The following is a 71,943-nucleotide window of genomic DNA, read 5'->3' as shown; positions in this document are numbered from 1 at the left end:
CAAAGTAGGACCGATCCCCACACAGATTTTTGCCCCAGATCCCTAAATGTAATAGCCTCTCAACCCCCTGTTTGCGAACCCCTGTTTTATTGGACTGCTGTATGTTTTTCAGATAGCCAAAGAGAATGCCATTTGCTAAAGCATTAAATTCAGACTCCATGATTTGGATATTATAATTTCAGTAGTACAGTATTTTTCTAGCTGTAGATCACATCTGTCATCTCTTCTCAACCCTCATTTTATTAGCAGAATTTTGTGCAGGTTAATCAAAACAAGTGATGTTATGGGATGCAGGTGTCTAGTCCTACATCTGTGTAACAGTAACGATCGCTGACATGTGATGATAAACACAGATTATCTTCTTCAGGTGATAATGAGGGAGAGGGATTTGAATATGTTAAATCGTAATTATTTAAATGAAAAATGCATCATGAGATACTTCTCTAATTAGAGTGGGTTTGATTTTTGTTTAGCAGTTTGTGTATCTTTTTTGTCCCCATCCCCAGACTTTGCTGGATCATTATACCTGACCCCCGTTAACCTCGAACATAGCCCTAAGGCAACGCTGTTTGAAACATGACACCATTAAGCACTGGAAACCTGAATGTAATCTACAGCAATTAAACTCTGGTCATAAACTTCCATTATTTGGAGAAGAATCAGCAGCATATGTCACAGCTATAAAGACAAATTAAAACCTAGACTTTGCACAAAGCACAATCAAGCAATTTAGTTTAGTGCTTGATAAATCTTATTCAAAAAGCCACTTTTGTATTTCTACAAACTAGTTGGGGAAAAAACTAAAATGAAAAAAAAAGTTTATTCTAAGAAGAGGGCCTGGTAGGGTGGCATTTCACCTATATGGTTTCGCATCACTCTCCTTAGATCACAGTAATAGGCAGGAGTGGATTAAGGCTAAGTGGGACCAGGGTCATGATAACTTTGCTAAAATGTTTTGGTCCATCTGAAAATTCAAATCCATGGCTCCTTATTAATAGATTCCAAAGCCAGAAGGGACCATCATCAAGTCTCCTATATAACACAGGCCACAGAACTACTCCAAAATACTTCTTTGACCAGCTCTTTTTTAAATGAAGACTGGATGTTTTTCTAAATGGTCAGTGATGGAGAATTCACCACAACTCTTGGGTAAATTGTTCTAATGGTTGATTACTCTCAGAGTTATAAATTCATGCCTTATTTCCAGTGTGCTTTGTCTAGCTTCAGCCTCCAACCACTGGATCATGTTATAACTTTCTCTGCTCTAAGAGCCCATTATTAAATATTTGTTCCCCATGTGCGTACTTTTAGACTATGATCAAGTCATCCCTTAACCTTCTCTTTGTTAAGCTAAACAGATTGAGCTCCGTGAGTCTGTCACTATAAGGCATGTTTTCTAATACTTTAATCATTCTCATGGCTCTTTGAATCCTCTCCAATTTAACAACATCCTTCTTGAATTGTGGGCACCAGAATTGGACATAATATTCCAGCAGTGGTTGTATGAGTGCCAAATACAGAGGTAAAATAACCCCTCTACTGCTACACAATGTTCCCATTTTATGTACCCTGGGATCGCATGTATCTTTTTGGCCACAGCATCCCACTGGAGCTCATGTTCAGCTGATTATTCGCCATGACCCCAGTACTTCCCAGAATAGAGCCCCCAGTTGCGTAAAGCTCGCCCAACTGATTAAGACAGCTTTAAACTAGGAATTTGGGAGAGATGGTTGGGAGATGTCCAGGTGATCTCCATGCCGGAATTTAATCTTGAAAGGGAAGAAGACAAAGTAAGAGGGGATACAGCCGTGGACAGAAGAATTGACATAAGGAGGAAGGGTAGTGTAGATACCAGTCTAACAGGTGATGCTGGTGGTAGAATGTCTGTGCCTAGCCGGGTAAAGAATGTCAGTGAAGCCAAACGGCAAAAATTAAGATGCCTGTACACTAATGCGAGGAGCCTAGGTAACAAAATGGAGGAACTAGAGCTACTGGTGCAGGAAGTGAAACCGGATATTATAGGGATAATGGAAACGTGGTGGAATAGTAGTCATGACTGGAGTACAGGTATTGAAGGCTATGTGCTGTTTAGGAAAGACAGAAATAAAGGCAAAGGTGGTGGAGTAGCATTGTATATCAATGATGAGGTTAACTGTAAAGAAATAAGAAGTGATGGAATGGATAAGACAGAGTGAGTCTGGGCAAAAATCATACTGGGAAAGAAAGCTACTAGAACCTCCCCTGAGATAGTGCTTCGGGTGTGCTACAGACCGCCGGGATCTGATTTGGATATGGATAGAGACCTCTTTAATGTTTTTAATGAAGTAAACACTAATGGGAATTGTGTGATCATGGGAGACTTTAACTTCCCAGATATAGACTGGAGGACAAGCGCTAGTAAGAATAATAGGGCTCAGATTTTTCTGGATGTGATAGCTGATGGATTTCTTCACCAAGTAGTTGAAAAACCAACAAGAGGGGATGCCATTTTAGATTTGGTTTTGTTGAGTAGTGAGGACCTCATAGAAGAAATGGTTGTAGGGGACAACCTTGGTTCGAATGATCATGAGCTAATTCAGTTCAAACTAGATGGAAGGATAAACAAAAATAGATCTGGGACTAGGGTTTTTGACTTCAAAAGGGCTAACTTTAAAGAATTAAGGAAATTAGTTAGGGAAGTGGATTGGACTGAAGAACTTGTGGATCTAAATGCAGAGGAGGCCTGGAATTACTTTAAGTCGAAGCTGCAGAAACTATCAGAAGCCTGCATCCCAAGAAAGGGGGAAAAAAACATAGGCAGGAGTTGTAGACCAAGCTGGATGAGCAAGCATCTCAGAGAGGTGATTAAGAAAAAGCAGAAAGCCTACAAGGAATGGAAGATGGGAGTGATTGGCAAGGAAAGCTACCTTAGTGAGGTCAGAACATGTAGGGATAAAGTGAGAAAGGCTAAAAGCCATGTAGAGTTGGACCTTGCAAAGGGAATTAAAACCAATAGTAAAAGGTTCTATAGCCATATAAATAAGAAGAAAACAAAGAAAGAAGAAGTGGGACCACTAAACACTGAGGATGGAGTGGAGGTTAAAGATAACCTAGGCATGGCCCAATATCTAAATAAATACTTTGCCTCAGTCTATAATAAAGCTAATGAGGAGCTTAGGGGTAATGGAAGGATGACAAACGGGAATGAAGATATGGAGGTGGATATTACCACATCTGAGATAGAAGCCAAACTTGAACAGCTTAATGAGACAAAATCGGAGGGCCCGGACAATCTTCATCCAAGAATATTAAAGGAACTGGCACATGAAATTGCAAACCCATTAGCAAGAATTTTTAATGAATCGGTAAACTCAGGGCTTGTCCCGTACAACTGGAAAATTGCTAACATAGTTCCTATCTTTAAGAAAGGGAAAAAAAGTGATCCGAGTAACTATAGGCCTGTTAATTTGACATCTGTAGTATGTAAGGTCTTGGAAAAAATTTTGAAGGAGAAAGTAGTTAAGGACATTGAGGTCAATGGTAATTGGGACAAATTACAGCATGGTTTTACAAAAGGTAGATCGTGCCAAACCAACCTGATCTCCTTCTTTGAGAAGGTGACAGATTAGACAAAGGAAATGCAGTGGATCTAATTTACCTCGATTTCAGTAAGGCATTTGACACGGTTCCACATGGGGAATTATTAGTTAAATTGGAAAAGATGGGGATCAATATGAAAACTGAAAGATGGATAAGGAACTGGTTAAAGGGGAGAATACAACGGGTCGTACTGAAGGGTGAACTGTCAGGCTGGAAGGAGGTTACTGGAGTTCCTCAAGGATCAGTTTTAGGACCAGTCTAATTAACCTTTTTATTATTGACCTTGGCACAAAAAGCGGAAATGTGCTAATAAAGTTTGCGGATGACACAAAGCTGGGAGGTATTGCTAACACAGAGAAGGACCGGGATATCATACAGGAAGATCTGGATGACCTTGTAAACTGCAGTAATAGTAGTAGGATGAAATTTAATAGTGAAAAGTGCAAGGTCATGCATTTAGGGATTAATAATAAGAATTTTAGTTATAAATTGGGTACACATCAGTTGGAAGCAACAGAAGAGGAGAAGGACCTTGGAGTATTCTTTGATCACAGGATGACTATGAGCTGCCAATGTGATATGGTCGTTAAAAAAGCTAACGCAGTTTTAGGATGCATCAGGAGAGGTATTTCCAGCAAAGATAAGGAGGTGTTAGTACCGTTATATAAGGCACTGATGAGACCTCATCTGGAATACTGTGTGCAGTTCTGGTCTCCCATGTTTAAGAAGGATGAATTCAAACTGGAACAGGTTCAGAGAAGGGCTACTAGGATGATCCAAGGAATGGAAAACCTGTCTTATGAAAGGAGACTCAAAGAGCTTGGCTTGTTTAGCCTAGCCAAAAGAAGGCTGAGGGGGGATATGCTTGCTCTTTATAAATATATCAGAGGGATTAATATTAGGGAGGGAGAGGAATTATTTAAGCTTAGTACCAATGTAGACACAAGAACAAATGGGTATAAACTGGACACTAGGAAGTTTAGACTTGAAATTAGACGAAGGTTTTTAACCATTAGAGGAGTGAAGTTCTGGAGAAGCCTTCCAAGGGGAGTAGTGTGGGCAAAAGACATATCTGGCTTTAAGACTAAGCTTGATAAATTTATGGAAGGGATGGTATGATGGGATAGCTTAATTTTGGCAACTGATCTTTGATTATCAGCAGGTGAGTATGCCCAGTGGTCTGTGATGGGATGGGATCTGAGTTACTGCAGAGAATTCTTTCCTGAGTGCTGGTTGGTGAGTCTTGCCCACATGCTCAGGGTTTAGCTGATCGCCATATTTGGGGTCGGGAAGGAATTTTCCTCTGGGGCAGATTGGCAGAGGCCTTGGAGGTTTTTCGCCTTCCTCTGCAGCGTGGGGCATGGGTCACTTGCTGGTGGATTCTCTGCAGCTTGAGGTCTTCAAACCACAATTTGAAGACTTCAATAACTCAGACATAGGTTAGGGGTTTGTTATAGAAGTGGATGGGTAGGGTTCTGTGGCCTGCTTTGTGCAGGAGGTCAGACTAGATTATCATATTGGTCCCTTCTGACCCTAAAGTCTATGAGTAAGTATGGCCTATATTCTTTGTTCCCAGATGTAGACATTTAGGCATATTAAAATGCATAGTTTGCTTGCACCCAGCTTACCTTCTTCTGTCCCTTCTCTCTCAGGAAGCACATTGTCCTCTTTCCCCTGGAGGATACAGGGAGCAGATGATGGGGGTCTAGTCCTCCTCACTTTATTAGCCTATAGATATGACTGCAGGACTCATGTAGTTTCACTCCTGGTTCCTTCTTCCACTTGATGCACATGGTTGCACCTCTATAGACAGACTCATCCTCCCTGCTTTGGGTGGATGCCTTGATATGGCAGGAGCCATCTTTTGTTTATTCCATGATTCACTGCTGTGTCAGGCCCTCTGAGTATTAAGCCAAGCTCCTAAGGACTTGGAGCATAAGTTAAGGGTATGGGGGGGGGAGCTATGGGAACCCCTTGTGAAATCTCAATGTAAGGCTCTTTGGTTTGCCAGCTGCCATTCAGAGCATGGACCCAGACTCACAAATCTCTGAAATATTTAAAAGAAAAATCCTTGGTGAATGTGGATTGTGTTTTGCAGAGCAAAAAGTGTTTCCTATGAGATGTCATTCTTATTGTACCCCCTGGAGTTACCGTGTTGAGTAATCTCTGTGCAGGAGCCATTTGACTCATCCTGCGCAAATTTTACAGGCCACAGGATTATAAGGGAGAAATATAGAGAAAAATTGTCTTCCATTATTGCAGTCAACATGAAACCAGAGATCGAGGTTTGTATTAGTGAGATGTGGATTTCAGAGAGCTCAGGTTTATTTTAGGACTACAATAAAGCTAAGAGCATCTAGATTTCACATTCCCCTGTGGTACTGGAGGATGTGTTTTCCACTGCCTTGTTTTGCCTTGTCACTGTAGAGAAAAAAAGCATAGCACTTTCCCTTAGGGTTCCTCTACTTGTGTTATTTTTCAAGGGATCCTTTTTCTTTTATCTTGATGGTTTTGGATTTAATGGGCTTTTCTGGCTTCTTCTCATCCACATACTGTGTGTGTCGAACAGCATTTATGGAAAGGGTTAAGCATGCCCTCTGGTCGAAGGCCTGTATACTGGATTTGGGTTTGTCTTGTAGTTGGTTGATTCAAGACTGAGGAGTGAGGACATGACAAATTTGTTCCAAATAGCAGAGCAGCAAATAATTATTTGGTCAGCTCAAATCACTGTCCTACTACAGTCTTCTGGAAGAAAGTACCTTGGAGTCTAGAGGAAGGGAGAAAATGGAGGTAGAGCAAATGAGACCTTTTCATTCCAGAAGTGCAGTGGCCCCTCTGGAGCAAGAGATCTGAACAAACAAAAGCAACCCACAAAGCACATGCCTCACTATGCCACAATATCTTTAAGAAAGGAAAAAAGGTGATATGGGTGATACAGGCCTGTTAGTTTGACATCTATAGTACGCAAGGTCTTGGAAAAAAATTTGAAGGAAAAAGTACTCAAGGACATTGAGGTCAATGGTAATTGGGACAAAATACAACATGGTTCTACAAAAGGTAGATCATGCCAAACCAACCTGATCTCCTTCTTTGAGAAGGTAACAGATTTTTTAGACAAAGGAAATGCAGTGGATCTAATTTACCTTGATTTCAGTAAGGCATTTGATACGGTACCACATGGGGAATTATTAGCTAAACTGGAAAAGATGAGGATTAATATGAAAATTAAAAGGTGGATAAGGAACTGGTTAAAGGGGAGACTACAATGGATCATACTGAAAGGTGAATTGTCAGGCTGGAGGGAGGTTACTGTGGAGTTCCTCAGGGATCAGTTTTGGGACCAATCTTTTTATTACTGACCTTGGCACAAAAAGCGGGAATGTGCTAATAAAGTCTGCAGATGACACAAAGCTGGGAGGTATTGCTAACACAGAGAAGGACCAGGATATCCTACAGGAAGATCTGGATGACCTTGTAAACTGGAGTAATAGTAATAGGATGAAATTTAATAGTGAAAAGTGCAAGGTCATGCATTTAGGGATTAACAATAAGAACTATTGTTATAAACTGGGGAGGCATCAGTTGGAAGTAACAGAGGAGGAGAAGGACCTTGGAGTATTGGTTGATCACAGGATGACTATGAGCCGCTAATGTGATATGGCTGTGAAAAAAAAGCTAATGCGGTCTTGGGATGCATCAGGCGAGGTATTTCCAGTAGAGATAAGGAGGTGTTAGTATCGTTATACAAGGCACTAGTGAGACCTCATCTGGAATACTGTGTGCAGTTCTGGTCTCCCATGTTTAAGAAGGATGAATTCAAACTGGAACAGGTTCAGAGAAGGGCTACTAGGATGATCCGAGGAATGGAAAACCTGTCTTATGAAAGGAGACTCAAAGAGCTTGGCTTGTTTAGCCTAACCAAAAGAAGGCTGAGGGGAGATATGATTGCTCTCTATAAATATATCAGAGGAATAAATACCAAGGAGGGAGAGGAATTATTTAAGCTCAATATCAATGTGGACACAAGAACAAATGGATATAAACTGGCCATCAGGAAGTTTAGACTTTAAATTAGATGAAGGTTTCTAACCATCAGAGGAGTGAAGTTCTGGAACAGCCTTCTAAGGGGAGTAGTGGGGGCAAAAGACATATCTGGCTTCAAAACTAAGCTTGATAAATTTATGGAGGGAATGGTATGATGGGATAGCTTAATTCTGGCAATTAATTTGTCTTTGACTACTAGCGGTAAATATGCCCAATGGCTTGTGATGGGATGGGACCTGAGTTACTACAGAGAATTCTTTCCTGGGTGCTGGCTGGTGAGTCTTTCCCACATGCTCAGGGTTTAGCTGATCGCCATATTCGGGGTCGGGAAGGAATTTTCCTCCATGGCACATTGGCAGAAATCTCTGGGGGGTTTTTGCCTTCCTCTGCAGTGTTGGTCACGGGTCACTTGCTGGAAGATTCTCTGCACCTTGAAGTCTTTAAACCATGATTTGAGGACTTCAATGGCTCAGTCACAGGTTTATTATAGGAGAGGTGGGTGAAATTCTGTGGCCTACACTGTGCAGGAGGTCAGACTAGATGATCAAAATGGTCTATGAAATACCGTGTTAAAAGGTGTCTGTTTTTTTTTTTATTGCATCCTAGAACAGGCTGGGAGCAGCATCAAAAAGTCATTCTCTTCGTTAGGGTTTGGGTTACAAGAGCAATATTCTACAAAAGGACTGCTGACTCCCCTGACCTCTGACAATACCACAAACAAGGGTGTGAACTGACCGCTGGACGGACTATGCTGTAATACTTGCTCTGGGGTGGCCTGTATACCATTATGTCTTTCTAACCATCCATCAAACTGTCTGGTGGATTGGAATAAGGAGATCCAGTCTGAGTGAATTGGCTCCACTGTTATTACAGGCATCTCATTCCTAAAAGTACTGTTTCCTCACGTGCAGCAATTCTTGGAAGTACACTGAAAACATGGACACACACTCAAGAGGAGTGGCCCTCACACTGGACAAGAGCAGGAAGGGGTTAATGGATACACTCTCCTGAAGACAGAGGCTGAAGCTGGCCTGTAACACCTTTCAGTGCTATCAAGGCTGGAGGATATGAGAAGGGAGCAAGAAGACCCCAGAATAGGATTCCTGAAAGAGGGATTTTGAGTCTGAGGCTGTGAGGACCCAAGAAATGACTCAACAGCGTGGAGCATGGAACTCTAGGAGCAGCCAAGCTAGGGGAGAAAACTGGAGTCTGGATTTCATGTTGTCTGAGGCTATGTCTACACGTACAATGCTACAGCAGCACAGCTTCAGTGTAGACAGGACCGGCGCTAGGGGTTTTAGCGCCCTAGGTGCATGGCAATTTTGCAGCCCCGCGCACTGGTCCCACGGCTCCGGTGGAGCTGCCGCAGTCGCGGCTGCGGACAGTTGGCTGCTCCGCGGCTCTGGTGGAGCTGCCGTAGTCGTGCCTGCGGGAGGTCCACCGGAGCCACGCGAGCAGCCAACCGTCTGCAGGCACGACTGCGGCAGCTCCATCAGAGCCGCGGAGCAGACGACCGTCCGCAGGCACGACTGCGGTAGGTCCACCGGAGCCGCCTGCTGCCCCCCTCCGGCAAAACGCCACCCACCAATAATCCTGGCGCCCTAGGCAATTGCCTAGGCCGCCTAAATGGAAGCGCCAGCCCTGAGTGTAGACACTCACTATAGTGATGGGAGGGATTTTCCTGTCACTGGAGTTAATCCATCTCCCAGAGTATGTCTATACTTTAAATACGATAATGGCACAGACAGAGTTCTCCAGTGTAGACACTACCTATGGCAATGGGAGAACTTCTCCCAAAAGTGCAAGTACTCCACCTTCCCAAGAGGTGGTAGCTAGGCTGATGAAAGAATTCTTCCATTGACCTAGCACCGTCTACACTGGGGGTTTAGGTCAGCATAGCTACGTCTGTCTGTCATGTGGTGCTGATGTAGGTTCCCAGTGTAGACCAAATTATTGTTAATTTTATTTGTTAATAAAGTCAGACCTCAAGAAGAGATTAATTTTGACTCTACACAGAGTGCATGGCCTATGCAGGGCTGGTGCTACCATTTAGGCGAACTAGACAGTTGCCTAGGGTGCCAAGATTTGGGGGCACCAAAAAGTGGCACCCCCCCAATTTTTTTAAAACCATTTCAGCGGCCGCTGCACTGGGAGAGAGAGGGAATCTGAGCCACCGCCGGCAGCCCAGAGGGTCCCCTGGGTCAGCATGCCGCCGGCAGCCCGGGGGCTCCACCACGCAGTTGCTGCTTTGCTTCTCCTGCCTCCTAGGCTTGCTGCGCCAATCAGCTGTTTGGCACCGCAAGCCTAGGAGGAGTATTACAGCAGGGGTGGCGTGCTCGGGGAGGATGCAGAGCAGAGGTGAGCTGGGGTGGGGAAGTACTGCATGGCTTCCCGGGCCAGGGGGTGAGGAGCTGCTGCAAGGCTGTGAGGATGCAAGGTGGAAGTTTCGCCTAGGGCGTGAAACTTCCTTGCACCGGCCCTGGGCCTATGCCTTAGAGATAATGGAGGGGGGTGGGGAGGAATGAGTTTATAAGATTTCACAAAATACCAGCTTCAGGGAAGAAACAAATCACTCAAGCAGAGCCACTCAATCAACATGCATCAAATTCAGTACTGGCGGGCTCCAGCCCAAGCCTGAATGTCAGTACTCCAGTTTATAGCCCTGCAGCACAAGTCAGCTGACACAGGCCAGCTGTGCGTGTTTTATTGCAGTGTAGACATACCCTACATTACTCTTACTCAGGGCGAGAATGCCAGTCTCTGAATTTCCTCTGAGTGGAAAGAGGCATCAGAAAGTTGAAGCAGAGCAGTGCAATTGCAGGTGTAAGGCCAAGTATTGTGAGCATGCTATTTTTTTATATATAAAATCAATACCACTGTGCAAAGCATCTACAGTGATTCAGTTCATTGCCATTTTCTGTTGAACATATGAGTTTGTATCATCCGTTTTGCTCTTGTCTGGCTAACAATGAGGCAGGTTGCATATGAAATATAAAGACCTATCTGGTTTGACAAGGTAATTCATTTCAAGGATAATTAGCTGACTAATTCCCAGCTCTCTTCATTTGAAAAACAACAGGAAAGCTGCCCAAGCGTATATGATAGGAATGCCATGTTATCATTAAACATTCAGAGACCATGCATTTCACATTCTCTACTGCATGTTAGCCAGTTAACTCTTTGTATTCAGAAAAATCTCCTCCTGGAAGCTAACATTTCAGTTTAGCCAAGTCAAAAGCAAACACAGATTTCAGTCTGCGTTCTAATTGGAATGCAATATTCTCCAAACTTCTCTAGCATTTTCCTGATGAACGGCTCCATACTACCTTTCGCCAAACTGGGCAGAGGTGGAGGGGTTTATAGAAGAGAGAATTATCTGTGCTGTGTAACACCCTGCTCCCTGAGAAGTCCCAGAAGCCCTTCTACAGGTACTCCATAGAATTAGGCTTCCGTTATTGTGAGGGTGGAGAGTGGGTTGGGGAGCAGCATCTCTCCAACACACGTTTTCCTGGTGACCAGGCAGGTATTCTGTCAAATATCCACGAGGGGCTTAGTGCTGCTTCTCACTCCCAGTGACACCAAGGAATGGGAGCCAATGGCAGCACAACTCCTAAAGGAGTCTTTGTCAAGAGGAAAGGTTGGATGGGCAGCACCATGGACAGACAGGCACTCCAGAGACATTCCTTGCTGTGGGTATCCTGGGATCTGCAGGGTTTGGAGACCACCCTAATGAGCCCAGGAGAAAAGAAGGCTGAGGGGAACCTGAGAACAGGCTTTAAGTATCTCAAGGGCTGTTATAAAGAGGCTGATAATAAATTGTTCTCCATGTCCACTGAAAGTAGGACAAGAAGTAGTGGGCTTCATCTGCAGCAAGGGGGATTTAGGTTAGATTAGGAAAAAATGTGTTACTATTAGGGTACGTAAGCTCTGGAATAGGCTTCCAAGAGAGGTTGTGGAATCCCCATCACTGAAGGTTTTTAAGAAGAGATTGGACAAATGCCCATCTGGAATGGTATAGGTTTGCTTGGTCCAACCTCAGCACAGGGGACTGGACTTGATGATTTTTCAAGATCCCTTCCAGCCCTACATTTCTATAAAATGCCTCCCCACCCAGCTTAGAAAGGGTATCAGGGGTGAAGTGTATATATATATTTTTTCTGGATCTCTTATTTCATCTCCCCATAGGAATAAAGGTTTAAAAGAAAACATTTAACAGCTTAGTGGACAGAATGAAGGGAGAAAGTCATAATGTATGTGATAATACATACTAAAAACATGTTATAATGATCAGCTTTTATTGTTCTTTAAGATAAATACTGACTTTGGATTTGTTTCTGTCAACAGTATCCTTTTGGGTCAATAAATCATAGAATCATAGGACTGGAAGGGACCTTGAGAGGTCATCTAGTCCAGTCCCCTGCACTCATGGCAGGACTAAGTATTACCTAGACCATCCCTGACAAGTGTTTGTCTAATCTGCTCTTAAAAATCTCCAATAATGGCGATTCCACAACCTCTGTAGGCAATTTATTCCAGTGCTTAACCACCCTGACAGTTGGGAAGTTTTTCCTAATGTCCAACCCAAACCTCCCTTGCTGCAGTTTAAGCCCATTGCTTCTTGTCCTAACCTCAGAGGTTAAGAAGAACAATTCTCCCTCCTCCTTGCAGGAACAAATCTTCTGGTTCACTTCAAAGGAATCATAGAATATTAGGGTTGGAAGAGACCTCAGCAGGTCATCTAGTCCAACCCCCTACTGAAAGCAGGCCCAATCCCCAGACAGATTTCTGCCCCAGATCCCTAAATGGCCTCCTCAAGGATTGAGCTCACACCCCTGGGTTTAGCAGCCCAATGCTCAAACCACTGAACTATCCCTCCCCCATAGTCAACATCTGCTTATTATCCTGCCATCTGCTACATCTTCATTATCATGCTTGTGTTCGTTGGTTCATTGCCATTGCAAATTCTTCTGTGATGGTGCCAGCCAGAATGGTGGTGGCTGGCATAAATGGAACTTGCCCAGCTGAGATTTCCATAGATTAAGCATTGAAGGTGTTATTTATTCTGTACATGCCATGATCACACTAAGGACTAAGACTCAGATATCATGGTGATGGATGCACACAGGTATGCAGACCCATGAAAAAGAAATGGGCTTATGGCAGCCAGGCTTGAAGCCAATTTATCTTCCTTCTGCCACAGAAAGTCTGATTTCCAATTTGGTCCAAACTTTGCAGCTCCCCATTTCTCTCCCTTATGTAGTCCAGTTATCCCTGGAGTAACCAGCACTGCCTGAGCGCAAGTATGTTCCTCAATGTGGGGGTTCTGCTGCAGCCCCTGTAGTAAGAACAGTCCTCTGTTGTCCTGGTCATTGTTGAAGTTTAGTCTCTTTACAATAGCTTTTCTCCTGCATATTCATTTTGCCTCTATAGATTTTTACATCTTTTATTTATCTTCTCAACAGGCTCAGAGGAAGCATCATCAACAGCTGCTACTACATTATCTCCACCCACATCTACTAATGGTAGCACTCCAAGTATGTGCCTTTCTTGAAGCAAAGGCTGTAAATATTAAAGTGATCATTGATAAGTACCTGATTCATGTTACATCCATAGTAACACAGACTTTAAATGTCCATTTATTATGGTTTCATGTAAAAATGCATATGATTTTAGATAGCGTGTAATGAAAAGTGAAAGATGTCCCTGGTGTTTTCACTGGTGTGAAATTAGAACACAGTGGTAAGTTGGGCCATATATCTAATATCAATAAATGTTACACAAGCTCAGCAGAAAGAGAGACCTTGTTTAACACACAGTGCCAAATCCTCAGCTGGGGTAAATCAGTGTAACTCCATTGGGCCCGCTGTCTTCTGACGTCAAAAGTCTGATTCAGCGCTGGATTACTCTAATTTTATGCCAGTCTCATTCTATTTAAATTAGTTGGTGACACAGGCATAGAACTGGATCAGCACAGTACTGACCAGGCCCCAGAAGAGCAAGGAGGACACAACTTATGATAGAAAATGTAAAGCAAATTCATCTGCTATTCCATAGCGCCATTATATGGATGTTATGCAGTCCGTGTTTGATTACAACACGTTGGTGTGTTTGAAAAGTTGCCCTGAAATCTTAAATTCATGTTGGCCTTAAAAAGTAATTCCTAAGTGTTAATTATTTACTTGTAATGACATGAGTTATTATTCCCTAGTAAGATTTGTTAGTACAAAGGGGCTGATCCTGCAAGGTGCTGGTCAGCTCCAGGAGTTGATGTCAGCTGGGGTGGAAGATGCTCAGCACCTCACAAGATCAAGCCTAAAATGGGGGACTCCTGGTTGCAGCCAAAATGCATCTGAATTTGAAGGTTATTATATTTGGATTAAGATGCATTTCAAAACGTTTTGCTTTCGTAGATTTCACTGGAGATGCAACAACTGAAGATACAACCATAGCTATTCCTGGATATACTACTATACATTATACAACCATGTCTGTCCCTGAGCCAAAAGAGATGACAAGAGCCGAATTCTCTAGTACTGCTGAAACATCTCAAGCACCTGAGACCACATTAACGGTTAACCCAGATGGGACCACACATACACTCTTATCCTCTTCCACAACATCAACGCCCAGTACCTCAGTTACCGTGTCAGGGACTACCCATCCACGGATATCTGCAGGAACCACAGCTTCACCCACCTCCTCTTCCACAACATCATCGCCCAGTACCTCAGTTACTGTGTCCGGGACTATGCAGCCATTGATATCTGCTGCGACCACAGCTTCACCCACCTCCTCTTCCACAACATCATCGCCCACTACCTCAGTTACCGTGCCCGGGACTACCCAACCATTGATATCTGCTGGGACCAAAGCTTCACCCACCTCCTCTTCCACAACAACAAAGCCCAGTACCTCAGTTACCGTGTCCGGGACTACCCAGCCATTGATATCTGCTGGGACCAAAGCTTCACCCACCTCCTCTTCCACAACATCAACATCCACTACCTCAGTTACCGTGCCCGGGACTACTCATCCATTGATATCTGCTGGGACCACAGCTTCACCCACCTCCTCTTCCACAACATCATCACCCAGTACCTCAGTTACCGTGTCCGGGACTACGCAGCCATTGATATCTGCTGGGACCACAGCTTCACCCACCTCCTCTTCCACAACATCAACACCCAGTACCTCAGTTACCGTGCCTGGGACTATGCAGCCATTGATATCTGCTGGGACCACAGCTTCATTGAAACCGAAAGAGACTGTTCCTACCTCCAAACCTGGTGATGCAACATCACAACCTATTGTAACTACATCTACCACTAAACCTACTTGTATTTTGTCTGTTTCCAGAACAGTGATAACCTTATCTACAGATACCAAAACCACATCCAAACCCGCCAAATCCACATCTGTATCTACACCTGATCTGTCCACTACAGTAAAATCAGATAAAAAAGGTATGGAATTTGCATAATTTTCTGTGGGTAAAGAGGAGTGGACTATACAGAATGCCAGATTTCATCTAGGCTTCTACATTAAACCATGAAAAGAAACACCCCTTCTAATGATCCAGCCCCAGTAGCAAGGAAGAGATGAAAACCCTGATAGTTCTTAGGCACTGTTCAGCCAGCTAAGAGTATCGCATTCAATCCACAGTATACAATCTCTTTCTTAAAATGAATGGAAACATGACAACCTGTGTGACTGAGTTCTTCTTTTCGCAGGCTCTCACATTGTTGTCCCTGCAGATTCATTGTGGGCATAAATTAGCAAGTCATGATTGTTTGGGCTTGTTAGTAATTAGCTGCCTAGCTACCTGTTTGTTTAACTCAGGTGGTTTGATGCTAACAAGTGATGCTTCCAGCTGCAGTTCATTTTTGGCTAAACAAATGCAGCTGCAGTTGTCTCCCCCTGATTATCTGGCTGTTAACCCCAGCCAAATACATATATACATGTTGACTACATATAGTATGCCTAATATGTTGAGATTAACTATTTTTCTTAGAAAAGCAATTTACGCAGCTCCCTGATGTAAATTAGCCAGAAACCCTCACAACTGCTATATATCTAAGAGCTAGATTGGGCCTTTAAAATCAAATATATAGACGTGAAAAGGTAAATTGCATATTTTCCAACTATCACAAAGCAGAGCAATTTATCATCTGTGAAGGCTTTTTTCTCTCTTATTGTGCATCCTCCCTACAATGTAACCCCAAATGAAAAGGACTGTTATTTTTTATTAGAGAGACAAGCTGAGTGAGGTAATAATCTTTTATTGAACCAACTTCTGTTGGTCAGAGAAACAAGATTTCAAACTCCACAGAGCTCTTCCAGGTCTGGAAAAGGTACTCAGAAGGCATGTCTACACAGGGATTTAAAAACCCACAGCTACCCCTCAGCTGACTCTGGCTCATGGGACTTGGGCTCCAGGGCTGAAAAAATTGTTGTGTAGACATTTGGGCTCGGGCTGATGCCTGAGCTGTGTGGGACCCTGCCAGGGTTGAAGGTCTCAGATCTTGGGCTCCAGCCTAAGCCGGAATATCTATACAGCAATTTTTAGCTCTGCTGCCTGAGCCCAAGTCAGCTGACCTGGCCAGGCCCAGGTGTTTCAGCTAGATTCAAGGTGGAACAAATTGTTTCGCATACGTAGTTAACACATATTTCAAGGGAACATTAAATATGAAGTGGCCTGTTAACACCTCTCAAGTCATAGGGGAGAAAGGGGAAAAAAGCTGGGGGAGGGGTAAATTGGTTATAGATTGGTGTAATAAACCATAAATCTAGTATCTATTCAGTCCATGATTTTAAGTGTCTGGCTGAGTTATGAACAACAAGGAGTTCAGTGGCACCTTAAAGACTAACAGATTTATTTTGGCATAAGCTTTTGTGAGTAATGTAAGCTCCCCTGCTTGTCTTTTGAAGGTGTTGTGCAGAATTCCCTTGAGGATGAGGTGAGGACCAGCAGCTCAAACACTATATGGGGATGGCTGAGTTACTGCAGAGAATTCTTTCCTAGGGTCTGGCTGGCGTGTCTTGTCCCATGCTTAGGGTCTAACTGATCGCCATAGTTGGGGTCAGGAAGGAATTTTTCCCCAAGTCAGATTGGCGGAGACTCTGTTGGGAAGGTTTCAACTTCCTCAGCAGCATAGATCACTTGCAGGTTTAGTGTAAAAATAGTGGATTCTCAGTAACATGAAGTCTTTAAATCATGATTTGAGGACTTCAGTAACTCAGCCAGAGGTTAGGGGTCTATTACAGGAGTGGGTGGGTGAGGCTCTGTGGCCTGTGATGTAGATAATGATGGTCCCAGGTGGTCTTAATGGCTATGTCATTTTGTAAAAAGTGTTCACTCACAGGTGACAGCATTTGTCTTATTTTTTCCTCTGTGAGTTCATTCAAGAATGTAGTGATTGTCTCCTTTCAGCCACATAGCTGTTATTGGGGCATTTAGTGTGCTGGATGAGATACAGTAGGATCGCAGAGTTACGAACACCAGAGGTATGAACTGACCATACACCTCTTTTGGAACTGGAGGTATGCAAGCAGGCAGCAGAAGAGACAAAAAAGACAAAAAACCCCAAAACCAAACATGGTACACTACTGTGTTAAACGTGAACTACTAAAAAAAAAGTTGAAAGGCTTTTTTTTAAAAAAAAGGTTTGATAAGATAAGGAAACTGTCTGTGCTTGTTTCATTTAAATTAAGACAGGTAAAAGCAGCATTTCTCTTCTGCATAGTGAAGTTTAAAAAGCTGTATTAAGTCAATGTTCAATTGTAAACTTTTGAAAGAACCACATGTTGAGTTCAGTGTTACAAACCTCCATTTTTGAGGTCTTCATAGCTCTGAGGTTCTGCTGTACACCACATGCTTTGCTAGGCATGTGTAGCACCCATGGATCTTAAAAGGTGTGTTGTGGGGGCTGTTGATCATCATAGCAGTGGAAGTACGTTGTTCTGAGGTTGCCTCATGGAATGGGCCACCCTTCCCTGTGGGAGTGTCCTTGTTTGGTGAAGGTTGTTCTGAGAGTGTAAAGATGTATAGCCCAATTGGACTAACTCTATACAGGGGTGGCTCCAGGTTTTGCAGCTATTGTTCTGGCAGGGTCTGGTGTTGCTTTGAGTTGGTGTGTCCTGGTTTGTGGGGAGTTTGCTTCTGATGATGAGCTTGGAGGGGTTGGGGAGGAGTGGTTGAAGGTCAGAAGTGGAGGTTCAGGAAAGATCTCTTTCAGGCTGTGGTCCCCATGGAATATGGGTAGTAGTTTGATGATCCTCTGCATCAGTTCCACTGTGGGATGTAGGTGACAACTGAGTTGTGGGTGGTCAGAGAGGATTTTATTTCTGTACTGAAGCAAGTTCTCTCAGGGTACTTGTAGGTTGCCTCATGGAATGGGCCACCCTTCCCTGTGGGAGTGTCCTTGTTTGGTGAAGGTTGTTCTGAGAGTGTAAAGATATATAGCCCAGACTATATATAATTACCATTTATTATTTGTATGCCAGTAATAGCCAGGGGCTCCTCTTAGGGATCAAGTGGGGCAGATGCAGTACAAAGAGTAAAATTACAAGCCCCGCTTCAAAGAGCTTATAGTTAAAGGCCCAGATCCTGCAGTAAGCGGTTTCTGGGCAGACCCAGGGCCGACGCTTCCATTTAGGCAACCTAGACGGTCACCTCAGGAGCTAGGATTTGGGGGGGCAGCATTTTGCCACCCTCGGGGGGCAATTCGGCAGCGGGGGGTCCTTCCGCGCTCCAGGTCTTCGGTGGCAATTCTGCGGCAGGTCCTTCACTCGCTCCGGGACCCGCCGCCAAAGTGCCCTGAAGACCGGGAGCTGTGCAAGGACTCCCCCACCGCAGAATTGCTGCCAATGACTGGGAGAGTGGAAGGACCCCCACCTAGGGCGCCAAAAAGCCTGGTGCCGCTCCTGGGCAGACCCCTGCATCTATGCACAGTCTCAGTGAAGTCAATGGGGAACTGTGCACCCACAGGAGACTGACCACTCAGAGCTTATTGCCGGATCAGGCTCTGAGTATAAGGGGAGTTAGGTACCCAACTCCTGTTGACTCCAGGAGTGCCCAACAGTTGACAGACAGGGATGGGAGGAGGCAGGGATGCCAATATATTTTTATTCCAACTACAAACTACAGCTCCCCTTCTTTTCCATTACTACAGTTACCTTCTATGACATCAAAATGAACTTTTCTCTCTTCTATGAAACTCACAGAACTCCTGATTATTATGATGCAAACAACCTTGCTAAAAACTGGGTAAGTGGATTTCCCCCAACCCATTAAATTGTGGATAAGTATCAGGAGATAAGGGAATCTGAAAGAACAATATGAGCTCCCAGGGCAAAGCACAGAGAATTGTTCAGTTAACCAAAGGAACAACATTATGGAGTTTCATAATCATGTTATCCAATAGATTTTTCATGAAGAGACATGGTGGGAGAGATAATATCTTTAATTGGACTAACTCTATACAGGGGTGGCTCCGGGCACCAGCACATCAAGCGCGTGCCTGGGGCGACAAGCCATGGGGGCGCTCTGCCAGTCGCTGCGAGGGCAGCAGGCAGATTGCCTTCAGCGCCATGCCTGTGGAGGGTCCGCTGGTCCCGCGGCTTCGACGGACCTCCTGCAGCCATGCCACCGAATCCGTGGGACTAGGGACCTCCCGCAGGCAAGCCGCTGAAGGTAGGCTGCCTGCCATGCTTGGGGCGGCAAAATACCTAGAGCTGCCCCTGACGCTATAGCGCTCTTCTTCAGGTCTGGGAAACTGCTAGCATCACTACTAAAGGGTAGGTAGAACAGATTGTTTAGCATAAGTAAATATTGTAAAAGACCATTCAAGGTAGAGGGGCCTGTCAACACTTCTGCAGTCATAGGACAAAAAGAGGGGGTTAGTGGATCACAGATTATTGTAATCAGACCAACTCAATATTTCTATTCGGTCCGTGATTTGTAGTGGCTGGCAAAGTTATGAATTTAAGCTCCCAGGCTCATCTTTTGACAGTATTGTGCAGGTTTCCTTTGAGGATGAGGACAGACTGATCAAGCTATATCACACTTCTTTGTGAAGAGTGTTCAGAGATTAGAATTAGAGTTGGTCAAAAACTAGAATGAATTTTGACATTGAAAAATGGGTAAATTTTGCAACAAAAACATTGAAACTATGGATTTACAAGCACCTCTAGTTAAAATATTGACCTGAGTTAATGAGAAACTTGTTTCTTTTACAGTTCAATGCCAGATTTCCTGAAGGTGAATATATTGTGACAAATTATTATATAAAAACTGCAGGCAGGTAAGAACTTGACTATAGGGTGTTTATTTACTCCACAACCTAACCTAAGCGTTGGGAGAGTTTGTAATCAGAATCCTGACTGACATTTCACAAATGACCTCTCTGTATAATGGGACAAACCAAAACCCCAGATAAATGGAAGTTGGGCACCGAATACCTTTGAGGAGCTAGGTCTGAGTGCCGAAAGTCTGCCACAGGATTTACAGGCACAAAACTCTATTAAAAATAACAGTATTTCTGCATCAAACTCCCACACTGCTCTTTAGAGCCAAACCCATGTACGTTCATATTTAATCTGTAGGCAGGTGAGAGAAGTGGGGTTGTTTAGCATTTGCTAGATTGATGGAAATGTCACTTGTACAGGCTGAGACGTAGTTTTACCATTACGCACATTTTGACTTTCTGCTTTCTCCTCCCGCATCATCACTTGAATGATGGAGGTTGTGGATGGCAACAACAAAACAAAACATTGCACTGTTTATGTGAGGCATGTTGTTGTGTATTTGGTTGTCATGGTTTTTGTTCCCATGGCAACTGAGTTAGATTATTAGAGGATAGCCCAACCAGCTTCAGCTGGTTAGGTGAGCTCTGTGTCTGTAAATAAATGGTAGTTTTGTTAGCTGTCTGCTCTCTGGCCTCAAGTGATTTCTTCCTAAACCGGCTGCCCCCAAAGGATATAACAAGTGGCGACGATGGATGGGATTCTGGTGCTGCTCCAGTAACAGAAGGAAGTAGAAGTCAAGGTAAAGAACAAACAAACAAACAAAAACTGCTTGTTTGCACTGACTGTGAAAGTGAAACTAAAAATCATGGCTACTCTGACCGGGCCACTGGAACCTTTTGATGAGAATATAGAGCAGTGGCATGTGTAGCGTTTTGAGCTTTTTGTTATTGCAAATGACATTACAGAAGCGAAGAAGGTGCCAATATTCTTAAGTGTTGTAGGGGCTAAAAGCTACGCAGCTTACTACCGTTAAGCCTGAGACTAAATCTTACGGTGACATTGTGGAAATCCTGGGGTCCCATTTTTCCCCAAAACCACTGGTAGTTGCTGAAAGGTATCGGTTCCACAAAAGAGACCAAAAAGAAGATGAAACAGTTGTACAATTTGTAGCAATTTTAAAAAAGCTGGCAGAACACTGTGAATTTAAAGAGATGTTAAATGATGCCCTGTGTGACAGGTTAGTGTGTGGCCTCTACAGTGAAGCTATACAGAAGCGCCTACTGGCACAGGCTCAGCTTACATTACAGAAGGCTGTTGATATTGCTGTATCCATGGAACTGGCTACAAGGGAGGCGCAATACATCGGTGCATCCCCTAGGGTGCAAAAAGTATCACAAGAACCTACCCACAAAACTGTGCGGCGTCAGGAATGTTACCGCAGTGGTAAGCCGGGTCATCAGGCATCAGAATGCTGGTGTAAGGACCTGGTGTGTTGACACTGTGGCAAAAAGGGACACATAGAGTGTGCCTGTAAACAAAAGAAAAAGAGGCCTGTGGTCTGGCCAACAAAAAGAGGAACCTGCATACCCTAGAGCAGACCCAGGATGATCAAGGTGACACCTCATCGCAAGAGGAAGTGCCACTGCATGTTTTGTCTTTGGCAGTGGGCTCACACGAATACTGGGTAACCCTATTGTTGGATGGCAAACCTATACGCATGGAACTGGACACCAGTGCAGCCGTCTCGCTGGTCTCCGAGACTATGTATAAAGAAAAGCTACAGCATCTTCTGCTTAAGGCAACAAAAACTGTTCTGAAGACGTATACGGGAGAAGTTGTGCCCATGTTTACAAAGATTACAAAGGATGAATATAGGCAAATAACACAGGAATGCAGAGGCAAGATTAGAAAGGCAAAGGCACAAAATGAGCTCAAACTAGCTATTGGAATAAAGGGAAACAAGAAGACTTTTTATCAATACATTAGAAGCAAGAGGTAGACCAAGGACAGGGTAGGCCCACAGCTCAGTGAGGAGGGGGAAACAGTAACGGGAGACTTGGAAATGGCAGAGATGCTTAATGACTTCTTTGTTTCGGTCTTCACTGAGAAGTCTGAAGGAATGTCTAATATAGTGAATGCTTATGGGAAGAGGGTAGGTTTAGAAGATAAAATAAAAAAGAGCAAGTAAAAAATCACTTAGAAAAGTTAGATGCCTGCAAGTCACCAGGGCCTGATGAAATGCATCCTAGAATACTCAAGGAGTTAATAGAGGAGGTATCTGAGCCTCTAGCTATTATCTTTGGGAAATCATGGGAGACGGGGGAGATTCCAGAAGACTGGAAAAGGGCAAATATAGTACCCATCTATAAAAAGGGAAATAAAAACAACCCAGGAAACTACAGACCAGTTAGTTTAACTTCTGTGCCAGGGAAGATAACGGAGCAGGTAATTAAAGAAATCATCTGCAAACACTTGGAAGGTGGTAAGGTGATAGGGAATAGCCAGCATGGATTTGTAAAGAACAAATCATGTCAAACTAATCTGATAGCGTTCTTTGATAGGATAACGAGCCTTGTGGATAAGGGAGAAGCGGTGGATGTGATATACCTAGACTTTAGTAAGGCATTTGATACAGTCTCGCATGATATTCTTATAGATAAACTGGGAAAGTACAATTTAGATGGGACTACTATAAGGTGGGTGCATAACTGGCTGGATAATCGTACTCAGAGAGTAGTTGTTAATGGCTCCCAATCCTGCTGGAAAGGTATAACAAGTGGGGTTCCGCAGAGGTCTGTTTTGGGACTTGCTCTGTTCAATATCTTCATCAACGATTTAGATGTTGGCATAGAAAGTACGCTTATTAAGTTTGCGGACGATACCAAACTGGGAGGGATTGCAACTGCTCTAGAGGACAGGGTCAAAATTCAAAATGATCTGGACAAATTGGAGAAATGGTCTGAGGTAAACAGGATGAAGTTCAGTAAAGATAAATGCAAATTGCTCCACTTAGGAAGGAACAATCAGTTTCACACATACAGAATGGGAAAAGACTGTCTAGGAAGGAGTATGGCAGAAAGATCTAGGGGTCATAGTGGACCACAAGCTTAATATGAGTCAGTGTGATACTGTTGCAGAAAAAGCAAACGTGATTCTGGGATTCATTAACAGGTGTGTTGTAAACAAGACACGAGAAGTCATTCTTCCGCTTTACTCTGTGCTGGTTAGGCCTCAACTGGAGTATTGTGTCCAGTTCTGGGCACCGCCTTTCAAAAAAGATGTGGAGAAATTGGAGAGGGTCCAGAGAAGAGCAACAAGAATGATTAAAGGTCTTGAGAACATGACTTATGAAGGAAGGCTGAAACAATTGGGTTTGTTTAGTTTGGAAAAGAGAAGACTGAGAGGGGACCTGATAGCAGTTTTCAGGTATCTAAAAGGGTGTCATCAGGAGGAGGGAGAAAACTTGTTCACCTTAGCCTCCAATGATAGAACAAGAAGCAATGGGCTTAAACTGCAGCAAGGGAGATTTAGCTTGGACATTAGGAAAAAGTTCCTAACTGTCAGGGTAGTTAAACACTGGAATAGATTGCCTAGGGAAGTTGTGGAATCTCCATCTCTGGAGATATTTAAGAGTAAGTTAGATAAATGTCTATTAGGGATGGTCTAGACAGTATTTGGTCCTGCCATGAGGGCAGGGGACTGGACTCGATGACCTCTCGAGGTCCCTTCCAGTCCTAGAGTCTATGAGTCTATGTTGGGCACTATTGATGTTAAGGTGGAGCTCAATGGACAGGCTGCTAAATTGCCACTGTTTGTGGTGAGAGGTAACTACACAGCCTTAACGGGTAGGTCTTGGCTTGGGAAGATTCAGCTGAACTGGGCAGAAGTGCACCGGATGACTAAAGAAGAAATCAGTCTAACCCCTATACTAAGGAAACATGCTGCTGTTTTTGGAGATGATTTGGGAAATATGAAGGGAATCACTGTGACATTGAACATTAAACCTGACAGTCCACCAAAATATCTGAAAGCCCCAACTGTGCCATATGCCATCAGGCCAAAAGCTGAAGCAGACCTGGAGGGCCTGGTCACCAATGGAGTCCTAATACCAGTTACCCATAGCTCATGGGCCACTCCTATCATCCCAATAGTGAAGTAAGATGGCTCTCTCTGGATTTGCAGTGATTTTAAAGTCACTGTCAACCCAGTGTTGTGTGCAGAGCAATACCTGCTTCCCTGCATCGATGACCTCTTCACAGGCCTGGCTGGGGGACAAAAGTTCAGTAAGATTGATCTGAGTCAAACATATTTACAGATGCACGTCGATGAAAAGTCCCAAGAGCTGTTGACTATTGTGACTCATAAGGGGCTTTATCGATACTGTCGCCTACCCTTCGGAATAACGTCTGCTCCCGCCCTGTTCCAGAGGGCTATGGACCAGATCTTGTGTGGCTTGTCAGGAGTTCAGTGCTATCTGGATGATATCCTGGTCACTGGAAGGAAAGAAGAGGATCACTTAAAGAATTTAGAGGCTACCCTACGAAGACTGGAAGAGTATGGCCTACGAGTTCGCAAAGACAAGTGTGAATTCTTCAAGCCCTCTGTTGAATATTTGAGACACATCATTGATTCTGCAGGTCTTCATAAGGCCCCTGCAAAAGTTAAAGCTATTGTGGAGGCTCCCCCACCTCGAAATGTAAGCCAGCTGCGCTCGTTTCTAGGACTACTGAACTATTATGGAAAGTTCATCTCACAGTTAGCCACATTGCTAAAACCACTTCATGAGCTCCTTGGGCAGAACAAGGCCTGGAAGTGGATTGAAACCTGTGATGTTGCATTTAACAAAGCTAAGGATACATTGCTAAATTCTGAAGTTCTAATGCACTTTGATCCATCCTTACCCCTACAGTTGGCCTGCGATGCCTCCCCTTATGGAGTAGGAGCAGTCGTGTCACACATTATGCCTTCGGGAGAAGAGAGATCTATTGCTTTTGCTTCGCACACTCTAAGCAAAGCAGAAACTAACTACGCCCAAATCGAATGTGAGGCATTAGGAATTGTTTTGGAAATTCAGAAGTTTCATCAGTACCTGTTTGGGTGAAAGTTTACTTTTCTCACAGACTATCGACCTCTGACGTCAATTTTTGGACCCTACACAGGCATTCCCCCGTTAGCTGCTAGTCATATGCAACGTTGGGCATTGTTACTTTCGGCACACACATATGAAATCAAATATCAGAAATCCACTCTGCATGGCAATGCAGATGGCCTCTCAAGGTTGCCTTTTCCAGTCAAACATCAAGATAGTGCCCAAAAGGAAATCTTCTACTTTGCCCAAAAGGAAATCTTCTACTTTGAACAGGTAGAGAACACACCCATCACTGCTACTCAGATAAAGAAGGTAACTCGCGTTGACCCAGTATTGTCCCAAGTTATGGACCTGGTGATGCATGGAAAATCTCGACAAACCTCTCCGGTCTCACCCGACCTTGTTTCCTACATGTCCAGGAGGACGGAGTTATCGGTCCAATCTGGTTGTTTGTTGTGGAGGAGACATGTCATTATTCCTCCACCACTGAGATCACAGATGTTAGAACAGCTACATTCCGGTCACTGTGGAATAGTGCGCATGAAGGAAATTGCACGAAGCTATTTTTGGTGGCCTGGATTGGACCGTGCTATTGAAGAGAAGGCAAAAGCTTGTATGTCATGTCAGGGTGTGAGGAATGCACCCCAGTGGGCACCCCTACATCCATGGGACTGGCCTGAAAACCCGTGGCAACATATTCACATTGACTTCTCTGGCCCCCTTGAAGGAAGCGTGTTCTTGGTGGCAGTAGATGCCCATTCTAAATGGCCAGAAGTCTCTATAATGCAGTCCACTACTGCAGAGAGTACTAGCCAAAAACTACGGGGACTCTTTAGTCGTTTCAGTCTGCCAGAACAACTTGTGAGTGACAACGGACCGCAGTTCGTCTCTCAGGAGTTTCAAAATTTTATGAAGGCAAATGGGATACACCACATCACGTCAGCACCATATCATCCATCCACCAACAGATTAGCTGAAAGATTTGTGCAGACAATTAAACACGCTTTGAAATCAGCAAGGGGACAACACGCCATTCAAAAGCATCTGGATACCTTCTTACTTTCCTACAGAAACACACCTCATACGACCCAGGCATCCCCGGCCTTTCTAATGATGGGACAACAGCTGTGCACTTGCTTTGATCTGCTGAAACCTTCTGAACCCCGACAAATTGTGCAACATCAGCAGCAATATCAAGTCATCAGACAGGCACCCAGAGCAAAAGACCGAACCTTTCACCCGGGACAGCCAGTTTTGGCTCGGAATTATACTTCCAGAGCTAAATGGGTCCCTGCCACGATCATCACTCAAAACAGGACCTGTTTCCTACACAGTCCGGACTGCAGAGAATCTTACCTGGCGGCGACATGTAGATCAGCTGTTGCCAGGTCATGCCAGTCCTCAGGACACATCTGCAGTTGAGTGGTCTGACTTCACCTCTTCTGGTGAGACACCGAATCACAAATCACCTGTTTCTGACTGTTCTCCATTACTGCCGGCGGCTGAGATACCCCTTTGCCCAGCACAAGCTGATACCACCTCCTCACCTGTTCGTGCTGCGGACCCTGAGCCCATGGTACTTTCGGGTGCAACAACACCAGAAGTTCGCCGTAATCCACCTAGAGACAGAAGGCCTCCTCATCGGCTGGATCTTTACCTAGGGTGAACCCATGGTTATGGGGCAAAATAATCCCCAGGGTTTAGCTGGGAATGGAGGCAGTCTACCCTCCTTCTCTAGTCTAGTGTGTGTTTTATTTAGGGGATGTTCTTATTGGGGGAGGGGGGGCGGGCGAGGAATATGTTGTATAATTGGTTGTCATGGTTTTTGTTCCCATGGCAACTGAGTTAGATTATTAGAGGATAGCTCAGCCAGCTTCGGCTGGTTAGGTGAGCTCTGTGTCTGTAAATAAATGGTAGTTTTGTTAGCTGTCTGCTCTCTGGCCTCAAGTGATTTCTTCCTAAACCTGCTGCCCCCAAGGATATAACACATGTTAGATTCTGAAAATCTTAAGGGGAAAAGATAGAGACTGTGAAATAAAGACAGGGAAAGGTGGATTAAAAATGACAACTACTGGATCTGCAGAAAACATATGCAAGATGCATTAGTCAAATGGCTCTTAGGAATTAAGGGGTTAACATTTTTTAAGGTAGGAGCGGAGGGCTTCTAGACTATAGGATGAAAAACAGGGTACTGGCAGCTTTACTATACCCTTAGTAGTTTTTCCTCCTGAGCTAATTATCCCTAAAAAGCAAGACACGGACAGGAAAAAAAAAAAAACATGGCTAGAATGAAATAGAATAAAACTGGTTTGGGACTTGGGAGGACACTGTTGTAAGGAAGTGGCTCAAGTGTGCAACTGCTGAATCATGGGCTCTATGCTATGAATAGGTTCTTAACAACTCCGGTTGTAAGAGCAGGACCATGTGAAGTCTATTGCTGATGTAACCCTGAAGTCCGAGAGGCCTCTGGGGGCAGTGCAGTGACATCAGTGGTCATTCTTGACTGACCACAGATTTGTTATAGTATGAAATATTCCTGAAGATATAATGGGGCTGATTCTATGCCAAGGAAGTCAATGGTGAAGTTCCCACTGACTTCAGGAGCCCAAGGGCAGGCTCATCAGCTATGGGATGATTTCTTTAGGATATACACACACACAATTATTCTGCTCTTTTTTAGATACAGGAATAATTCTCCAGGAGAAAGCGTCCATGAGAGAGCTGATGTACGTATTATAAGATACAAACTCTACTTGCATTGAGTTGTTCTCGTTGGATAATCAAGAAATCATTTTTCCTCTTACTTTTAGCTTATACAGTATTTTAGCTGCATTCTGAAAGGTAGAAACAGAGACCGCATAGTAGAATGTAATGTGACTAGGCTGCCAAGGGATGGTAGAACCTCTAAAGATCAGCTCCAACCATTTTGCTCAGCCAGCTAGTCTGAGAGTTCATAGAGTAAGATTGATTTCTCACCACAAATTAACTCAGAAATGAATTTCAAAACACCTGCTAGCCGCCTGGGGAAAGCCCTGCAAACTGCGGTGTGATTTTACACTGCCTGATTTTCATATCAAGGCCAGGGGTTCAAGTGCCCATGGAGGGAGTTAGAAGTGAGACAAGTAAGCTGAGTTTAGAGTCAAATGTCCCTAAACAGTTCCAAACATGGTATGTGGTTGCATCTCACACATTGTTATTCTATTGTTAGTAACCACGACAACAGTATTTTGCCCCACCAGAGGCCTAGGTTGGCACAGCCCTGCCCTCCTGCATCTGGTTCAACATACTGTTTTTCTGCTGCATTGATAGGACCTACCTACGCTTGTGTCCAGTCCTTCCACCTGTCTTTGCAGTAAGATATCCCAGAGTGCATTGGCCCATGAGTTGTGCTGCTACCCAGTTGTGCTGTCAGATAGCTGTCCAGATTTTCCCAGAATACATGCCAACAGGAGAAGGCAGAGTGGGAGGGCTGGACCTGAGGATATGGCTGAGGTGGAGTGTGCACACAAACAAAGCCATGTGACTTATGACCAGGACTCTGAACAGTAACAGTCCTAGTTGGAGCAGACATAGAATTTTATTCACAGTGTGTTGTTTTTCAAAAGCCCTATTTCTGCCTCTCTCTTTCTGGCTGATTGCAAGGCATCAGTCCTACTCTGCCTTGGATCCATAGCTGAGACAGTCTTCTGTCCCTGTTTGCATCCTCACATCAGCAGCAACTAGCTGGTATACCTTGTTTTTATAGTCATCTTAATATAATGCACCAGTAAAACTACTGCAAAATGCAAACTTGTACTGGACATGAATAGTCAATTACTGACATTTAAAGCATTGAGTGTGTTAGTAGCTACTGTTCACTTTCACTGAAAACCATTACAATTACATTAAAGCCAGTTGTATTATTCTAACCTTATTCTTGTCCTGTTCTGTATTTTGTGAACTGAAGATGGAAGAAAAGCAGAATTCACAAAGGTAGGATACATGTTTACAAATTGTGTGCTTAAATCTAAATTCTACCAACACAATTAAATCAATTCCTTCCTTCACTTTTACACAGTATATTGGTGCTGATTCAATAATAGGATGATCAAGGTACTTACTAGTTCTAGGGGGTTAAAATTATGATAACTTTTATAACAAAGTAGAGCTAGGCATGATGAGGATACTTAGCATACTCTACAGTGGAACCTATCCTTAAGACACACCCCAAAGAATCCCCCGACATACTGAGAATAGTTCTGCCTCCTGTGTAGAAAACCAAGGAGTGATTGCTCAAGAGAGGTTTCAGTGCTGTACCATGCTTTGGACACTACAGGGCCTGCACAAGAAGAGACTGCAGGCAATACTCTCCTAGCTGAGACTGCCATAACCAAGTCTTGTCTGAGTGATGCTCTTATTCTTTGCCCAGCGTGTTTGGTGGCAATACTCCCTCATATGATATGACTATGCCCTCTGCTAAGGTGGTCACAGGAGGCTTGTCTCTAAGGCCTTTGTTACTCAGCCAAAGTTAAGTAGGTATTGCTGGGTAATGCCCACTCCATTTGAAGCACACACTCCTAAACCAGTCGAGGAAGAATTACACAGCTCTTGAACTTTTTGAAAAAACAAAAAAAACCCCCCACCTTTAGTTTTTGGGGGTCATGGAGGATGGTTACTTTGGTGTTTCATTTTCCAAAAACATGAGCACCCGTGATGTTACACCCCATCTGTACTTAATTCTGGAAAGCTTAGTTGAGGGCCTGAGGTACTTCACTCAAACTCCCAGCTTCAGAGAGATTTCTCCTTCTCTGTAGGAGATCTGGAGCGGAGATACTCTCAGGAGAGGTTAAGACTTTTTGCTGCCCCTTTAAGATTGGGCAGTGAGCAATACCCTTTGCCAGCCCCTGGGTCCATCCCCTGAGGGACACAGCACATTAGCAGGAGATTGAAAGGATAGTCTGCAGGAAAAGAGTAGCTGATTCTCGACCTCCTGTGGGACCACAGGCATTGGAAAGGAAGAGGAAAAGCATCTGAGTCACTTCACCCCATGGTCCCTGCTGCAAGGTCAGGGCTGAGTGGGGAATAAGCACAGAGTCACTGCAGCTAAATGGCTCATTGATAGCAGGCAGTCACAAGAGCTAGCACCCTTCATAGCAGCTGAGGCCTTGCAAGTAAAAGAGCTTGTGAGAGAAAGTTGGTTTGCAGCTCTCTCAACCATCTTAGCATGGACTTTGCCTGTGGGCTGACTCAGAGTAGGAATTGCTTCTTCCAGGTTTCTATAAGATTTCCCCCCCTCCCCCACCCCCCACATCTTTCCTGGAGACTCAGGGAGCTCCTGCAAAATTTTTCTGCTTGTTCTGCAAGCCATGGAGATAGGGGTGGTGGGCAGTCATTGGCTTGGTCTCAGTGAAGGGCCTGCTCAACTGTATCAGCATAGACCCCACCCACTCACCAGGTTTCAGTATGGGCTGTTTGATTCTCTCAGTATGGACCTCTTCCCCACACTGACGGGGAGCTGGGTCCTGCAGCCACGCCATCTGCCCTTTCTGAAGGGTGAGGGAAGGAGAGGTGCTGGCCTGAAAATCGTCCTCAGAAAGCCACAAGAATTTTATTTACTTGAGTTTAGCTGTTTTGAGGAGAAAAACCTAGACGCCAAGACTCTAAAGGGAGTGATGGAGCCAGCTGCATGTGCTGCTTGGAGGAGAGAATTCTGGGCAGTTCTTCGAGGGTTGATTCTATGCCCAGCCGCAGAGCTAAGTTCTGGTCTGGCTCTAGGGAAATGGGGAATGCCCATGGGTGAAGCAGCATGCCCTGGCAGTACACATCATATCCACAGTTTACAGTTTTGTTCAATGGTTTTTGGCACTCCCCACCCCCATAACAAATCCTTTCAACACCACTGGGAATGCCCCACTCTGAAGACTGACAATGTAAAGTGCTAAGGATTCTGCTTACAGTTCAATTTTAGAGTAATTACATGGTTAGCTTAGTCCATATTCTGAACAATTGCTGAAAAAAGTGCATGGCTGTGACTTACTAAAGAAGAGTGTAAGATAATGTTAGAGACTCATGATCACAGTTTCACAGGAAACTGAAATTTGGGGCCAGATTCTCATGCCACAAGGAGTACCTCACTCCAGAATCAGGCCTTATTTTCAGTGAAAAGGTATTACTCAGCATAAAGTAATAGCATCAGTATCTGGTCATTACTGCAGCATTGTAAACACAATAGGTGATGAAATTATGCAATTCAATACAACATTGAATGTTAATGATTAATTACAGGATAGCCTGATGGTACAAATGTTTCATTGTTTGTGTGCATTATATTTGTAGCTATGCCTTCAAAGCCATCATAAAAGCCACATCCACTCACCCACAAGAAGACTTGATTATCATGATAGAAAAAAAGTTGCAGAGGAAGTATGAAGAGGGGCCCTTCTCTGTATCTGTGGAACCTGAAGATATGATTGTCAGTTCAATAGGTAATTGTATTTATTAAGTTCTAGTATCTGTTGCCAGACTCCAAAAATACACGAGTTTCATGAAGGTTGGCCCAAACTCAAAAGTTGGTACTGAGTCACAGATTCCAGGGGCAGAAGAGACCATTATGATCAAACGTGACCTCAGGCATGGAACAGGCTGTAGAATTTTACCTAATAATTCTTGCATCAAGACCAATAACTTCTAGCTTAACTAGAGGATTTCTATCAAAGATATCCAGGCTTGAGGTAAAGACTCCAGGGGATGGAAAATTTAATCGCTCACAGCCCTTAGTAATCGGTTCCAATGGTTACTGATAGAAGATGAGGTATACTGGCTTCAGCATCACTTAAGTCACCTGCTAACCCTGTGTCTGAATTTGGCCTGTTCTATTTTACTGTGCACTCTACTTCCTGACAAATGGAAACAGACCTAAACTAGAGTTCTGGGTCTGGACATTTCTGAAATGCAGGAAAAGTGCACGTGTGGTATGACTCCAAGCATGGCAGCTCAGGTCCTTTGCTAGAAACAAGTCTCCTGATTGCTGGAGCTAGTGCTGATTCAAAAAATCAAGTCTCCAGCACCAAACCCAAAACACACCACAGAAGGCAAAACACTTGCACCACTAAGAGAAGGTTCCCCCGCTCCCCAATTCCAGTTTGTGTCTCATGAAAATACACTGTGTAGAGGTGGAAAGAATTGGAGGTTGTACCTCAACATGATTCCGTACTAAAAATTCCAGTTTGTGAATTTCATTTGAGTTCCCCATGATTTGCTTAATTCTTGCTATATAGTATCAGAGGGATAGCCCTGTTAGTCTGGATCTTTGCTGCTCTTGCTATATAGTGACTGAATGATCATAACTAATGTAGTGTATTTTTTTTAGAGAGAGGAACAGTACAGTCAGAGCACAGCACTGGGAACCAGGATCCCTGACCATTATTATCTGGGTCACCTTGAGCAAGACACTGATTCTCTGTGATAAAATGTACCTATACCTTTTTGCGGCTATTATACCTTGTATCTTAAGGAATCTTATAAAAAGAAATGAATTCACTCATTTGCAGCTATAACTTCCCTCTTTATACAATCGCCTCCTCCAGACATTTTGTCCTAGGTCACAGTTTTTATGATCATTGGCAACATATCTACAGATAAGTTTGGCTAAGTCTTTTGGAAAGTTTAAAGCAGTAAATATTTGATCCCCAGAGACCTGATCCAAAGCCACTGAAACCAGTGGCAGACACTCTATCGATGTCTGTGGGTACTCGAACAAGACCACATTTGTTTTATTGACTTGGATATACTCCTTGTCAACCTTTAAAAAATACAGAAGTAGGCAAGAGATAAGCAGGGGACATAATGTACTTGTATTTAAAAACCACACATTTGACACCATTCATAAACAAGACTAATAGGCAAGAGGAGTTACAGGGAAAGTTGTCCTTGTGGAAAAGGCACCGACTGGGTAATGAGCAGCCGCTTGCTTTGGTAAAAGATTATGAGTCAGGTAAGGGAAAAGTAATGAGCAAAGTAACCCTATTATTGATTCTTGTTGTAACTTCACCCTCCACATGGCAGAGGGCACACTGAAAAGGGAAGAAACAGCACCAGCACTGGTAGCTCTGTCTACTAAATAAAGGATTACAATTTCCAGTGCTGGCAACCAATACTGATATGATAAAAGTCTATAAAATCATGACTGATGTGGAGAAAGTAAATAAGGAATTTATTTACTCTCTCGCATAACACAAGAACTAGGGGTCACCAAATGAAATTATCAGAGGGGTAGCCGTGTTAGTCTGGATCTGTCAAAGCAGCAAAGAGTCCTGTGGCACCTTATAGACTAACAGACGTTTTGGAGCATGAGCTTTTGTGGGTGAATACCCACTTCATCAGATGCATGAATGAAATGAAATAAATAATCAGCAGGTTCAAAAAAACAAAAAGGAAGGATTTCTTGACACAACACAACACAACACACAGTCAACCTGTGGAACTCTTTGCCAGAGGATGTTGTGAAGGCAAAGACTAGCAAGGTTAAAAAAAAAACCCCCCACACCACCCCAAAATAGATAAATTCATAGAGGATAGGTTCATTAATAGCTGTTAGACAGGATGGGCAGGAACGGTGCCTCTGTTTGCCAGAAGTTGGGAACAGGCGACCAAGATCACCTTTTCTGTTCATTCCTTCAGAGGCACCTGACATTGGCCACTGTCAGAAGACAGGATACTGGGCTAGATGGACCTTTGGTCTGACCCAGCATGGCCGTTCTTATGTTTTTAACCCAGCACCTGCCCTGAAAAAAAGAGTCTCAGGGGAAACAGAAGGCAAATGAGAATTTAAGCACAACTTTTTCTTATATCAAGACAACAGGAGAGGCAAACATTATAGCTTTGTTCCAGTGAGAGAATATCCAGATTAATAATGAGTCCTAGATAGGCTGGCGCCAGTGAAGACTCCCTTTTAGCTCATACAATTATTCGTTATAAAGCTTTTATGAGTCTTGTTCCTAGCTCCAGGCACTTGCCCAGAAGAATGGTCAACCTACAAAGGGAAATATCTGTGGACAGAGACTAATCCTGCTAGCACAACTGAATTAAGATGTGTGAAAAATTCTAAGCACTCTGCCACCAGGAGTTGGTAAGTGATGAGATCATCTGCCCTTTGGCATTGATTCAGCAGATGCTGGCATGGGGAGTAACAGGGTAAGCAGCAGGGAAACAAGGTTGTATGTGATAGGGTGTGCAGCTGGTGAGCTATTTTAGCATACAGTCATGCACCTGCCTAATTGAATGGGATGCACACCAGGGCTAGAAGAGGCTTGATCTTTGGGGAAAGGGTCCACAATCTACATGTGCTTCCATCTACTGCAAGTGCAGGCTGGCACCATAGCTAGTATGCTGTTCTAGCATTAAGGAGTAGTAGATACTCTGTAGTGTATTCTGCCATCCCCACATATGGCTCTGTACCCTACAATGGCAGAATGTCTAGTTCTAGACACCTCCAATTGCATCGGAGTTTCAGCTGATGTCCACAATTTGAGAACTGGGCACTGGGGGAAAATGTGACCCTTGAATTAATCTGTTTCCAAAAATAAATTATGTTTGTAGCCACTGTATCTGCAGGTGCAGTGAACATCACTGAATAGAATCTGTTTCTTTCTATTAAATAATGCATACTGCTTGTCTCTTTTAGCAAGATAAATATTAAGAGTGGGAAAGCTTATTGGGAAAGACCAAATATGACACAATGTAAATTGCTGGAAGAACTTCCAAATAATATTGTGGGTCTTAAAAATATCATCATAACAGAAGGTAAGATTCCAAAAAGTTTACTTTGACCCATCATATTATAACTGCAACTGATTTAATATTTTTTTTAAATGAGTGTATGCTTTGGGTATCTGAACAACAGGAGCAGTAACAATTATTATTCAGGTCATTCACTTGTTCATCTTAAAGTGTATTTCTTTTTTAAAAAACAGAAATAGTTTTGAGTCCTGCTTTGAACTTCTGTCATTTTGATGACTTAGTTTCTATCTCAAATCCACATTTTTATTACTAGAATAAATAATTCACAATGAACTCCATGAATTTTGCTTTTTTATCCTGTATGTGGATTGTCTAGAAACAAACTTCCTGGAATTTGTGGGTAGTTTGGAATTATTCACACACTTTTTCAGTAAATAATTTTGCCTGAAGATCAAACTGAATAGTAAATCTGCATACACAATTTGATATTTGCATTTTGTGCCAGGGTGACTATTAGGTAAATCATCTCAACAGAAATAATACCACATGGCTTATGTAACTAACTACTAGAGGCACTGATCTGACAAGCTGTTCCATGTGGAGGAATCTCTGTGCTTGCATAAAGCCCCACTGACTTCTGCAGAAACCTACACAGGTAGAAAAGCTTACATGGTGAAGGCCAGAATGTGAACTGTAAATGAGCAGATTTTCCAAACACAGAATTTGCTTCTGATGCATGTTCAAACTAAACACTGACTTTGGGGGGGAGTATTTGTACTAGTAGAGATAGAGGAATCAAATGTTCCCAGCATGCAAACACAAAAGCTTGTTAACATGGTTGAAATGAAATTAGTTTTGAATTGAAAAAAATATTGGATACTTTTTAGCACTATTTGCTGTATTGATTGTACTCCATCAATAAAACTGCATTTCTCTCTCCTGGAAATACAACCTGAGATTTGCAGACTATGTGCTAAAGGAGTGAGCTTGTTGACACCTAATTTATTTTTCTTTTTAAAAGCATGAATTTCACACTAGGCTGGAAGCACTACGTGCATTATTGAGAGAAGAACAAACCTCTGCTCCCTAGGTTCAGAGTCTCCATGGTACAGGCAGACTCATCCTGTATGTCATTCATACAGCGTGAACTCGACCTAGCTTCATATGGGCCTGGAAGGTCTCCAGCTCAGTAAACCATCACAGCTGGGCACCATATTGCCCTGGGGCAGGAAGAGAGGGGGACTAAGCAATTTTGTATGGAGCAGAGGAGGGCTCCATACAAGCTCCCCATCAATCAGCACAGGGGTGGGGGTTCGGAGCGAAGCCAGTGAGTTCGTGACTACATACACACAATGGCCACAAACCAAGTGGTGGTGGCTCCTGTTCTAGTGAGGAAGCCTGTTCCTGTGACTGGAAGAACAGTTGTGGAGGAGATGCCTTGTGTCAAATCCATTGGCTGGGGTGGGGGGTTCTGTGCCCTTCAGCCCCTTGTGTACTTCCCCCATGCACGGATATCTTTTTGTGGGGAGGCAGGTGAGATCTCTGTGTCTATAGTACTTGCCAGAGTAGCATTTTCCACAGTGGTTAAATAATGGGAGTTGGGGGGAGAAAAGAGAAGAGAGCATAAAACCCAGGGGATATAGTTTTCCACTGCACAGAGCTAGAAACTGAGAAGTGTGTTTGATCTTTTACCTTCAGCATTAAATGAGTGGCACTGGATTATTTAAATGAAGAACAGGTTCCATAAGACACTAATGAAACAGGTGAAAGATGGCAGAAGCGAGTTTTAGCACTGGACTGGTCAACAGGATTTCCCAGTGTTAATCAACACAAGTACAGTTAGAAAGGATCATATGTAATAAGAAACAACGCTCTGATGTCGTGAGGTTTATGTGCTGGCTAACGTATGCCTACAGTTTAGTTTGCAAATGTATCTGGAGTTATAGCTGCTTGCACTCCAGCAACAATGGACTGAGAATGAAACTACTTTATTTGCACTAGGATTATTACATAAATTAACAGTTTCTGGAGCACATCTTGTGATTGCATCATCTTTTAACTATAATTGTGAAAAGTGTGTTATGGACCTGGGGCTGATCAGTGCACATTTACACTATCTATAACAGTCTTTTCGTTTACTGAATCAGTTTAGCAAGCTAAGCATTTCTTTTAACACTACATAAGCATTTCAGCTCTATTACAAAACATTGTCACCTCTATGTTCTTTAATCTATTCCAGAAAATGCAGAGGATGTTGCAGAGCACCTTTTAAATCTGATGAAAAACTTTACTAAATTGGATGAGGTAGAAACTGAGGTTGTTGTAAACAAAGTCTCTGCTATTTCAAAGTGTGATGAAATAAGCAAGCCACTTGCTGTGACTACATTAAAAATACTGAACTCCCTTTTGCTGAAAGAAATAGATACACAGGGCTTGCAAACAGTCACCAATAGGTAAGTAAAGTATCTAGTAAATCACTTGTACAGAAGTTAAAGAAATCATTAAGGAATAACACTGTTAAAAAAGGCATCTTGAGACCTACTGCATCATCCTGCAACTTTCCCACATATAGGATCTATGGTAATGATGCTCCAGGCTGTTGGCGTATTCCTCAGGCGTATTTATGGGAAAGTATGGCTGACAAACTAAGGTCCAGACCCACAAAAAAAAACTTAGATCTCTAAACCCCAGGCATAAGGGCACCACTGATCTACAGCCCCCCTACCCAGCTGCCACTTAATTTACTTAATGCCTAGATATTCGCTGTAAGAGTTCCCAAAATGCCTATGTTTTCGTCTCTGGGCATGTGCCCTGCATTCTTGGTGTCCAGACACATCTCTTGCCTAAGCCCCAGTAAGAGCCATAAACTGGGAGAAGATAGAGGTGCCTCTCTTTTTCCTGATGGGCCCAATTGAGTAGGTGTGCTCAGAGCCACCTACCATTCAAGATCTGGCCAGAGGAAGCAGTGGTATGGTTGCTGACCAATATATGTTTTTCGGCCCAGTGGTCAGGCCCAGCTCCAGGCACCAGCTAAGGAAGCAGGTGCTTGGGGTGGCCAGTACAAAGAGGTGGCACTCTGTCCGCTCTTGGGGTGGCATGCCCGGGTCTTCGGCGGGAATTCGGCAGCGGGTCCCTCAGTCCCTCTCTTCCTCTTTGAGCTGCTGACGAAGTGGAAGAGAGGGAGTGAAGGACCCACCGCCGAACTGCCGCAGAATGAAGCGGCACGATTGAGCTGCCGATAGGCTCTCTTTTTTTTCTTTTTTGGTTCGCCGCCACTTGGGGCAGGAGAAAGCCTAGAGCTGGCCCTGCCAGTGGTTGGCACACTCCCCTGGGAGGTGGGACATCCAGGTTCAATTCCCACCTCTGCCTAAGGGGCTGGCGGGATTTGAACAGGCACCGCTCAGGAGGTTACTCTAACCCCTGAACTGTGGGATACTCAGATGTGGGTCTCCTTCAGTCTCTGCAGTTGAAGCTGTTCCACTGTGTACAAATACTGATTGGGGCAGAAAAAGAGACTCTCCCACTTGGGGGCAAAGAGAACCACTCCTGCCATCTCTCTACATTATTAAGACAAAGATTTTCATAAACAAGTGCCTACAGTTAGGTTCCCAACTCTGTGTTTAGGCTGGATTTTCAGGAGTGCTGGGCAGGAAGCAGCTCCCACTGAAGTCCACATTGCTCAGTACTTTTGAAAAAATCACTTTTCTTAACTGGGAACTGAAATGTGGAGCTGGGGGAACCTACCTTCAGACACTTATTTCTGAAGTGTTTGCCTGTGTCAATCCAGAGAGGGCCCCTTGCCAGGGCTGGTAAATGAGCACCAGCCAGCAGCACTAGACACAGTTACTTAAAAAGTTCTCTCTCTGCAGCTCTGACTTTGCGGACTGCCAGAGTTTGCAAGTTTCTCAGTTTCAGATGATGTTTTGCTCTCATCAACATTTTTGAAAGTTTCCAAGGAAAATGAAGCTTTCAATTTAGTCAGTTCATGTGTGGGTCTCTTGGTGGAAGCATATAAAGTTGCCCAGCTCTTTGCAGTAGGCAAGTGTGTGTTGTCTTTATAAAGAGGAAAAAATGCCAAAAATAGTTTAAATATGCCAGATGACACTGCTCAGTGTCATTCTGATCCTCTTGGCAATATTCTCTCACAAGAGAGTCTCTTGCTGCAATGTGGGCGGTATGCCTGCTGCTAGTACAGAACCATTCCCGCATTTTAAAAATGTGTCTTATAATTAAAAAAAAAGAAACAAACAAACCCTGGTGAAAACTTTGTATTAAACTCCTCAGTGAGCTCTTCAGAGCAGGGATTGTCATCTGTTATGGGTGTTCCCTGGGGCCCTGATCCTGACTGGGGGACTCTAGATGCCACCACACTACCAAGCAGAGATAATAATTTAGATGTTATCTAGGGGAAGCTCCTCCCTCACCCCCCACATCTGTTATTTTAGAAATATTTGAGTTTTGAAGAACTTAAGAAGTTACAACCTTGTTATTTAAAGAACAGAGAGAGTCCATAGCAAGGACACATTGATCCATCTGGCTTTAAGGAGAGGATTATTGTGATGCATCCTTAGAAGCACCTGCTTCTAAGTGATTCCATAAGAATGCATATTATGTTAACAGATACAGATTATAAAGCCAGGTGCGACCATTGCGATAATCTAGTTCAACCTCCTATGTAACAGGCCACAGGAATTAATTCAGGGAACTCCTATTCAAAGTAGCTTTGAGCATTTCTTTTACAAAGACACTCTTAAATTTTAAAGTTTCCACTGATGGAGAATTTATCACAACCTTTGTTAAGATGTTCCAAAGGTTAATTACTCTATTTTTTTTAAAGCCTTATATCTACGTGGAATATGCGTAGCTTCAGTTTCCAGGCATTGGCTCTTATTATGCCTTTGTCTGCTAGACTGAAGAGCTCATTAAAGTTTTGTTCCTCATGTAGGTACTTATAGACTGACCAAATCACCCCTTAACCCAGGGATGGCCCTGGACTGAAATTTTGGCTCGAGATATTTTGGTGAAGTTCAAAGGGAACTCCAGGCTTCAGAGCTCTGGAAAGTCTATAATCTGGAGGAATCCTATTGTGGACCCTCATTCACGTGACCGGACAAAGTATACATCAGGCAGGTTCTCTCCCCATGAGAACTGGGAAATCAGGACCAGCTCAAGTAGAAATATTAAGATTTTCATCCACAACCATTGCAGTCTTAACATACATTTTCCCACTCTACAGACTCCTTTTGGTTGACACATCTCTACCAAGCCAAGGAGGATAAATTGCATGTACTTTGGCCTCAAGTCTTCCAAATGAGAAATTGAGCTGGCTTTATTTTCTTTAATAACCATAAACATTGCCAATACAATGTTATAATAGGGTGATGCTGCTGATTGTAGGTCTGAGCCTGCAATCCTTACTCAGACAAAGCTACCACTCATTTCAATGGGCATTTTTCTTGAATTGAAACTGCATGTTTTGGTCTTTTCCATTGAATGTTCATGCCTGTCACACAGTCAGCAAGGGGTAGAGAGTTTAGTCAATACTTGTGATAATCAGAAATGTCATAGTAATAGAAAATTTCACGACGTCTCTTTTTCTTATTTTATATTTTTATATCTATATTTTATAAAGAATCTTAAGGACAACTGAAGAGATAGGTTTCAAGATGCCTTATACTGGGAGAAATGAAACAGTAGTATTGGCTGTACTGGCTTTGGCTGTGATACGTCCAGATCCCAGTGGTTTCCAAGGAGCAGCCATTGGTGTTACCTCATATAAGAAAGGCACTGATCCCACGGTGAGATGAAAGCTTTAGCTTATAGATTATGGATGATGGAGTGAAGAGACATGAGCAAACCTACCTCCAATCAGACACCAATCCTCAACTATTGTAATTTGGCTTAATTATTGAAGTCAACACATATTGAGGATCTTGTCCATATTTCTGTGAATTGACCAGAGAAAGTACTGGTTTAGAGTTCTTGCCACAATCCCATTCTCTCCATCATCCCCCTGAAACCTCTTTTCCTTAATGTGATAAAACTTGACTAGAGAAATAGTTATTACATCTAGAGATGGGACTACACCTGAATATCAAATCTGATCCCTTTGCAGTTCAAATTTGAAGTCTGTCCTTTGGCTTCAGTCCTAGGGGGGATTCCATACTCTGAGAGTTCTGTTTAATGGTTCCAGTTGAGATAGGTCAGAAATACTACAAGAACAACATTTCCACAGTTCAAAGTTGTAGGAAACTTATTTAATCAGTTGATTATGACATTTTTGCCCTTTGGGGGACACAAAAAACCTACCACAAAAACACCTTTCAAGATTTCAATACCAATGAATCCAAACACAAAACCAGCCCTGGCTCTATATGCCTAAACTGAATCCAGATTCACATCCAAACACTTCCCATTGTCCTGCCTAAATTCTTAATTTTTCTTCCTTTGGATTTTGTTTCCAGTCCATGAAAGTGATGGGCAAATTGGCCTGGGGAAAAATAATAAACAATGCCTAGATCTTATACTGTATAGCACTTTTCATCTTTAGTTCTCAAGCACTAATGGCCCCACCCTAAAACCTTGTGTACATCAGACTCTTCACAGAATCATACTCAGAAAATTTGAGGTTCTGAAATGCCTGGAGAATTTGCTTCACTTGCAGTCAGAGACAGAACCAGAAATTGTGTTAGAAAAGGAGAGCAAAGAGGATAGTTCAGATAAGCCTTGTATGTACTCAAACTCTAAACCCTGTGAGATGTATTCTTAACTCTCCTGTAAGGAAGTATGTGATTAGGTAAAGGTGCTACCGCCTGTAAAGAGTTAAGAGGCTCCCAGCTAGTCACATTGCTGTTTGGAGCAGAGTACAAGAGGAAGGGGAACCAAGGAGAAGGGTGTATATGCACCATGGCTGGCTGGAGCAGGGAACACTTCTGATGATTAATGCAGAGTGATTTTCAGTTAGCTTGCTTTTGTTTTGTGGATAATAAAACAAGCCCCAATGAAGATCTCTTATCAGGACTAATGCTTGGAGTTCCTCCCTGGCTGGTGAATCCCCCCCATCATTTCACAGGGTGACAGAGACTGGTTTTGATGCACGTGTTCCTGCATAGCACTGGTGACCTATTTTGCCTGGAACTGCTGTGTTTGTGCTCCCCACTCCTGCACAGTTAGGAGTATATGGCTGTAGAAGTGTTCACTCACCACTGGCATGTCCCCTCTTGGCACAGCAGAATCTCCATCTTTAGCACCTGTGGTGTTCCACCTCTTCTCACGACTCAGCCAGGTCATGTTCTCCTTCCACCCTTTTCAAGGTAACAGAATGTAAGTCCAACAAATAATTCCAGGAGCTTGTGTCAAGTGGACCCATTGGTCCTTACAAACCTCTCCCTGGACTCTGAATTATCCTTATCCTCCTTCCATTAAGGAGGCGTCACACCATCTTCCCAGTAGCTGGCAGGGGAACACAGGCCCTCCCTCTACACTGGGTTCCAGTCCAGGGACCTTGGACAAATAACCAAAGTCTGTTTCATCAGACTTCCTGCTGTTGCCTCTTTGGACTCCTTCCCACCAATAGTCTTTCCTCAGACCTTTCTCCCAGCCTCTTCCTAGGCTCTTTGGAAGGTGTTGCTTCTTATAAGGTTGCTCCCAAGAGGACTAGTTCCTGCCCTTGCAGGAACCCCAGGAGCTTGACCCACTCCCACATCTTCCAGGAAATGCCATTTTCTAGTACCCATGGAATAACTACAGAGCTTTTCTCTATTGCCCCTCATATTTCAGTCCAAACACCCTTTGGCATCACTGTTTTCAGGAAAATTTATGTCTGCCCAAAAGTTTCACTACCCCTAGCCTTCCTTCTAGCTTTGGACCCTCCAGTTCTGGCTTCATGTATCTTTCAGCCTTTAGCCCACAAGAGGAAACACACAGCTCCCTGTCTCCTGGGTCTCCAGCTTACCTTTCCCCTACTACTTTATGCTCCTTCCTTTATCAAGACCCAGCTGGGTTTGATCAGTTAGGCCTCTCACCCCTCCAGGTACCAGCCAGCAGCCTAATTGGGCTCAGGCTTCTATTAATCCTGGATAACCAGTGAGAGGTTTACATACCCCTTCATGATGGCCCTGTGTTTGTAAAACATTCTCATACTGTGTCTGCTATTGACCCAATCCCACTATTGGGTGGGGTAAAGGAAGGGAACAGCTGTTCACCTTTATCTTTGATTGCAAGGGCACATTTTTTTTTCCAGACTGAATAAAATGCTCACAAAGAAAACAAATTGAAAGGAAAATTCCCCCCATCCCCAAAAACCTACTAACCAAAAAAAAAAAAAAGCCAGTGTGTAGGGATATTACCGTGTATTAGGCCTGAGGCAGACATATCTCTGAGCATTTTATCTCTTTCATACAGATTGATATACGTGAAAAACCTTTTAAAAAGGCCTGTGCTGCTGTGTTTTTGCCAAGATCGCTGAGGAACTACTTGGGGAGCCAATCTTTAGATCCAGAACATCATTCAAAGATTCAGTTTAATTTTTTTGGAACAACTTCATTCTTTGTGGTAAATATGGTCATTAGCTAACACAAGCCTAACAGCATTTAGATAAACTGCTTCTCCTAAACTGTGCAGGGAAAGGATCCTGGCGTGTTATCTGTTAGCTAGAGGAAGCTGCATTGCAGGGCACAATTAAAACTAGAGTGGACCATGCACTAATCAGTGTAGGGTAAGGTGCAAAGTTGCATCTGTGGGGAGCATACTGGATGGCCTAACTGGTCTTCTGTGTTTCTAGGCTTCTCTGATCATTTTCCACAGAGATTTGAGTAATTTTCGTCTTGCCTATTTGGCATTATCCCAACTCTTTTATTTCACAAAATAATCAGAACACAACCTAATCTCTCTCCTTCAGTATAATTTACTGTTTCTTACAGAACATGCATAATACCTGTCAAATTATCATTAAAAATAATAGCAACAATACTACGCAGTCTTGCAGACTGTTCTGTTGCTTTTTGGAATTTTGTTGCAGTCCAGATACTATAAAGATGGGCACATTAGAAAAGCCTGGATAGATATTATTTTACTTATATTATGGTAGCATTCAGTGTACAAAGTGTTGCCTCTGCACATACAAGGCAGCATGGTCTCTGCCTTGAAGGCCTCACAGTCTGTTGGGCTTCATGCCTAACATTTTAAGTGATATGCCACTGACTGCCTTGTTGTAGGGGAATGATTGTGAAACTCTCCTGGTCCAGTCAAGGTGGTTGCAGATATATTTCATGTTCACTAATTAGGAGAGAGTTTGTCTCTGAATTTCCCATTAACCACATTTCCTAAATAAATAAATAGTGGGAATCTGAATTAAATCAGGCATTTCAAGGTCTTCCTCTTGTCAGTTCTAATAAACAGTTTTCAGACAAACCAGACAGCAAACAGTTGGAATCTCAGTAGCCTGAATAACCCAAACTCTTATTTTCTGTACATTTCCATTACAGGATGCCAGTTGGAGTAATGAAAAGTTGAACACCTATGTTGTGAGTGCCAGCATTGAAAATGTATCAATTCACAACCTCAGTGAGCGAGTGAATATTATTCTACAGCATATAGAACCAAATACGGTACAGCAATTTTATTTAATCACAGGCCTCTTCAATTAAAATCAATTTCATCTCTTAAAATAGGATTACCTGTCTTGTTGTCCACTTGAAACGTTCTTCCTACTGAACTAATCTTTGCATGCTGCAGGTCAATGGCAAGACTAACTGTTCAAACAGATTTCAGGCTGTCTGTTTAATTCCCACAAGTTACCTAAGCATGTATTCCCTTAGCAAATCTCTAGCTGGCAGTAAGGGGCACTCACTCTTTTATCTTGATCTCAGGGAAACCAACACAAGTTGATTTCCTCCCCTCTCCAATGCCTATTAATTGAGATTAAGAAATTATAATTCAGCACTTAGATAATGCAAAGGGACAGCAACACAAACACAAAAATGCTGCACCCAGTCTGGGTGCTGGTATGCAGAAATATGACTTGATCTACAGAAGTGCAAGAAGTGGCCCACAGTATATTGACTGCACTTTTCAATCAGTAGGCCCTTGGCTAAAATTAAGTTGTGTCCTTTTGTTACAATGAGGACATGAAAACACACACAGTTTCAGAGAGGAGCCTGCCTTTTATTGCAGATCGTATTAATCAGAAACAACTTTTTGGAGTATTATAAGGGCAGAAAGGAAGAGGAAAGCACTTTGTTTCTTCTTACATCCTTCAGACACTACCTAGAAAGACTGTATATTAACATTTAGGGTGAAATTCACCCCCTCCTCCTGCACAAAGCTTTGGTAATATTGTGTAATACTTATACTGCGCTTTCCATCCGTACGTCTCCATGGACTTCCCAAGGGTGGGTGGGTACTTGACATTTCCCATCACTTGACGGATGGGAAGCTGAGATACAGAATATCTAGGTGACTTGCCTAAAAGATTTCACAGCAAGTGTGTGACCAAACTGGTCTACTGGTCCAGGTCCTGTTGTGCTACGATAAGGTCCCTAGTGTAGACATAGCCTAACTCTTATGGAATAAGATAAACATATGGAGGGTTGGGATGATCTAGGAAACTGGTAATGGGAAAACCACTGATCTCTAGGATGCCCTTTCTAATGTAGCCCAGGTAGGCAGTAAAAGTTGTTACCACCTGCGAGCTTTTGGATGGCACATGAGAAATTGCTGGTTCTCTTAAGTCCAGCTCTCAGTGGACAGGAGTGTGCACATCCCAAAAACCACCAGCACATTTGGTAACCTTGCTCGTGGTCTCAGAAGAGACTCAGGTGTGAATGAGAACAGACTGAACTCCACTTTTATTTCTAGATGGGCTACTTAGGTCAGACTTGAGATACATTGACAGGGCAACATGGAGGAAGCTTGCACTCCAACTGGCCATGTAGCTGTTGTTGAACCAAGCAGAATTCTTTGCCAAACCCAGTTTTTGCCCCTCAGAGTGGAAAACACATTAGGATTGATCACTTCTCATCTAGCCAGAGTTAAAGAACAGACATTAAAGGGCGTCTACAGCAATGTCATGGCACTCATTTTCCTCTCTTTCAGGACAATGCCCCAGTGCACTGTGTTTTTTGGGACTTTATGAAGAACAGTAAGTACTGTTTACAAGGGCGCCATATTTTAGCCATCATCATCCCGATGATGCCCTTTGCTACCTAATGCGGCGTCACAAACGCTGATGTCTGTAGTTCAAGTCAAATGCATCCAGGACAGGTGCTTTGTCCTGAAGTCTAGACCAGCGTGCACATGCCATCCCAGGTCTCCCCCTCATGACCTGGGGTGGCCCACAGACACCCTGCCTCAGTTTTTCTGAGTTCCCCAAGAATAATCCAGTCACAGCCAAGCTCTTTGGAACAATAGTTCCTCCTTTTCTAGGGTCTAACTTATTCAATATCATTTAGCATCCACAAACACTCATTTCTGCACACCCCTCAGGGGGAGGGTTGCACAGTCCACCTTCCTGGGACCATGGCTTTATGTTCTGGCCTCCCCAGTCCCTAACTCACCACTCAAATCTGGGATGTCACCATCCTCCTTCCTGGGACTGTGGCTTATAGACTTCGTTTCCCCAGCAGCTTCTTTCAGTAACTCCCTTCCCTACAGACTGTGACAGGCATCTGCCTTTTCTGGACTCTTTTTACCCAATCCTCTCCTTTATCAGAGGCCTAACTGAGTTATGTTACCCATTTTCTGCACCTGGGGAGACAGGTTATGCTTGTCACAGATGGGCTGGGTTCCATCTTCCCTCAAGGGGCCAGCCATTCTATGACAACCAATAGAGTCAGTGTTATAACTGAGGGATGGTCATCTAGCAGTACTTGTAATGAGGCATTAGCACAAATGGTGAAAAGTAAAACTAAGCTAAAGCAGGGTAAAAGTAAATCTGAAACTAAATTTACTTAAGAATAACATTGATTTGATTAATTTAGGTTTCAAATGTTTAATAAGTAGGTATGATGAGCCCATATGAATAATAAACCCCCTATAGGCAGGCGAGGCACAGGATTGGGAGTCATGATATAGATACTATAGTAATCAGCAAAGAGTCCTGTGGCACCTTATAGATTAACAGACATATTGGAGCATGAGCTTTCGTGGGTGAATGTCCACTTTGTCAGATGCATGTATTATAAATGCATAAGACCAACAGACCTGGGTTTTCTGTTCCTGATTCTGACACTCGTCCACTTGTAAAATGAGGATAACAATTACCTCCCTCACAGTAGTGGTGTGAGACCTAATTCATTAAAGGTTGTTAAGGAGCAATATGATATTCAGCTAGAAAGTGCTTTAGACACACACGATATTATTATAATCATCTTCACCTGGGACATGCAACTGAACAGGCCTCATTCAGTGGAGTATGGTTAGCATATGGAGGAGCTGTTCATATCTCCAGCTCATTAAACAGGAATGGGGTTGGACAAGTTATCCTTATTGAAAATGCTACCTGAAGGTTGCTGAGTATGCATGTTGGGGCTAATTCTGCACTCGTTTACACTGGTGCAAATCAGGAGTAACTGTTGACTGCAACGTAGCTACACAGGTATAATACTAGGGTCAGTGGAGAATCAGAGCTGGGGTAGGCTCAAACCACAAAATTTGGATTAGGATTCTGAATTTGCAGGAGTGTCTGGATCCAAGGTTTTGGTTTGGTACATTATAAATAAAAGGGCCAATCATGGAATTGGATCAGGCTTCAAATCTGAAAATTCTCAGAATTCATGGGTGACAGGATCCAGGATTTGGGATTGGCCCATCTCATATGTGTTCTGCTTTTAATGTGGACCAGCAGTATAGCTAAGACTTTCTGGTAAGATAAAACAGCTCCCCGTAACAAAAGTACTTCCCTTCCCAAACCCATGAAATGCTCATGGGAAGGGCTAGCTGATCTGGTTAGAAATAGCAGAAAATCACTGTCGATGCACTTAAATCTCTTGAGTGTGTCAGGATGGCTCTAATAAAATATCAGAGTTAGGCTATGTTTACGGTGACCGGATGTCATGTTTTTAAAGGGACAGTCCCTTTTTTGGGACTTTTCTTATAAAGGCGAGTATTACCCCCCACCCCCATCCTGTTTTTTTCACAGCTGCTATCTGGTCACGCTAGCTATGTCAACACTATGAACCTGTGCCGCCGTAAGGTCTGTTATGTAGCTGGCTATGCTGGCAGGAGAGTGCTCTCCTCCGAACAAGTGGCTATAGGTGCTCTCCTGCCGACACAGCATTGTCCACACCGGCCCTTTTATCAGTCAAGGGGGAGGTTTTTTCACACCCTTGACCAACAAAAGTTGTACCAACAAAAGTCCTAGTGTAGACATAACCTTATACTGCAAACAATACTAAAAGAGCTCCAAAATGCTTCAGAAGGGGGAGAGGTTGCTTCATGTCAGTCTCCACTGAGCCCCTTCAGCCATTCAGCTCTATCTGGAAGGGTAGGCTGGTCCAAAATAGGGCCTTTGAAGGGGAGAAAATAAAGAAGAGATTGGGGTTCCGGGGAGATCACTTCTTTCCCCCTAACATACATGATTCAAGCTTTACATATCATGGTTTTGCAATGAAAGATCAACATTCTTCTCAGAGTTACCCCATTAAGTTAATGGTGTCATTCTAGTGTAGCTGAGCATGGAATTTGGCCCACACTTTCTGCAGATTCAGGAAGACAACAGAGTACTAATTTACAGTCAGCTCGCATTTGGGAGGTTTTCTATGCAACCATCAATGCTAGAAATTTCTTCTTCTTTTAACTGAGAGTTTAGATTCTGAATATATGATACCAGCCACGTATGTAGGTTATAAATAAGTAACACCGGGAGAGATCTGGTCTCCAAGGAGAATGTTTGACTCTCCTGACCTAAACTGTTCCTCCCCACCTTTCAAATACTTACCTCCCCACCTTCTTAGATGTAATCTAGCCAAACTCTCTCTCTCTCTCACTATAAATATCTAGTACTAGAAATATTTCTTCATTCCCCAAGTTTCAGCCGTACAAGTTTAGAGATTCTAATCTCCAACAGCAATTCAGAACATGTTCTGTGAAATCTCATCCGTGTGTGCTGTTAGCTGACCCTGCGCTCTGTACTAACTTGAGCTCATAATCACACCTCCTGCATTTTTCAAAGCTATAAATTATTGGATATGACTAACTGGTTAAAAATCCCTTTCTGTATTGTACAGATGGACTGGGTGGTTGGAATACATCAGGGTGTGAAGTGAAACACAGAGATATGTATTACACAATCTGTTATTGTAACCATCTCACCCATTTTGGAGTGTTGCTGGTAAGTACTCCATGAAACATCTCCGGAAGACACTGACGGCACTAGACAAGTCATCACTGGACTTGTGAAAGACATCTTAGTTTCAAATTAGCTTTTAGAGAGCAAACTGTATTTTGCTGGAAGTAATACTAACAAAGAAAGCAAATAAAAGTAATTTTTAAATTAAAAAAGAAACTGAAGTCCAATTGCACACTCAGTACAAATTCATTTTACAGCAGTTATCATTGCATCTTTACAATTTTCCCTAATGAATATTACTGCATTAGCTGTTGTATTCGGTTGTATGGTAATGTTAGATAGCTGCCAACAGCAACTAATGGTGTTCAGTTTCCCTGAGAGTGGCACTAATTAAACTCTCTTAATCTAAAAATGTATCAGCATTATCATCTATTATTTACATACCACCAAAAGTGTGTTAAGTACTTTAACAAAGTTCCTGCCCCAAAAACCTTAATATCAAAGCAGACCGTGTACAAATGAAGCACTGAAAATGGTTGCAACAAAAAGCAAAGTGATTGGGGAATTCTGAATAAATTAGGCAGCAGATACTAGCAGAATTTCCTCACCCTGACATAGAGAACCTGCATGGGGGAAAACACTTGGTCCATTTCCCTTCGGTCTGTGCAATGTAAACACAAATACACACCTGTGATTAAACTAACTGGCCTCTAGAGGTCATCATTTCTCTCCTCAAATATAGATGCAAGAGCCCTCTCTGGTAGTAAAAATGTTACTTTTACAAGAAGGAAATTTGAATGTTGTAGATTTCATGCAGCCTGTCGTATTTCTAAATCAGGGATCGGCAGCCTTTGGCACATGGCCTGCCAGGGTAAGCAAGGCCGGTTTGTTTGGCTGAACCTGTGGACGTGGCAGGCAATCGCAGCTCCCACTGGCCGCAGTTCGCTGCTCCAGGCCAATGGGGGCTGTGGAAAGCGGCGGCCAGCACATCCCTTGGCCCGCGCTGCTTCCCACCAAACTGAATCAAATCGTAAACTCACTGTTCTCCATTGCTATTCCAGTTACAGACACTGTAGGAACTGTTTTGACCGCATGATGTCTACAATTCTCAGTACAAAAGAAAACAAATTACTCTTGCTTGGTTCAAAAGTCACATATAAAGCATACAGCAGCAGGTTATGGCAGGCAACAAGATTCATGTTATGAACATAACTGGGAATTAATATAGGGGAGTGAGGCCCATTTTACTGAGTGTTTTTCACAGCCTGGCTCTTGAAAGTACTTTTGATGGGTGAATCCTCCCAGATGTCAAAGCATCTGTTATGTGTCCCATCCCCTACTTTCAGCAACCCCCCTTTTAACCAATGAGAGTTTCTTCTACAAATGCGTGTCTATTAAATATTTTTGCTGTATTGCTTTAAAAGCTGCATTGAAGTCTGAGGTGCAATGAGAATGATGTTTTTGCAACTTCTTGGCAATTAAATACTGGATATTTTCCTGTCCTTGGTATTTCCTTACATTCTAAAATGAGTGGTTTGTAAAATTAATAAAAACATTTAGAAAAAAAATGAATAGAAACTGCTCCCTTTCCCCACTGTGAAAATGTAGGAAGCAGTTGTATTTTTTCTGCATGATACAGTCCAATTATGAGTAATGACCAGAATTCTTTATCTTTTGACCTAGGACTTAGCCCGGAGAGAGATAGATGGTGTGAATCGTCGCATATTAACTCTGATAACCTATGCAGGATCTGGAGCCTCTGCCCTTTGCTTGGGGGTAGTGCTGGTGATGCACCTAACTCTTGAGCAAGTTGAATCCTTTCTTTTATTGCTTTTTCCCCCCACAGTCACTACAGGAGTTTTCAGTAACACTTATGCTAGATCAATCAGACACAAGAAGATGATGAAAGGATGATTTGAATATAATACAATGGAATAGTAGTGATATAAAAGTTCATGCGTCAGGACATAAGACAACTTCCAACTAATGGATATTAGGAAGCAATTTCCCCTCTGAACATGTTATTCCAAAACTGCCTACTGCAGTGTTTCTTTCACCTTGCTCTGGAACATCTGGTACTGGCCACTCTTGGAGATATGGTATGGGCTGTATTGAACCACTGGTTTGAACCAGTCTGGCAATTCTTATGTTCCTAATATGCTGTCATTGCTCTTGCATCTGGATATGGTATCATGGCAAGAGGCTAGAATATCTTGTAAGTTCAATGGTTTGGTCCCAATCTCTATATGCAGTGTTAAAGGAGGCAGAAAATAAAAGATGGTGCCTATTAAACATGGCCTTGAAATGTAGATCTCCTCTTGAAAGTGACAGGTAAAAATGGCAGCTGTTATTTGCAGTCATATCTTCTTACTTGAATAACAAACATAATTTTTTCCTACTTGTAACCCTTGTTTGCACTATAATTCCAACACAGGTAAAAGAGAGTAAGTGGGTTGTTCTGCACTTTGTGAAACACCCACAGAATTGTTTGCTAAATTCCAGTGAGTTGCTCAGATTTTACACATGGCATAATCTGAAGACACCAGAGTTGCATAGATTAACCAAGGATCTAATTTAGCCTGCTGGTTATGGTGCATGACATGGAAAAAATATCGCATTTTCCAGAACCCAGAAGAGTTTGCAGGGCTTGCAGCTAGAAAAGCCTCCTCATTATTTTTAAACTAAACATATCCAGTATTTGGAAATCATTGAGATACGATAGTCATGGAATCCTTCAATGATATTTTTAGAGACACTTCTCAGAGTAGAAGCTCACATTTACTCCAAAGTAAGATAGGAATCCACTTCTTTTTGAAAATTACAGGCCAGTAGGCACCTACAGCCTGGGACAGGCACTGACAAAGCTGAATAAAATAAATAATTTTCCTTGATCAGTACAGATTTCTAGATGTATGGGAAAAGTCTCTAATAATGTAGGGCCTTATGTTATCCCAAAAAAACGGTAAGCACAGATTATGAGAACGTAAGAATGGCTATACTGGGTCAGACAATGGTCCATCTAGCACTGTATCCGCTCTTCTCACAGTGGCCAGTGCCAGATGCTTCAAAAGGAATGAACAAAACAAGGCAATCATCAGTGATCCATCCTCTGTCATCCAGTCCCAGCATCTGGCAGTCAGAGGCCTAAGGAAATCCAGAGCATGGGGTTGCATCCATGGCCATCTTGGCTAATAGGTTCATCAATGGCTATCCTCCATGAGGTGCCTGACAGATTTACTATGAGGCCTTATTCTCAAAAGGAAACAAAGGGCTCTTAGTGTAAATGTGTATCAGGTCTTCCAGGAAGGGGGATCTCTCTGCCATTGCTGTGTCTTAGCCGTGGTCTACACTGTGAGGAGGGAGAATCTATCTAAGTTACGCAACTTCAGCTATGTGAATAACGTAGCTGAAGTCGACGTACTTAGATCGACTTACCGTGGTGTCTTCACTGCAGTGAGTCGCCTGCTGCCGCTCCCCCGTCGACTCTGCCTGCACCTCTCGCGGCACTGGAGTACAGGAATCGGCGGGAGAGTGCTCGGGGGTCGATTTATTGTGTCTTGACTAGACACGACAAATTGATCCCTGCTGGATCGATCACTGCCCGCCCATCTGGTGGGTAGTGTAGACATATCCTTAGAGTGCTGAAAAGATATACTCATATAGAAATACTCATTACATGTTTTGTGTATTTTGATGAACTAATATACCAACTGAATGATGATGAAGCAACGTTATGGAGAACTATAGGAGGCTCTTTTGGAAAGAAGTGTTTGTCTACATGGGGACTCACAGGGAAGTTGCTGTGAATAGCTAGTGTGTAAATTTAAAGCATAATAGCTATTCCCCAAGAACTAGAGAGCTAGTGTAGAATAGATCTTCAGCAATTGTTATTCCAGGCTCTTTCCACATGTAGAAAACCACAAGAATTTAGACTGGAAAAAAAGCTCATAATTGTATAGTAGCACTGTAGATTTTAGACCTCCATTTCTTCTCGCTTTTTCATTATTTTTTTGTCTTTCTAATTTAAAAGTCTGTTTGTCTGCAATCCTTTCAGTTTCAAGATGTTCCTTTCCATGTGTGGATTTTTCTCTTCACTGTGTTTTTGCTATTTTATGCTCCTCAATGTACATTTGTTTGTATATATGTAAACCTCTCAAACAAAAGGTGAGCCAACACTTCTGGACTAGACACTATGGGCCAAATTACCAGAAAAGTGCACATGCAGTTGCAGTTACTACAACTACTTGCAAACTAGGTGTTTTTGTGCACAGAGGTACCCATTTAAGCATCTAAACAACTATCCTTTGCTTAGCATTTGCAAATATTCTTTTGGTGTGCATAATCACAATAATGGAGCACGCATTTTTGTGTGCCCTTTAATGTACATACACACCTGAAAATCTGGTCTTGTATTTCTTACCTGCTCACAGTTCTAAGAAATAAAGTGGCAATGCAGGATATACTTACTATTTGATGGATGGTAAGAGGTGGTAACTCCTCATAACCACCCAAACAAGTTCATTTTCTTTCCTCATAGAAAGATTAAAAAGTAAATCTCTTTAAATTTGCAAAGAGGAAGGATAATGTTGTGTTGAAGACACTGGAATAGAACTCAGGAGACCTGGACGCAATAGGGAGTTCAGGGCAAGTCACTAAATCTCTCTGTGGCTTAGTTCCCCTATCCGTACAACAGAGATATTTATACAGTCTGGGCCGGCTCCAGGCACCAGCTGAGCAAGCTCCTGCTTGGGGTAGCAGATTCTATGGGGTGGCATTCCGCCCAAACCTAGGGCAGCACAGCAAGCGTTTTTATTTTGGTTCCCCGATCCAGCTGCCCTGTAGGGCGGAGGAGAGGAGCGCCCTGCAGCAAACTCGGCAGGGCAGCCCACGTCCTTCCCTCCCAGCCAACTGGAGAGGCGCAGAGCCCTCCCAGCAGGCGGCGCGGTGGTCAGGGCCGCGGGGTGAGCGCCCTGCTGAAGCCCTGGCTGCCCCCCTTCTCTCTCTCCCCGTTCCCTCCTGCTCCACCCCATTAGACCGGACACGCACTCTGCAGCACAGGGAGTCCCCCTGCACCCTGGCTCCAGCAGCCCTGTAGGGTTTTTTTGTTTTGTTTTTTCCCCTGCTTTGCTGGCTGCGCCATCCCCCACCCCCCGCTTTGCCGCTCCAGCTGTGCTGTTTTTTGGGTCCCCCCCCCCCGCTTTGCTGCTCCAGCCGTGCCGTGTTTGTTTCCCCCCTCCCTTTGCTGCTCTGGCAGCACGTGTTTTTTTTTTCTCCCCAGCCTTGCCGCTCCGGCTGCGCCACCCCTCCTTTTTTTTTTTTTTTTTTTGCTTGGGGCGGCAAAAAAGCCAGAGCCGGCCCTGTATACAGTCCTTCTCCTATCCTTTGTCTGTCTTGTGTTTAGATTATAAATTCTTTGAGGCAAGGCGTGTCTTTTACTGTGTGTTTCTGTAGTACCAGCGCAATGTGGCTCTCATCTCAGGAGGGGTCTTTAGGTGCTATCCTAATACAAATAATAATATTGTATTGAGTAAAACATGGGCTATGGCGGTAAGACAATGAAGTTCTTTTCCATTCACTACAGTCATGCCAATGCTAGAATTCTCCCTGGAACATGGATAATATATACTCCCAGGAGCGGTGCCAGGGTTTTTGGCGCCCTAGGCAGGGGTCCTTCCGTGCTCCCAGTTGGTGGCAATTCTGCGGCGTGGGGGGGGTCCTTCCGCGCTCCCGGTCTTCGGGACGCTTCAACGGTGGGTCCCAGAGTGAGTGAAGGACCTGCCGCAGAATTGCTGCCAGAGACCCAGAGCGCGGCAGGACCCTCCGCCGCCGAATTGCTGCCGAAGGTGGCAAAATGCCGCCCCCCCATTCCTGGTGCCTTGGGCAATTGCCTAGATCGCCTAAATGGAAGTGCCGGCCCTGTATACTCCCAGCCTTTGCACCATGGAAACAGCAGGGAATTGAATTCTATCTGTTATTGAAAGAAATGAGTGTGTAGAGTATGCCCTGATGTTAGATATTAGGGGAGTGTTTTTAATTAAAAACAAGTTTTTATGAAGCTTAGTTATAAGTCACTAAGGCTATTGAATACACATTTTATTACCTCCTGCTAGAGAACAAAATGTGATAACATTTCATTAATTGGCAGCAAATGCAACTGCACAATGACAATATTAGAAAAATTCATTTCTTTTCACTTTTATTTTAGCAAGCTTTGGAGAGATTATCCTTCAAAAATCCTGCTAAATCTCTGCACTGCACTGCTGATGCTAAACCTGATATTCCTGGTCAATTCCTGGCTGTCATCATTTAACAACCATGGCCTGTGTATCACAGTGGCTGTGTTCCTCCATTATTTTCTGCTTGCAGCCTTCACATGGATGGGCCTGGAATCTCTTCACATGTACTTTGCTCTCATCAAAGTCTTCCGTATATACATTCCAAACTATATACTGAAATGCTGCATTGCTGGGTGGGGTAAGTACGTAGCTAGTCTCTCTTGATATCTGTGCTTGGTATACTGCTCTAATGTAGGCTTTCCTCACGTGAAAATACACTGCACCCATATAGGAAAGATTCCTTAGCCCAGACAGGTCCTGCTGACAGCTACTACTGGACATGGGAGTGTAGCAGATAGTCCTTGTCGCTTCTCTTCTGCACAGAAATACGGGCATGTGGATCTGTACTGTGCCTGCTTTGCTGGAGCAAGACTGTTATTGGCCCCCTCCATGGATATGCAAAGAGAGAGGGGACTTAATGAGCTTCTTTCCCAACCCTGTGCAGGCGCATGAGAGGATACTCACAATGAGGGGTCCTAGTGATCCTGGGCATGCCAGCTGCCTGAATGAAGGCAGCATGGGGGCAGAACCATGGACCGTCTCCATCCTGTGGCCAGGTAGAGGGGATCACTCTCTCCATCTCCAAGGACAGTGTCCTGAAGCTGCCACTCCAACATGCACTTCCGGGGAGCCCTGTGAGTGAATGCTGGGTCTCACTCAGAATATTTTTTGGAGTCTCCAGCAGCAGCATGACGTGATCCACTCTCCCTCCAAACAACAGGGCACCAAAGGTATCATGTAGCCAATAGTAGGGAAGACTGGTAGAAAGGGGTTAACAAGCAGGTCTGCATTAAAAAAGGGCAGAATTTGAAGAAATGATTGTAGTTCTGTTGAGCTGCCTGGATAGTTGCTAAACTCAGTGACTACTTTTAAATACCACATGTACATTACCATCTCTGTCATTAGATTTTGCACACAACTACGCCGATTCTTAGCCTTACAAGAACTCTTGTTTAGGCACAGCTCTTAGCAGTGGTGATTGCTGTAACAATCCTTTCGGCAAACAACAAAAACAGAAGCTGAAAGGAACATGGTAAACAGGAAAGCAGTGGCACTGAAGATTTGTGAACAAGGACTGTTTGAAAAATGTCAGCCTCATTAGACTGTTACACAGGGTGCTACTACCAATTTGTCTTTTGCAAGTCTAAGATGTTTCTAATAATTAGTAGGGGTTGGGTTTGAGGTATTATTTTAGCAGAGTGGATCCCTTCTGGAGATGTTTGAGAACTCAAACATTTTGCAAACAAAGATACTTTATGCCTACTCATCTGCAGTTTACATAAATAAATAAAGGGACAATCCATTATTTCAGCAGAGCCTTCAGGTGTGTTATAGAGAAGAGACCTTGACCTACACATCTGTATCACTGCTGTAATTATTAATCATGGACTGTCACACCAAGAAGAGATTAGGAGATTGGATGTCTCCCTCTTCCAGATTTTCTTTTTTTTTGGCTTAAAATCTCTCTCTTATTTCCCGTGCTATTAGGAATACCAGCTGTTGTAGTTGCTACTCTCCTCATTATAAATACGGACTTTTATGGATCATTTTCTAAAAACCAGAACTCATTCACTTTTTTGTAAGTATATTTGAAGGAATTGGCCTAACATCTTGTCTCCTTTTATTTCTTCCAGTTCATGCTAGTTCTCTTTACTTTGCCACTTTGAGTATCAATTCCTCTTTCTTTGTGGAGAATCTCTTTGCTTCTGGAACACATTAACATAATCTTATAGACTCTTAAGATCAGAAAAGACCATCATGATCATGTAGTCTGACCTTCTGTGCATTGCAGGCTGAGGTCACAGAACCTCACCCACCCACTCCTGTAATAGAGGACCCATAACTTCTGGCTGAATTACCGAAGTCCTCAAATCATGATTTAAAGATTTCAAGTTACAGAGAATCCACCATTTACACTCGTTGAAACCTGGAAATGACCCTTTCCCTATGCTGCAGATGAAGGCAAAACAATCCCATGATCTCTGCCAATCTGACCCAGAGAAAAATTCCTTCCCGACTCAAAATATAGTGATCAGTTGGATTTGAGTATGTCAGCACGACCCAACAGCCAGACAGTTGGGAAAGAATTCTCTGTAGTAACTCAGAGTCCTCCCCATCTAGTGTCCCATTACCTGCCATTGGGGATTTTTGCTACTAGCAGTTGCAGATTGCCTGCAATAGCATGTAGCCAGTCTCATCATACCATCCCCTCCATAAATTTGTCAAGATCAGTCTTGACGCCAATTAGGTTTTTTGTCCCCACTTGTCCTCTTGGAAGGCTGATTGGAGTAAATCACGACATCAAACCTATTCCATGTGTTCAGTGGAGTCTCTATAAAAATATTTTGGTCCAATGTTCCACACGCTTATGTTAATTCCCCAGGTTTTTGAACTTTTCTCATTCCTGTATCTCCTTTGTCATGATCAAACCTCTCGTAATCTTGAATTATTCAGTTAGATCACATCAACCTTTCTACTTTTCCAGTGAGAATAAGCTACTCTCTAGCCTTTCTTCTGAAATAGTGTTTACATCAGGAATACTCCCACTTGCTCTATCTAGGATGGTATCATTCCAGTAATAACAGATTGTGTATTTACAATCTGACCAGATGGGGGCAGCACATAGCTATGGCAACTCATGAGCAGAACAGAGAGCGAATTATGTATCAGGGGCACTATTACTACCATACTGGAGTAAGGGGGCAGCAGGAATCTGCTACTAACACATCATCTGAGGAAATTCTAACCAATGCCCATCCATGTGCTATATTGATAACAGAACAGCTCCCTAATTAGTTATTTTCAACTTTCTATGTTCTTCTCTTTTCCTGTAGTTGCTGGATTCAAGATGATATTGTCTTTTACATCTCCGTTGTCGCCTATTTCTGCTTAATATTTCTGATTAACATAGTGATGTTCATCAGTGTTCTTCTTCAAATTCATATCATGAAATCAAAGCAGCAAATTAAATCCAAGAACTGGAAGCAGGGCTTTCTTCATGATCTGCGGAGCACGGTCATCCTGTCATTCTTACTCGGCTTAACCTGGGGTTTTGCCTTTTTTGCCTGGGGATCAGCAAGGATTTTTTTCTTGTATGCCTTCACCATTTGTAACACACTGCAAGGTAACTTCTGTATGAGATGCTGATAGCAGTATGGTGTATTTTTATCAGTTTATGAGTGTGATATATAAATACATTCAGATTGTCATTTTACCAACCCAAATTGGGGTGGTTAAGTAGTTTTGTTTGCATCATTTGGAAGTTTGGAGAGTTTAATAATAAAAATCCCTTTGAATAAGTGAGATGATATCCTGAACTTTATATATCACTGCCACAATTCAATAATAGTGTGTAAGGACTTGTGGTAATGCCTTTGAAATACAGGTCCCAATCTATGCCCTTTTCAGGGACACAGACACAATCCATTTAATCTGGGCATAGAAATGCATGCTTGGATTTTGCAGCGACTAGCAGATTGCCAAGAATGTCTGCCCTAATATCAAATCTGTAGAGGGCTCTTTCAGCCATCTATTAACTCAGGGGCATTAAGGAAGAGAATAGCCCTAATTTCTGTGCTAATATAATATAGGCTGTGGATCTGCCTCTCTCAAAGACTCATAGACTTTAAGGCCAGAAAGGACCATCGTGATCATCTAGTCTGATTTCCTGCACATCGTAGGCCACAGAACCTCACACATCCATTTCTGCAGTAAGCCCATATCCTCTGGCTGAGTTACTAAGTCCTCAAATCTTGATTTAAAGACATCAAGTTACAGAGAATCCACTATTTACTCTAGTTCAAACAAGTAAGTGCCCCATGCTGCAGAGGGTCTCTGCCAGTCTGACATGGGGGAAAATTCCTTCCCAACCCTAAATATAGAGATCAGCTAGACCTTGAACATGTGGGCAAGGCCCACTAGCCAAACTCTGTGCTGTATATGATATGTCTGTGATTGAAGAGAGCATGAAAGATTCAGAAAGGAGGTAGGAGGCTGGGGATTCAATATGAAAAATACTGATTTTGTCTTCCTTCTTCCTTTAGGGCTTTTTATCTTTGTATATCATTGCCTGATGAAAGAGACGGTGAGGAAGCAGTGCCGAGTGCACTTTTGCTGGGGGAGGTTTCGGCTCAATAATTATTCTGGTAAGACACTGAGGTTTATTGTTTTGCTTGACTCATTTTAAAGCTATTAATGGCATAAGAATTAAAATGGAAATGCTTGTGTGCCACAAAAGTACTGCTCCTATTCTGGCATTTAAGATTGAGTAAGCTACAGTGAAGAATCAATTGCAGTATATTTTTATCTAATAATTTTTCCTAAAATACCTGAATTGACTTGAATATGGAAGTGCTTAGTGTTGCTGTCTTTATATACTGAATTCTGTGGCACTTGCCACCCAAGGTTTTCAAAATGCTTTACAAATACACCCCTTACAAGGCCTGCCACTGATGTCACATCCATTCTATACAGAAAGGTGGGGCGTCCCAATGTACACATTCCCCACAATTCCCCCACTACTGTGGAAAAGTGTTAGGTCTTAATGTTCCTCCATGAATTCTTCATAGATTGGACCTTGATTAATAGAGTCAATAGTTAATGTGGTGAGGGGGTGACAGCATATAGATACAGGACAGATTTTCAAAAAAGTTTCAGCCTCACCTCTAAAACTGCAGCTGCAATGGTTTATTGCATGTACAGATGGTATTTTTATACAGAATTCCAATAATTACAGCCAATGCAGTTTGCTTATACAAATCTGAAATTCTGAGCATGCAAAAATCTTCAGCATAATTTTAAAGGCTGTATAATGGAGTCAGCACCCACCTCTCACAAGTGGCCCCCCCCCAGTCAAGTGCATGTGCTTGCAGTTTCTCAGTTTGTGATAATGGGGTGGTGGTACCCACCTCTCACAACTCCCCTTGGTTGATGGTTTCTTTGGCAGGTCTTCAGTGTTTCAGCCTTCCAGAGAAGTCACACGCACTGTCTGTAAGTGGAACAGAACAAACCTCTTCCAGGGGTTTACCCTCTTTTGGCCCTACTATGGGGCTATACCCCCAGGGCTTCCTCCCTGGGGGCAGTGTTTTCTTGCAGCCCTCCCTGGGCTCCATCCCAGCAGCCAGCCAGGAGCTCCTTCTTAGTTCCCCTGGACCCTGCCCAGACTGAGCTGTCTGGGGCTGTCCCTATGGCTCTTTCAGCCAGGCAGGAACTCTCTCTTCCAGCTCCAGGCAGTAACTGACTGAATCTGTCTCCACTGCTCCTTTTTATATGACCCTCCTGGCCCCTGATTGGCCATTCCTGCAGCCCCTCTAATTGGCTGCTAAATGGCTCAGATATAGGTTAGGGGTTTGATATAGGAGTGAGTGGGTGAGATTCTGTGGCCTGCATTGTGCAGGAGGTTGGGCTAGATGATCATAAAGATCCCTTCTGACCTTAAAGTCTATGATTCTTTGTGAGACCCGGAGGCCTCCAGCAGGGGGGTCTCTGGGCCTACTCTACCCCATGACAAGCTGTTAAAAATTTTGGTATAAAATTAACAGAGTGTGGAACCCCTGGTTTTACTTCAGTATATCTTCTGATTATATGCACTGCCATATAAATATTAATGTGTGTGTATAATATATAATAAAGTAATATTGTATGGAACACATACACTGTGCATCAGATTGTGCTTTTAAGGTATAGGTCTGTGTTGGGCTGGTGCAGCTCTCCACCACCCCAAGGGATTACAGGGGAAGTGCACCACCTCTAAAATGCGTGTAGCATTTTGGCAAGGTGCTGCTGGAGAAACCCTTAATCAGCTCCTGCCATTCCAGCCCCAATCAGGGAGAATGGATTGGGGCTGGGTGAATCACCCTATGTTTGCCTGGTAACTGATCAGATCTGCCAGCTTCATTAACAGGAGCTAGAAGACTGGAAGGAAGTGAGAGGAAGGGAGTGTGTGTGTGTGTATGTGAGAGTGGAGACTAAGGGCTTGGCTACACTTGCAGATGTAGAGCGCTTTGAGTTAAACCAGCCTTTGGAGAACGCAGTAGGGAAAGCGCTACAGTCTGTCCACACTGACAGCTGCAAAGGCACTGGCATGGCCACATTTGCAGCGCTGTTGGGAGTGGTGCATTATGGGCAGCTATCCCAGCGTTCAAGTGGCTGCAACGTGCTTTTCAAATGGGGGTGGGGTGGAGTGTGACAGAGAGTGTGTTCTGTGTATGTGGGGGGAGAGAGTGTGTGTTTTGGGGTGCTGAGGGTGTATCAGCATGCTGTCTTGTAAGTTCAGGTCCCCCTATCCCCTGCCTCTCTCTCTCTCTCTCACACTGACAGCAAGCAACGTTCCAAAGTAACGGCTGCTTTGTCTCAGAGCAGATAAGCACGCCAGATGACAGAAACGGAGCTTTGAAAGGGCATAGCCGCATTCCTACAGCTGAGTTCAAAACAATTACAAGAGTGGCCACTTGACTTAAGGGGATTATAGGACATTTCCGGAGGTCAATCAGAGTGCAGTAAAGCAACACCTTGTTCACACTGATGCCGGGGTGTCTCAGATGATATTCCTCTCACTGAGGTGGAGTACCAGGAGCGCTCTAGCCACGGAGTCAGAGCCTTGCCAGTATGGACCGGGAGTCAGTTAGAGCGCACTGGGTAGCTTTAGTGTGCTCTAACTTGCAAGTGTAGCCAAGCCCTAAGAGCAGGAGATCAGGCTCAGATGGAATAGGAACCTCCTAGTTTGTTGCTGGCCAGGCGTGTAGTGGGCTAAGCAGTTGTAAAGCCTGTATATAGTTGGAAACTGCTGGTGGAAAACTGAGCATGAATAAAAAACATGCGTGTTGCACCAGATTGAAGTGTCCCTGATTCATGGAGGAGAGGGGCCAAGGGGCCGAATCCAGAGGGGCACTGTGGGTACTCCGTTTCAAGCATGTTCTCTCATGAACATCTGGCTATCCCCACTGGCTGGTTATAGAGAGTGGGAGGTCATGGCCCCACCTCCTTTCCATCCATCCCATCATCTTTGGAATGGCTAGCTAGGAAAGACTAAAATTGTACTTAGTCCCTTTATGGGGAGGCAGAGGCTCTTTGTATCCATCACCTCTTGCACAGGCATGTAAGAGCTAATATAAGAATTGCCAGCGTGGATTAGAACCAAGATCCATCTAGTCCAGTATCCTGTCACCAGCACCAGATGCTTCAGAGGAAGGCGCAAGCACTCCATAGCGGGCAGATGAGCTTTCCCTGCCATAAGTCTCATCCTGGTCTCTAATAGCTGGAGATTAGCATGAGCCCCGAAGCAAGGTTTAATATCTTTCCGAACTCTTTGTCATTAATTATGATAACTCTGGGTATGTGCCTTATAATGATAGACTCAAGGTGTTCAATCTATTTAGTTTAACAAATAGAAGGTTAAGGGGTGGCTTGATTAGTTTGTATGTACCAACATGGGGAAGAAGTATTTTAAAATGGGCTTTTCAATTTAGCAGAGTAAGGTATAACACGATCCAGTGGCTGGAAGCTGACATTAGACAAATTCAGATTTGATATAAAGCAGAGTTTTTAATAGTGAGAGTAATTACCAAATGTCATTGTGGATTCATCATCACTGACAATTTTTAAATTAAGATTGGCTGTTTTTCCTAAAAGATCTGCTCCAGGAAGTATTTTGGGAAAGTTCATGGCCTGTGTTCTACAGGAGGTCAGACTAGATGATCACAATGGTTCCTTCTGATCTTTCAATCTATGAAATTTTATTTCTCATTTTACTGAAATCTCTCTTTCTAAAGATAATGTCACTGTGTCTTTTTTTTTTTTTTTTTTTTTTTAGCTAGGCACAATGTAGCCTTGGGTGTGTGATTATATATTAACACTCAGAACATAGACAGATGCAATAGACATATTTGCAGATTGACAACAGGAAGGCTAACACCTCAAAAGGAATAAAGGCAGAAGAGGAAAGTGTGTTGCAAATGTTCTTACATGCATCACAGTATATTATAAACAGCGTTTAAAAAAGAACACAGAGAGGAAATTTTATTTTATAGTTATGCAAATAATTCACCAAAGAGACAGTCTATGGAGGAGCTTCTAATGAAATATACCTAGAAGAACACAAGAAAGCAATGGGACAATTACACCTTTTGGGTTGCTTACACTTCAAAATCAGGTTTATCAATGCAAGATCATTTCCATCTGCAATAAATGCCAACAAAACTCCAGCCCAGAGTGACCAAACTGTAATATATGTCTCCACCCACTCAGAAGAATTAGTATATATGTTATATAGTACTGGAAACATTTCCCCAATGTACAGAGATTGATTCCTGTGTAGTGTAGTTGTGAGTGTTACACAGTACCTATTTCCAAACGCTGCTACCTCAGGAAACCGCTCCAAGTGCCATGGAGTAATCAGCTGCATCTCATGATACAGTGACCTAACTAACTGCACCCAAAATATTATCTCTTATATGTCCTTTTATTCCCAAACTCACCACTCTATAATTTCAGATTGGAGCAGCGCAGGAACATCTGCTGGATATAAACCAAGAAATTTAGAGCATAAACTATCATCACATTCTTTGAAATCAACCAAGTCTCTGAAGTCTTATGCAACAAGCTCAACTTCCAATGGTTCAGGCTCCTTACCGGAGACATCTTTGGATATGGACTTGAGAGCAGGTAAAAGGAAAGTAATGGGCACTGATTTTTATAAAATCAGAATGTAAAAAGCCTAAGCTGTGGAAACAGAAAAATTTTGCTACCGTGTCTATGTCAGACTCAGACTTCAGGCTAGGGTTTCAGTTACAGCCAGCTTCTGCTAGGCACAGCAAAGTTGGAAGGCTACCAAGGAGCTGGCTCTGTCTTCCTGAGTCTCTATTCAGACTTATCGCTAAGTACAGATGGGGGCTATTCTAATTTATGCAATCTGACAAGAGTCCTCAAGAAATTGCAGAAGTGAATTCTACTCTGGGTTCGCCCCCTTCCATTCCCAACATGTTACATATACTGGGGGTTGCGCAGGAGTGAGTGTTGCCAGCTCTATGCCAGTTAGGGGCATCTTCACCCCAAAAGAATCCCAGCAGGAGAGTTACACCTTAAAGGGGTCTGATTTTCAGAAAGTGCTAAGCACTCACATTCCGAAAAAGGAGTCTGAAATTTGGCATGCAAAATCATTCATCATTTTTGAAACAAGCCTACTTTCTTTCTCTCCCAAGGAAGTTAAAGCATAGTGATATTCTGTTCTCCCTCTTATTTGGAAAGATTTGTTGTAATGAGAGCATTACATAGAAAAAGACGGTTACTCACGTTTGTAACTGTTGTTCTTCGAGATGTGTTGCTCACATCCATTCCAGTTAGGTGTGCGCGCCGCGCGTGCACGTTCGTCGGAAACTTTTTTACCCTAGCAACTCCAGTGGGCCGGCAGGTCGCCCCCTGGAGTGGCGCCGCCATGGCGCCCAATATATATCCCTGCCGGCCCGCCCGCTCCTCAGTTCCTTCTTGCCGGCTACTCCGACAGTGGGGAAGGAGGGCGGGTGTGGAATGGATGTGAGCAACACATCTCGAAGAACAACAGTTACAAAGGTGAGTAACCGTCTTTTCTTCTTCGAGTGATTGCTCACATCCATTCCAGTTAGGTGACTCCCAAGCCATACCTAGGCGGTGGGGTCGGAGTGAGAAGTCGCGGCACGGAGCACTGCAGTTCCGAAGGCCGCATCCTCACTCGACTGCTGTACCAGGGCGTAGTGGGAAGCAAAGGTGTGGACCGATGACCAGGTCGCTGCCCGACAGATTTCCTGGATGGGCACACGGGCAAGGAAAGCCAGCGACGACGCCTGCGCCCTGGTAGAATGCGCAGTCACACGGCCCGTAGGGACATGGGCCAAGTCATAACAGGTCCTGATACAGGACGTAACCCACGAGGATAACCTCTGGGAGGAGATAGGAAGCCCTTTCATACGGTCCGCTACCGCCACGAAAAGCTGGGGGGATTTGCGGAAGGGTTTGGTCCTCTCTATGTAGAACGCGAGAGCTCTACGGACATCCAGCGAGTGGAGCTGCTGCTCCCTGCCTGAGGAGTGAGGTTTTGGGAAAAAAACCGGGAGGAAAATCTCTTGGTTGACGTGGAAGGCTGAGACCACCTTGGGTAGAAAGGCAGGGTGTGGTCTAAGCTGTACCTTGTCTTTGTGGAAGACCGTATATGGGGGGTCTACCACAAGGGCTCGGAGTTCCGACACCCGTCTAGCTGAGGTGATAGCTACTAGAAAGGCAGCCTTCCAAGAGAGGTAAAGCAGGGAGCAAGTAGCTAACGGCTCAAAGGGGGGCCCCATGAGCCGGGACAACACCAGGTTAAGATCCCAGGTTGGAGCAGGGGGACGGACGTTAGGGAATAACCGTTCCAGCCCTTTAAGAAATCTCGACACCGTCGGGTGAGAAAAAACGGAGCGACCGTCCGCACCCGGGTGAAAGGTGGAGATAGCTGCTAGATGGACTCGCAACGACGATAAGGCCAGACCACGTTCTTTGAGGGACCAAACATAGTCTAAGATTTCGGATACCGAAACTTCCATAGGGCGGAGATTTCTCTCTACGCACCAACAGGAGAAGCGTTTCCATTTTGCCGAATATGTGGCTCTTGTGGACGGTTTCCTGCTGCTCAAGAGCACCTCTCTCACAGGCGTGGAGCAGCGCAGCTCGGAACCAGCTAGCCACACAGGAGCCACGCCGCTAGGTGCAGCGACTGCAGGTCTGGGTGACAGAGAGACCCGTGGTCCTGGGTAATCAGGTCCGGATGAAGGGGCAGGGGGACTGGGTCGGCTACGGCCAAGTCCAGCAGCATGGTGTACCAGTGCTGTCTGGGCCATGCCGGGGCCACCATGATCACACGAGCCCTGTCTCTGCGCACCTTCAGGAGGACCTTGTGAACCAGAGGGAACGGAGGAAACGCATAGTACAGGTGGGTCGACCACTGGATGAGGAAGGCATCCGCTATCGACCCCGGCTCCCTGCCCTGAAAGGAGCAGAACGCTTGGCACTTCCTGTTCCCCTTGGACGCAAAGAGGTCCACCCGGGGATAACCCCACCTCCGGAAAATGGAGAGAGCGACGTCCGGGCGAAGGGACCACTCGTGTGACAGGAAGGATCTGCTCAATCGATCCGCCAGCGTGTTCCGTACTCCGGGAAGGAAGGAAGCCCTGAGGTGAATGGAGTGGGCTACGCAAAAGTCCCAGAGTCGTATCGCCTCGAGGCACAGGGAGGAGGACCTGGTGCCGCCCTGCTTGTTGATATAATACATGGTCGTCGTGTTGTCCGTGAACACGGCTACACAACGACCCTGAAGCTGATGACAAAACGTTTGGCAAGCAAGGCGGACCGCTCTCAACTCCCTCATGTTGATGTGTAGCCCCACCTCCTCCTGGGACCATAGGCCCTGCGTCCGCAGGGTCCCTAGGTGGGCCCCCCAGCCTAGATCTGAGGCATCCGTTGTCAGGGATACCGAGGGCTGAGACGGGTGAAAGGGAAGACCCGCACACAATACGGACTGGTCCAACCACCAGCCGAGGGAATCTAAGACCTTCTGGGGGACTGTGATTAACATGTCTAACGGTTGCCTTGGCCTGTAATGACTGATAAGCCACAGCTGGAGAGGCCTCATGCGGAGCCGAGCGTAGTCGGTCACAAAAGTGCACGCCGCCATGTGGCCTAACAGGGTTAGACATGTCCTCACTGACGTCAACGGGGCTGACCGCAAGCGTTGAACGATCGCCGCCATGGTCTGGAACCGCTGCCGAGGCAGCGAGGCCCTGCCCACAGTGGCGTCCAGGACGGCCCCGATAAATTCCACCTTCTGAGTGGGCCTCAGGGTGGACTTGTCTGTGTTTATCAAGAGGCCCAGACTCGCAAACATGCCGGTGATCACGCGGACATGGCTGTACACCTGCTGTTCCGACGTGCCCCGAATCAACCAATCGTCCAGATAAGGGAACACGTGGACACGGTTGCGCCGAAGATGCGCCACGACAACTGCCATGCATTTTGTAAACACCCTCGGGGCCGTGGACAGGCCAAACGGGAGGACCGCAAATTGATAATGACGAGCCCCCACAACGAAGCGGAGGAAGCGTCTGTGGCGTGGCCAAATGGCAACGTGGAAATACGCGTCCTGCATGTCGAGGGCGGCGTACCAGTCTCCCGGATCCAGGGATGGAATAATGGTCCCCAGGGATACCATGCGGAACTTCAACTTCACGAGGTATTTGTTGAGCTCTCGCAGGTCGAGGATAGGCCTGAGGCCCCCCTTGGCCTTGGGGATCAGAAAATAGCGGGAATAAAACCCTTTGCCTTTCTCGTTTTCGGGAACCGCCTCTATAGCTCCTTTGCTGAGGAGCGTCTGCACCTCCTGCCGAAGGAATTGCTCGTGAGAGGGGTCCCTGAAGAGGGACGAGGAAGGAGGGCGGGAAGGAGGAAACGAAACAAACTGCAGGCGGTACCCCGTCTGCACCACGCTTAAGACCCAGCGGTCCGATGTTATTTGGGACCACGCCGGGAGGAAAAACGAAAGGCGGTTGGAAAACGGGGGGGAAGGATCCATAGGGGAAACTGTTACTGCGCCCTCGAGCGCACCTTCAAAATGAAGGCTTAGGACCAGGCGGGGGTTTTGAGGAGCCTTGGTTCTGCCCCCCTTGGTTCCCCGACTGCCTGCGCCTCCCGTTCCTGCCGCGGCGCCTGTAAAGGTCCTGCCGCTGGCGGAACTGGGAAAACGGCCGACGGTGCTGCTGTTGTTGCGGCCTAAAGGGTCTACGCTGTGTCACGGGGGTGTGCATCCCGAGGGACCGCGCAATGACCCGGTTGTCCTTTAAACTCTTAAGTCTGGGGTCTGTCTTATCGGAAAACAGGCCCTGGCCTTCGAAAGGAAGGTCCTGTATCGTGTGCTGGAGCTCTGGCGGAAGGCCGGAAACCTGCAGCCAGGAGATGCGACGCATCGTAACTCCTGACGCGAGGGTACGGGCAGCCGAGTCCGCAGCGTCCAAGGAGGCTTGTAAGGCCGTGCGCGCGACCTTCTTGCCTTCGTCCAGGATGGCCGTAAACTCTTGGCGAGCATCCTGTGGCAGCAGCTCCTTAAATTTGTCCACTGCCACCCAGGAGTTAAAGGCGTATCTGCTCAGCAGGGCCTGCTGGTTAGAGACCCTGAGCTGCAGCGCCCCAGCCGAATACACCTTACGGCCAAGGAGGTCCATCCGCCTGGCTTCTCTGGATTTGGGGGCCGGAGCCTCCTGGCCGTGACGCTCCCTATCGTTCACCGATTGCACTACCAGTGAACCGGGAGTCGGGTGAACATGTAAATATTCGTACCCCTTAGAAGGGGCCATGTACTTCCTCTCGACTCCTTTCGCTGTCGGAGGGATGGAGGCCGGGGACTGCCAGATAGTATTGGCATTGGCCTGGATGGTCCGTATGAACGGCAGGGCGACCCTGGTGGGAGCATCGGAAGAGAGGATGGTGACAATTGGGTCCTCTATCTCCGAGACCTCCTCTGCCTGCAGACTCAGGTTTTGAGCCAGTCGCCTGAGGAGGTCCTGGTGCGCCCTGAGATCCAGCGGGGGGGGACTGTTGGAGGAGGTACCCGCCACCGCCTCATCCGGGGAGGAGGATGATGAGACCCCAGGCACAATAGTGTCCAACGGGGGGTCTTCCTCAGCCCTCGCCTCTGTCTCCGGAGCCACAGCGGAGTCCTGCTGTTTGGACCCTTCGTCCCCTTCCGGGGAGGGAGGGGGGCGAGACAAAGAGGCTTCAGGGGCCCTACGCTCCGCAGTCGCCGGCCTAGCAGGGAGCTGCTGGGGGCCCTGGGCCTGATGGTACGCCCAGGGTGTCCAGAATCCCCACTGTTGTGGGCCTTGGTCCTGCAGCGGCGGATCAGCAAACAGCGCCGCCTGCCGGTCGGTGCCCAGCGCATAGCCGCTGTCCGTCTGGGAGGATACGGACGGCTGCCTCGAGGGCCACGGCGGGGCCGACCCTGGATGGTACGGGTCTGCGCGGGCCGGCACGGAGGATCGTCTCGGTGCCGGGGACCGGTGCCGGGAGTCATATCGGTGCCGGGATCGGGACCGGGACCGGGATCTGTCACGGTGCCGGGCGCCGCTTCGGTACCGGGCGCCGCTTCGGTGCCGGGACCTACTACCAGCTCGGTGCCGGGAGATCGACCGGGACCGGGACCTGCCACCAGCTCGGTGCCGGGAGGTCGACCGGGACCTGCCACCAGCTCGGTGCCGGGAGGTCGAGCGAGACCGGGACCGGGACCGGGACCTGCCACCAGCTCGGTGCCGGGAGGTCGACCGGTGCGGCGAGTAGCGTCGGGACCTGCTCCTGGAGTCGCGGTGCCGGTGTCGACTGGAGCCTGACCGCGACCGTCTCGATGCCGACCGGTGCCGCGAGTGCGACCGGTACCGCTGAGGGGAGCGGTGCCGGGACTGCGAGCGGCGTCGGGATCTGGAGCGCCCAAGACGTCGGGACCTGGATGGCGAACGACTGTCTGTGGGCGGTGCCGACATCATGGGCTTGCCTCTGGACGCGACCCGCACCGGAGGTACCGGGGGTGGCAGCCGAGTAGGCTCCGTCAGGGCAATAAGGTCCCGAGCCGAGGCAAAGGTCTCCGGTGTGGATGGGACCACTATCTCAACCCCAGATCTCATGGGGGAGCTCGGCGGCACCGGACTCAACGGACCCGCCGGGCCCGGGGTCAACGGTGCTGACGGTGCCGGCGGCGCCGCGGCTGATGTCGAGGCCGGGCGCTCTAGCCGGGTCTGCCTGGCCGGAGTATTAGACTTCGACGGCCTTGGCTCTGGCTCCAGTGCCGGAGAGGGTCGGTGCCGAGGAGTCTTCTCGGTGCCGGAGCGATCCGGTGCCGGTGCCGATACCACGGTCTGCGAAGCCGCCGGGTCAAGTGCCGCCTCCATCAGGAGAGTTCGGAGCCTTTGATCCCTCTCCTTCTTTGTCCTCGGCTTAAAGGCCTTACAGATGCGGCACTTGTCAGATCTGTGCGACTCCCCGAGGCACTTCAGGCACGCTTCGTGGGGATCGCTGGTAGGCATGGGCTTCTTGCAGGCCGCACACTGCTTGAAGCCCGGCGAACCAGGCATGAGCCCGGTGCCGGGTGCCGGGAAGGGCTAAGCCCCCGGCGAAGAAGTACTTTATAACTAATTAACTTAACTATCAACTTAACAAACTATTTAACAACTGTAATGGAACTAGAGAATAACAATAGATAACGATAGATAACTAGGAGAGCTAGGGACGTGGAGGACAGCTATGCCGCGCTCCACAGTTCCAACGACCGACACGGCGGTAAGAAGGAACTGAGGAGCGGGCGGGCCGGCAGGGATATATATTGGGCGCCATGGCGGCGCCACTCCAGGGGGCGACCTGCCGGCCCACTGGAGTTGCTAGGGTAAAAAAGTTTCCGACGAACGTGCACGCGCGGCGCGCACACCTAACTGGAATGGATGTGAGCAATCACTCGAAGAAGAATCTGTATTTTTAAACATGTAAACAAGGGAGTCAAACCATGGTTACTGAAAATGATCCTTTATTCATTTTGCCTAGCTGAGGTGCAATACAACCCGGGCTCTGTAAATCCATCTGCTTATCAGGTAAAACATCCTCGGGCAAGAAGAATATCACCTGTGGATCTACAATTGCACAGTACGCAGAAAACTACGTTTTTGCAGTGATACCCAACCTGTTTTTTTCTGCTTAACTGAAGAATGTCCTATTTTGTGGCCTGTACAAATAAATGTTTATCCAAGTATTTATTTTTTTAATTATAAAATAAGCATTCTGAAGATTGTTATAGGGCTAAAGTCCTGCTCATGCAACCCTTTTGGCTTTAATGGTGCACATGTGGGAAGAATTTGGCCCTCTCGTGTGTGTGGCGGTTGCAGTATCAAGCCCCTGATGTTAAGTCTTGATTTGATAATGGAATGCTGCTGATTGATGATGTATGTGATACAAAGATCCAGTAATGATTTTTCTAACTGTCTGATTCAATTGTTAATTAGCATCAGCAGATCAAACCATGTTCAGATCCAAAACCTACACTTAACTTACAATTAATAAAATGCAGAACTGGTAAAAAACATAGGTTTGGAGTTTCCCAGTAAGAACAACATGAAACAGTAACTCTGGATGTAAAAAATGTCTCCTTTTTAGAGAGTGGCAAACTTTATGTATTGTGAGGCCATGTCTACACTATACACTTTGGTCGATGCAAGTTACATCAGTGTAAAGCCGCTGCAGTTAGTATATTGCTCACGCGCATGCTGAGATGTGAGTGGCAATTGCACTCTGGAAGCTTGCAATGCCCAATTGCTACTGGTCAGTGGAAAATCATTTTGGAGTTAGAAAATCCAGTGAAGGCTGTTGCCGTGCAAGTATAGGGCCATTAATCATCTCCTGTTAGGCAGGACTGTCTTGGCAATGTGTATGGATGGACTTGGAGCTATCGGGTTTCTGACCTGTGCTGGGGTGACAACCAGCCCCTACATCCCTATTTTGGCCCCAGTCCACCTTGCCACAGAGTCCATCAACAGAGAGGGCTATTTTGATATGGTTGGTGGATCATGGGAGACGCGTCACTGATATCATGTGGGCTGTTAAGGGAAGGTGTATGA

General features: G+C 44.7%; 2 protein-coding genes across 2 annotated transcripts; both read left to right on the top strand.

Moving 5' to 3' along the window:
- Nucleotides 1-14,131: 14,131 nt before the first annotated feature.
- On the top strand, nt 14,132-50,876 carry LOC115657041 (adhesion G-protein coupled receptor G4-like). Its single transcript, XM_030574236.1, has 15 exons — nt 14,132-15,086; nt 18,795-18,889; nt 19,861-19,925; nt 27,639-27,684; nt 28,905-28,930; nt 31,274-31,422; nt 33,938-34,064; nt 34,620-34,738; nt 36,915-37,128; nt 40,308-40,473; nt 43,079-43,228; nt 44,161-44,283; nt 45,770-45,815; nt 48,901-49,004; nt 50,646-50,876. The coding sequence occupies exons 1-15, from the start codon at nt 14,132-14,134 to the stop codon at nt 50,874-50,876; spliced, it is 2,616 nt and encodes an 871-aa protein (XP_030430096.1).
- A 379-nt stretch (nt 50,877-51,255) lies between these two features.
- Nucleotides 51,256-71,135, top strand: LOC115657040 (adhesion G-protein coupled receptor G2-like). The gene is made up of 7 exons (XM_030574234.1): nt 51,256-51,293; nt 55,168-55,436; nt 56,786-56,876; nt 58,132-58,421; nt 59,341-59,442; nt 63,788-63,958; nt 70,877-71,135. The coding sequence occupies exons 1-7, from the start codon at nt 51,256-51,258 to the stop codon at nt 71,002-71,004; spliced, it is 1,089 nt and encodes a 362-aa protein (XP_030430094.1). The 3' UTR covers nt 71,005-71,135.
- Nucleotides 71,136-71,943: the final 808 nt, after the last annotated feature.

This window comes from Gopherus evgoodei, chromosome 9 (genome assembly GCF_007399415.2).
Source record: "Gopherus evgoodei ecotype Sinaloan lineage chromosome 9, rGopEvg1_v1.p, whole genome shotgun sequence".
Lineage (NCBI taxonomy): Eukaryota > Metazoa > Chordata > Testudines > Testudinidae > Gopherus > Gopherus evgoodei.
The sequence above is the reverse complement of the archived record's forward strand: the minus strand, read 5'-3'. Positions and strand labels throughout refer to the sequence as shown.

Bases quoted from the DNA above. Each gene is read 5' to 3' on its own strand.
- LOC115657041 (XM_030574236.1), top strand. From the start codon at position 14,132: ATGACAAGAGCCGAATTCTCTAGTACTGCTGAAACATCTCAAGCACCT. The intron at 31,423-33,937 runs GTAATTGTATTT...TCTTGTTCCTAG, and splicing joins TATGATTGTCAGTTCAATAG to CTCCAGGCACTTGCCCAGAA. The intron at 49,005-50,645 runs GTAAGTACTCCA...CTTTTGACCTAG, and splicing joins CCCATTTTGGAGTGTTGCTG to GACTTAGCCCGGAGAGAGAT.
- LOC115657040 (XM_030574234.1), top strand. From the start codon at position 51,256: ATGGCCTTGAAATGTAGATCTCCTCTTGAAAGTGACAG. The intron at 51,294-55,167 runs GTAAAAATGGCA...CTTTTATTTTAG, and splicing joins TCTCCTCTTGAAAGTGACAG to CAAGCTTTGGAGAGATTATC. The intron at 63,959-70,876 runs GTAAAAGGAAAG...CATTTTGCCTAG, and splicing joins GGATATGGACTTGAGAGCAG to CTGAGGTGCAATACAACCCG.